Source organism: Salvelinus fontinalis, chromosome 35 (assembly GCF_029448725.1).
Source record: "Salvelinus fontinalis isolate EN_2023a chromosome 35, ASM2944872v1, whole genome shotgun sequence".
In the NCBI taxonomy this organism is placed as follows: Eukaryota; Metazoa; Chordata; class Actinopteri; order Salmoniformes; family Salmonidae; genus Salvelinus; species Salvelinus fontinalis.
Genome location: NC_074699.1, coordinates 3,734,922 through 3,798,343, shown reverse-complemented (window position 1 = coordinate 3,798,343; position 63,422 = coordinate 3,734,922). Strand labels below are relative to the sequence as shown.

General features: G+C 41.3%; 3 protein-coding genes across 11 annotated transcripts; 2 read left to right on the top strand and 1 right to left on the bottom strand.

Moving 5' to 3' along the window:
- The first annotated feature begins 13,671 nt into the window (after nucleotides 1-13,671).
- fshb (follicle stimulating hormone subunit beta) lies at nucleotides 13,672-18,559 on the top strand. 2 transcript variants are annotated; one of them, XM_055899099.1, is made up of 3 exons: nucleotides 13,672-13,773; nucleotides 16,523-16,744; nucleotides 18,217-18,559. In XM_055899099.1, the coding sequence occupies exons 1-3, from the start codon at nucleotides 13,690-13,692 to the stop codon at nucleotides 18,442-18,444; spliced, it is 534 nt and encodes a 177-aa protein (XP_055755074.1). In that variant the 5' UTR covers nucleotides 13,672-13,689; the 3' UTR covers nucleotides 18,445-18,559. The 2 variants fall into 2 exon arrangements, with proteins under 2 accessions (XP_055755074.1, XP_055755073.1); XM_055899098.1 differs by having other exon boundaries at nucleotides 16,520-16,744.
- LOC129834258 (ARL14 effector protein-like) lies at nucleotides 17,922-21,288 on the bottom strand. Its single transcript, XM_055899097.1, has 5 exons — nucleotides 21,078-21,288; nucleotides 20,747-20,936; nucleotides 20,508-20,651; nucleotides 20,227-20,288; nucleotides 17,922-19,940 (listed from the first exon to the last, which is right to left on the bottom strand). Exons 1-5 carry the CDS (start codon nucleotides 21,146-21,148, stop codon nucleotides 19,712-19,714), a joined length of 696 nt encoding a protein of 231 aa, XP_055755072.1. The 5' UTR covers nucleotides 21,149-21,288; the 3' UTR covers nucleotides 17,922-19,711.
- An 8,425-nt stretch (nucleotides 21,289-29,713) lies between these two features.
- LOC129834256 (oxysterols receptor LXR-alpha-like) lies at nucleotides 29,714-61,820 on the top strand. 8 transcript variants are annotated; one of them, XM_055899091.1, is made up of 10 exons: nucleotides 37,722-37,849; nucleotides 42,921-43,002; nucleotides 43,480-43,719; nucleotides 51,142-51,408; nucleotides 51,703-51,905; nucleotides 52,301-52,480; nucleotides 52,786-52,885; nucleotides 56,303-56,464; nucleotides 60,794-60,888; nucleotides 61,147-61,820. In XM_055899091.1, exons 3-10 carry the CDS (start codon nucleotides 43,554-43,556, stop codon nucleotides 61,291-61,293), a joined length of 1,320 nt encoding a protein of 439 aa, XP_055755066.1. In that variant the 5' UTR covers nucleotides 37,722-37,849; nucleotides 42,921-43,002; nucleotides 43,480-43,553; the 3' UTR covers nucleotides 61,294-61,820. The 8 variants fall into 8 exon arrangements, with proteins under 8 accessions (XP_055755064.1, XP_055755067.1, XP_055755068.1 ...); XM_055899089.1 differs by lacking the exons at nucleotides 37,722-37,849; nucleotides 42,921-43,002 and adding an exon at nucleotides 29,714-30,380; XM_055899092.1 differs by lacking the exons at nucleotides 37,722-37,849; nucleotides 42,921-43,002 and adding an exon at nucleotides 29,716-30,380 and having other exon boundaries at nucleotides 56,303-56,431; nucleotides 61,147-61,819.
- Nucleotides 61,821-63,422: the final 1,602 nt, after the last annotated feature.

Here is a 63,422-nt window from a genome sequence, read left to right as displayed (position 1 = left end):
CTTATGCCTACATTTAGAGAATTCCATCATCGAATAGAATAGTACACAGGCCAAAGTTAACCTGATGTTATGGTAACTGTTTACTGATATTCTAATGGCTATTATTTATATATATACAGTGCCTTCGGAAAGTATTCAGACCCATTGACTTTTTCCACATTTTGTTACGTTATAGCCTTATTCTAAAATGGATTAAATAATGCAAATCCTCAGAAATCTACACACAATACCCCATAATGACAAAGCGAAAACAGGTTTTTAGAAATGTTTGCATATTTAAAAAAAAATTAAAACAAAAATACCTTATTTACATAAGTATTCAGAACCTTTGCTATGAGACTCGAAATTGAGCTCAGGTGCATCCTGTATCCATTGATCATCCTTGAGATGTTTCTAAAACTTGATTGGAGTCCACCTGTGGTAAATTCAATTGATTGGACATGGAAAGGCACAGATGTGTCTATATAAGGTCCCACAGTTGACAGTGTATGTAAGAACAAAAACCAAGCCATGAGGTCGAAGGAATTGTCTTTAGCGTTCCGAGACAGTATTGTGTCGAGGCACAGATCTGGGGAAGGGTACCAAAACATGTCTGCAGCATTGAAGGTCCCCAACAACACAGTGGCCTCCATCATTCTTAAATGGAAGAAGTTTGGAACCACCAAGACTCTTCGTAGAGCTGGCTGCCCGGCCAAACTGAGCAATCAGGGGAGAAGGGCCTTGGTCAGGGAGGTGAGCAAGAACCCAATGGGCACTCTGACAGAGCTCTAGAGTTCCTCTGTGGATATGGTAGAACATTCAAGAAGGACAACCATCTCTGCAGCACTCCACCAATTAGGCCTTTATGGTAGAGTGGCCAGACGGAAGCCACACCTCAGTAAAAGGTACATAACAGCCCACTTGGAGTATGCCAAAAGACACCTGAAGACTCTCAGACCATGAGAAATAAGATTCTCTGGTCTGATGAAACCAAGATTGAACGATTAGGCCTGAATGTCAAGCGTCATGTCTGGAGGAAACCTGGCGACATTCCTACATTGAAGTTTGGTGGTGACAGCATCATGCTGTGGGGATGTTTTTCAGCGGCAGGGATAAGGAGACTAGTCAGGATCAAGGCAAAGATGAACGGAGCAAAGTACAAAGAGATCCTTGATGAAAACCTGCTACAGAGCGCCCAGGACCTCAGACTGGGCCGAAGGTTCACCTTAGGACAACGACCCTAAGCACACAGCCAAGACAATGCAGGAGTGGCTTCGGGGCAAGTCTCTGAATGTCCTTGAGTGGCTTTGCTAGAGCCCGGACTGGGAAAAACTACCCAAATACAGGTGTGCTAAGCTTGTAGCGTCATACCCAAAAAGACTCGATGCTGTAAACCACTGGCAAAGGTGCGTCAACAAAGTACTGAGTAAAGGGTCTGAATACTTATGTAAATGTGACATTTCATTTTATTTATTTGTTTTATTAACAAAAATGCTGTGTCATTATGGGGTATTGTGAGTAAATTGATGAGGGGGATAAAACTATTAAATCAATTTCAGAATAAGGCTGTAACATGCAAAATGTGGAAAAAGTCAAGGGGTATGAATACTTTCCGAAGGCATTGTACATAAAGTATTCATACCCTTTCACTTATTCCACATTTTGTTGTGTTACAGCCTGAATATTTTTTTAAAAATAGATTTGTTTTTTCAACAATCTACAGACATAATGACAGTGAACTTATTTTTTTAACATTTTTACGAATTTATGAAAATGAAATACATTAATATTTTATTTACATAAGTATTCACACCCCTGAGTCAATACTTTGCAGAAGCACCTTTGGCAGCGATTACGACAGTGACTCTTTTTGGGTAGGTCTCTAAGAGCTTTCCACACCTGGTGTCACGCCCTGACCTTAGTATTCTATGTTTCCTGTTTAGTGTTTTGTTTCACCTTTCAGGACTGTTTGTTTGTCGTTTTTGTCAAGTGTTTTCGTATTTACAAAAAAAATATGACCACTTACCACGCTGCACCTTGGTCCTCCTCTCTTTCCACCAACGAAAGCCGTTACAGAACCACCCATCAACAACGGACCAAGCAGCGTGGTAAAAAGGAGGAATGGACATGGGAGGACATTCTGGACGGCAAGGGATCTTACACATGGGAGGAGATTCTGGCTGGAAGGGATCGCCTTCCATGGGAACAGGTGGAGGCAGCCAGGAGAGCGGAGGCAGCAGGAGAAAGGAACCGGCGGTATGAGGGAACACGGTTGGCAAGGAAACCCGAGAGGCAGCCCCAGAATTGTTTTGGGGGTGGCACACGGGGAGATTGGCGGAGTCAGGTAGGAGACCTGAGCTAACTCCCCGTGCTTACCTTGGCGAGCGTCGTACTGGTCAGGCACCGTGCTATGCGGTGGAGCGCACGGTGTCTCCAGTACGTGTTCATAGCCCGGTATGTTACATCGCAGCTCCTCGCATCTGCCAGGCGAGAGTGGGCATCGAGCCAGGAAGGAGTGTGCCAGCCCTGCTCTCCAGGCCTCTAGTGCGTCTCCTTGGCCCGGGTTATCCTGCGCCAGCTCTTCACACTGTGTCTCCAGTACGTCTGCACAGCCCAGTGCGTCCTGTGCCTGCGCCCCGCACGTGCAGGGCCAAAGTCACCATACAGCCAGGACGGGTTGTGCAGGCTCTTTGCTCGAGACCTCCAATGTGCCTCCACGGCCCAGTGTATCCGGTGCCTCGGCCAAGGACAAGGCCTCCTGCATGTCTCCCCAGCCTGGTGAGTCATGTGCCTGTGCTAAACTCTAACCCTCCTGCATGTCTCCCCAGCCTGGTGAGTCCTGTGCCTTCTCCCAGAGCAAAGCCTCCTGTGATAATCCATGGCAAGAAGCCTCCAGTGATGATCCATGGCATGAAGCCTCCAGTGATGATCCATGGCAAGAAGCCTCCAGTGATGATCCATGGCAGGAAGCCTCCAGTGATGATCCATGGCAAGAATACTTGACAAACAACCAGTGATGATCCATGGCACGAAGCCTCCAGTGATGATCCATGGCACGAAACCTCCAGTGATGATCCATGGCAAGAAGCCTCCAGTGATGATCCATGGCAAGAAGCCTCCAGTGATGATCCATGGCACGAAGCCTCAAGTGATGATCCATGGCACGAAGCCTCCAGTGATGATCCATGGCACGAAGCCTCCAGGGATGATCCATGGCAAGAAGCCTCCAGTGGTGATCCATGGCACGAAGCCTCAAGTGGTGATCCATGGCAAGAAGCCTCCAGTGGTGATCCATGGCACGAAGCCTCCAGTGAGGAGTTATGGCACGAGGCCTCCAGCGACGCCCTCTAGTCCGGAGCCTCCAGCAACGCCCTCCAGACCGGCACCTCCAGCGAAGCCCTCCAGTCCGGAGCCTCCAGCATCGCCCGTCAGTCCGGAGCCGCCAGCAACGCCCTTCATGTCCGGAGCCGCCAAAGTCTTCCTCCTGTCCGGAGCCGCCAGAGTCTCCTTCCTGTCCGGAGCCGCCAGAGTCTCCCTCCTGTCCGGAGCCGCCAGCGACGGTCCCCAGCCCGGGGCCTCCAGCGACGGTCCCCAGCCCAGAACATCTGGCGATGATCCACGGGTCAGTGCTACAATTTAGGACCCAGTGTAAAGAAGGGGGGCGGCGTCCAGTTCCAGAGCCGCCACCGAGGGTAGATGCCCACCCGGATCCTCCCCTATAAGTTCAGGTTTGCGGTCGGGAGTCCGCACCTTTGGGGGGGGGGGGGGGGGGGGGGGGGGGGGGGGTACTGTCACACCCTGACCTTAGCACTCTATGTTTCCCGTTTAGTCTTGTGTTTCACCTTTCAGGACTGTTCGTTTGTCGTTTTTGCTGTTTGTCAAGTGTTTTTGTATTTTATAAAAAAATATGACCACTTACCACGCTGCACCTTGGTCCTCCTCTCCTTCCACCAACGAAAGCCGTTACACCTGGATTGTCCAACATTTGTCCAAAATTCTTTAAAAAATTCTTCAAGTTCTTTCAAGTTGATTGTTGATTATCGCAAGACAACCATATCAGGTCTTTCCAGTGATTTTAAAATATATTTAAGTCAAAACTGTAACTTGACCACTGAGGAACATTTACTGTCTTCATGGTAAGCAACTGCAGTGTAGATTTGACCTTGTGTTTTAGGTTATTGTTCTGCTGAAAGGTAAATTAATATCCCAGTGTTTAGTGGAAAGCAGAGTTAACCAGGTTTTCCTCTAGGATTTTGTCTGTGCTTAGCTCCATTACGTTTATTTTTTCAACTTGATGACAAGCATACCCATAACAAGATTGTCACGACTTCCACCGAAGTTGATCCCTCTCCTTGTTCGGGTGGCGTTCGGCGGTCGACGTCACCGGTTTTCTAGCCGCCACCGATCCACTTTTCATTTTCCATTTGTTTTGTCTTCATTGTACACACCTGGTTTCCATTCCCATAATGATATGTTCCTTATTTAACCCTCTGGTTCCCCCATGGTTTTGTGCGTGTTTGTTCATTGTTCATTCATTCGTTTAGTTTTTTTCCCTAACACTACACAGCTGATTCAAATGATCAAAGCTTGATGATTAGTTGAGTATTTGAATCAGCTGTGTAGTGCTAGGGCAAAAACCAAAACTTGCACCCCTTCGGAGCCCGAAGGACCAAGTTTTGGAAACCCTGAGTTAAAAACTATAATTGCACACAGCATGAGTCCATGCAACTTATATGACTTGTTAAGCAAATGTTTACTCCTGTACTTATTGAGTTTGCCAAAAGGCACCTAAAGGACTCAGACCATGACAAACAAGATTCTCTGGTCTTATGAAACAAAGATTGAACTCTTTGGCCATGAATACCAAGCTTCACGTCTGGAAGAAACCTGCCAACATCCCTACGGTGAAGCATGATGGTGGCAGCATCATCATGCTGTGGGGATGTTTTTCAGCAGGAGGGACTAGGAGACTAGTCATGATCGAGGGAAAGATGAACCGAGCAAAGTACAGAGAGATCTTTGATGAAAATCTGCTCCAGAGCGCTCAGGATCTTAGACTGTGGAAAAGGTTCGCCTTCCAACAGGACAACAACCCTAAGCACACAGCCAAGACAACGCAGGAGTGGCTTTGGGACACGTCTCTGAATGTCCTTGAGTAGCCCAGCCAGAGCCCGGACTTGAACCCGATCGAACTCGCTCCCCATCCAACGTGACAGAGCTTGAGAGAATCTGCAGAGAAGAATGGGAGAAAGTCCCAAGAAGACTCAATGCAGTAATCGCTGCCAAAGGTGCTTCAACAAAGTACTGAGTAAAGTGTCTGAATAATTATGTAAATGTGATATTTCATTTTATTTATTTATTTTATTCACAAACATTTCTAAAAACCAGTTTTTGCTTTGTCATTATGGGTTATTGTGTGTAGGTTGATGAGAAGAAAAAGGTTTTAATCCATTTTAGAATAAACCTGTGACTTAACATAATGTGGAAAAAGTCAAGAGGTCTAAATACTTTCCGAATACACTATATACATACAGTACCAGTCAAACGTTTGGACACACCTACTCATTCCAGGGGTTTTCTTTATTTTTTCTATTTTCTACATTGTAGAATAATAGTGAAGATATCAATGCTATGAAATAACACATACAGAATCATGTAGTGTAATAAAGTGTTAAACAAATCAAAATATACAGTTGAAGTCGGAGGTTTACATACACTTAGGTTGGAGTCATTAAAACTCATTTTTCAACCACTCCACAAATTTCTTGTTAACAAACTAGTTTTCACAAGTCGGTTAGGACATCTACTTTGTGCATGACACATGTATTTTTTCCAACAATTGTTTACAGACAGATTATTTCACTTATAATTCCCTGTGTCACAATTCAGTGGGTCAGAAGTGTACATACACTAAGTTGACTGTGCCTTTAAACAGCTTGAAAATTCCTGAAAATTATGTAATGGCTTTAGAAGCTTCTGATAGGCTAATTGACATCATTTGAGTTAATTGGAGGTGTACCTGTGGGTGTGTTTCAAGGCTTACCTTCAAACTCAATGCCTCTTTGCTTGACATCATGGGAAAATCAAAAGAAATTGCAAGACCTCAGAGAAAAAAGTTTTAACCTCCACAAGTCTGGTTCGTCCTTGGGAGCAATTTCCAAATGCCTGAAGGTACCACATTCATCTGTACAAACAATAGTACTTCAAGTATCAACACCATGGGACCACGCAGCCGTCATACCGCTCAGGAAGGAGACGCATTCTGTCTCCTAGAGATGAACGTACTTTGGTTCGAAAAGTGCAAATCAATCCCAGAACAACAGCAAAGGACCTTGTGAAGATGCTGGAGGAAACAGGTACAAAAATATCTATATCCACAGTATCGACCAAACCTGAAAGGCCGCTCAGCAAGGAGAAGCCACTGCTCCAAAACCGCCATACAAAGCCAGACTACGGTTTGCAACTGCACATGGGGACAAAGAATGTACTTTTTGGAGAAATGTCCTCTGCTCTGATGAAACAACAATATAACTGTTTGGCCATAATGACCATCGTTATGTTTGGAGGAAAAAGGGGGACCCTTGCAAGCCGAAGAACACCATCCCAACCGTGAAGCACGGGGGTGGCAGCATCATGTTGTGGGGGTGCTTTGCTGCAGGAGGGACTGGTGCACTTCACAAAATAGATGGCATCATGAGGGAGGAAAATTATGTGAATATATTGAAGCAACATCTCAAGACGTCTGTCAGGAAGATCAAGGTTGGTTGCAAATGGGTCTTCCAAATGGACAATGACCCCAAGCATACTTCCAAAGTTGTAGCAAAATGACTTAAGGACAACAAAATCAAGGTATTGGAGTGGCCATCACAAAGCCCTGACCTCAATCCTATAGAAAATGTGTGGGCAGAACTGAAAAAGCGTTTGTGAGCAAGGAGGCCTACAAACCGGACTCAGTTACACCAGCTCTGTCAGGCGGAATGGACCAAAATTCACCCAACTTATTGTGGGAAGCTTGTGGAAGGCTACCCGAAATGTTTGACCCAAGTTAAACAATTTAATGGCAATGTTACCAAATACTAATTGAGTGTATGTAAACTTCTGACCCACTGGGAATGTGATGGAAGAAATAAAAGCTGAAATAAATCATTCTCTACTATTATTCTAACATTTCACATTCTTAAAATAAAGTGGTGATCCTAACTGACCTAAGACAGGGAATTTTTACAAGGATTAATGTCAGGAATTGTGAAAAACTGAGTTTAAATGTATTTGGCTAAGGTGTATATAAACTTCCGACTTCAACTGTATATATAAAATCACAAAACCCATCAGATTGTCATTCTACCCCAATAACCCTGCAAAATGTATCAAAACCATTTAAACAAAGAGTCCCTCCCCTCCATGACAAGTTAAGACACAACAGTCTGCCCTCTCCACTCAATGTTAGAACCGTGACTGAACGCAGCGGTGTCTATCACTAAAACCCTCCCAATACCCCTGAATGTCTCACTCCATTGCCTAAATATCTTGCATTAACTGACACAATGGAGATATAAGAACGTCAAGAAAGGCTCAATTGACTGAATGATTAAGCCTTATTAACGTAACAAAAACATGGAGAACTAACTTGCAAAATAATTCAGCGATGATAGTTGACTTCTCTAGCTACATAGTTGTTGTCATAGCAACATGAGACAAGTTAGCTAGCCAGCTACCACCAGACAAAGTTATCACACGAACGTTGTAAACGTAACTTAGTTGTAAAATACGATTTTAGTTTATAGAAGCTAGGTAAACATTCAACAACATGTAGGTTATACTGAACACTAAATAGATAATCAGCTAGCTAGCTAACAGTTGTGATGATGACTTACTTAGCTAGCTGCTAACGCTATTAGCTGTAACGTTTCTGTCCCAATCAACTACCTGGAAAGCTAGTTCACTTGCTAGCTAGCATGCTGGTGCTCCGTTGTTGAAGTTCATAATGATCACAAGTAATTAGATCAAATGTTCCTCAAAACTCCTTGGAGTTGTTGATAAATCCTCTTGACCGGTTGACTTATTCAATATGTTCCCCAGTGCTTGCATGGCCCCGTTGTTGAGTCTTCCTCCTCGGGAGGGACCACAATCACACAACGGGACCACAATCACACCTCCTCCTCCATGCTTCACGGAAGAGAACCACACACGCAGAGATCATCCATTCACCTACTCTGTATCTCACAAAGGCACGGCGGTTGGAACCAAAAATCTCACATTTGGACTCATCAGACCAAAAGACAGATTTCCACCGGTCTAATGTCCATTGCTCATGTTTCTTGGCCCAAGCAAGTCTCTTCTTATTATTGGTGTCCTTTAGTAGTGGTTTCTTTGCAGCAATTCGACCATGAAGGCCAGATTCACACAGTCTCCTCTGAACAGTTGATGTTGAGATGTGTCTGTTACTTAAACTCTGTGAAGCATTTATTTGGGATGCAATTTCTGAATCTTGTAACTCTAATGAACTTATCCTCTGCAGCAGAGGTAACTCTGGCTCCTGCTTTCCTGTGGCGGTCCTCATGGGAGCCAGTTTTATCATAGCGCTTGATGGTCTTTGCGTCTGCACTTGAAGACATGTTCAAAGTTCTTGACATTTCCCGGATTGACTGACCTTCATGTCTTAAAGTAATGAGGGACTGTCATTTTTCTTTGCTTATTTGAGCTGTTCTTGCCATAATAGGGACTTGGTATTTTACCAAATAGGGCTATCTTCTGTATGCCAACCCTACCTTGTCACAACACAACTGATTGGCTCAAATTCATTGAGGAAATAAATTCCACAAATTAACTTTTAAGAAGGCACACCAGTTAATGGAAATGCATTCCAGGTGACTACCTCATGAAGCTGGTTGAGAGAATGCCAAGAGTGCGCAAAGCTGTCATCAAGGCAAAGGGTGGCTACTTTGAAGAATCTAAAATCTAAAATATATTTTGATTTGTTGAACACTTTTTTGGTTACTACATGATTCCATATGTGTTATTTCATAGTTTTGATGTCTTCACTATTATTAGAAAATAAGTAGACAATAAGAAAAATAAAGAAAAACCCTGAAATGAGTTGGTGCGTCCAAACTTTTGACTGGTACTGTAAATGCATGTTTATTTTCTTTCTTCCAGGACTGATGGAATGTCCGCTACCAATATATATTTTTTGACATGTTTATCAGTGATTCTGTATCTCTTCCCTTTGAAAATGCTTTCTGAGGCAGGTGCCTTGGGAGTTAGTATAAAAGTACCTGGATCGGGTTGTTAAGGGAGCTCCCAAATTAAGTAAGGCCTGGCCATTTTCTTTGCTTTTACCTGTTATTAGTATTTGTTAGTGGTGTTAATTCTGATTTATTGTGTGGGGTCTTTTTATTTTGGTTTTAGTGGGTTTTTCACGGGTTAGAAAGGATGCACCTTAAGGGGCACACAAATGAAATGTTCTGAAGTATCTAATGGCCGAGTTTTGGTTGCATTCATTCTCTTGATTTGAAATGTACTGAAAAACCCAATATAAACCTGGTACACAAAATCTTTGGAATGTTTGAAATATCTTTAAATAGAAAGACTAGAGACATTGGGTGACTTTTAAATGGGCTGTGTAAACACTAATACTTAGGAAGAAGCTATCAACTGCCTTTTCTCTCTTGTCTTTTCTCTCAGGAGTGCGACATGAGTCCACGTGGAGTGAGCATGGAGAGAGATCCCGTCCGAACGTCTCTCATGCTGCTGGTGTACTGGTAGGAAAATGGACAAGACATAATGGACTGTAAAGGAGGGTGGCGGTTCTCAGGTGAGAGATTCGTCTGCTTTGAAATCGGGACATTGTCAAGGGCCATCCACTTTGAACAATGTGCAGTTGGGAGGACAAACTAAAACACTATCTGAAGAAGAAAATGAAGAAACGGCAGAAGAATGAGTGCCGTGAAGGAAGGGGGTGGTTTACCATGCCCATAATTGATTTAAGCTTGTCCAAAATTATTTATTTGGGTTATCAGGTTGATTAAGGAGATCTGCACACTGATAAATGTGTATTAATTTAGACTAAGAACGCAATGAGATAACGATCTGTCATTACCACAAATGGGGTCCGTGATTAGAAAAGTTAATGATGAATATAAGATGAATATACTGTACATCAATGTAAATGTACATTCTGCCAGTATCGGTGTGTGCTAAGTTGAGGGTCTTAAAATTTGAGTGAGAGAACCAACATGAAGCACTAAGGACTGTGATTCTAAATTTGGGTTGGATCATTGATCAATAGTTCTAATTATGATTTGGAGAGGCGAGGCTTTTAGAGACAGAGTGATGCCCCTCAAATGTGAGGAGAGCCACTAGATTATAGCTTGGGCTAGCTAACCTTGCCCCAATCTCATTCTTATCAAGGTTGGTGTGAAAGTGTTCTCTCATGTTCTCTCTCTTCCCTGTGAAAGTCAATATGGTTTCTAGGTCGTGTGGAACATGTGAGTGATCATTGTTCCAGATGAGGGATTGTTGGAAACTGACACATTTTTTGTAACTGGCTAATTGACTTGAGCAAGTTTTTTGTATGTTTCTAACTATATAAGTGGAGCAATTCATGTCTTATGGGTTAGATGGAATCATTTATGCGCAAATGTATTTGTATTTGGCAAATTAAAAGGAGTCCTGAGCGAAAGGGACCAATGCCGGCCCGGAGTAGAGGCCCAGAAGTAGATAGTCACCGTGGAAGGAGAGCCCTGCTGGGCCCTGAGTTGGGTCCGGTTAAGTGGTGAACTTAACAAAAATGCCCTAGACCAAATTCTGGAGATCTCTGGAGACGTAGAGAGAATTGGTAATGCTTAAAGAATTTACTCTGCAAAACAGACTATATTTTGGCAGGTCACGGGGGCACTTGTTCAATCATTGGCGCTGAACATACTTTGTCCCAGATCACTCTTCTAATATGATTGATTTCGCCGAATACACTGCCACCGTTGCTAAGAATAATTCCCCACAACCAGAGTGGACGCCTGCAACTTGGTTGGAATCCCTGTTTGGAAGTTGGATATCCCAAATTGCCAACATTTAACATTCTGTGTATGTGTGTGTGTTTTTGATGAATTCACTCCCGTTAATAGAAGTATATCCTTTATTATGATGATAGTATTACCATACTAATTAGATTGTATAACCCAGAATGAAGGGTTTGAAATTATGAAGTGTCTAGTTTTATGTGTTGATTTCCCTTACTTTAATAGAAGTATAGAATGTTTTGATAGAAGCTATGATCTAATGCTTACCTTAAAATGTAATGATAATTATCACAGATTGAGTGATAAGAGGAGGTAATGTGATGGAACATTTTATGTTTGTGCTTTTCTAATAATGAATTTCTGTGTTCCGTTTTTGTGCTTTTCTAATAGCCAAGTTCTGTGTTCATGCAAGTGACTGATTGAACGAATCCTCACTATCGGTATCAGCAATTTGGCAGTATGCCCAGAATCTTGTTTTGAGAACGAAAGGATATCTCAGTTTCAAGATCTCAGGTTGGAGAGAAGAAGCCTCGTGAGGTATTGGTCTGTCACATGCCTGAACCAGTATTGGTTGGTCACATAAATTAACCAAACGTTAAGGATGAATGAATTATGACCAGCTAAATCATGCAAATATAACTTGTCTGTGTGTCACTTCAGACCAGTACTTTATGCATCTAAGTTTGACTGTGACTTCTCCAGTTAAGTGTTAATAAACAAGGATAAATTAAGATTGACTTCGAGTGTCTCTGTGTAGAATTTCCATAACAGTCGCTACATCTTGATTGGACTCCACCTATGGTAATTAAATTGTTTGGACATTATTTAGAAAGAAACACACCTGTCTATATAAGGTCCCATAGTTGACAGTGCATGTCAGAGCAGAAACTATACCACAAAGTCCAAGGAACTGTCTGTACAAACCATGGCTGCTGCCCAAACAGTTACTGTTATTAGGCTGTGGTGTGTTTTCATGTTGAAACCTCCAGGACTGACTTTACTGAATGCAGCACAGCTTGGCCAGCTAGGGACATGGCTAACTTTCCCTACCATTGCTTCATTGGCAACATAAGCTCCATATCTCTTTGCACCAGTGCAAAGTGTACATTTTGGTAACAATTTATTTGACAATCTGGTTAACAATATGGTTAACAAATTGTTTAGTTATTGTCCATCAGCAGACCTACGGACACTAGCCACCACCCTTCTTAGTTTGGTCCATCCAGCGGTGTAAAGCACTTTAGTAAAAGTACTATAAAGTACGACTTAAGTAGTTATTTCTGGTATCTGTACTTTACTCATTTATATTTTTGACAACTTTTACTTCACTACATTCCAAAATAAAATAATGTAAGTTTTACTACATACATTTTCCCTGACACCCAAAAGTACTCATTACATTTGGAATGCATAGCAGGACAGGAAAATGGTCCAACTCACTGACTTATAAGGAGAACATCCCTGGTCATCCCTACTGCCTCTGATCTGGCGGACTCACTAAACACAAATGCTTTGTCTGTAAATTATGTCTGAGTGTTGGAGTGTGCCCCTCGTTCTGGCTATCCATAAATTAAAAAAAATAAGAAAATGCTTTGCTTAATATAAGGGGTGTGAAAATATACTTAAGTATGTTTTAGCAATTTAATTTACTTTTGATACTGAAGTATATTTCAAACCAAATACTTCTAGACTTTTACTCAAGTAATATTTTGCTGGGTGACTTTCATTTTTACTTGAGTCATTTTCTATTAAGGTGTCTTTACTTTTACTCAAGTATGACAATTGGGTACTTTTCCCACCACTGGGTTTATCTTGTGTGAGCATGGCTGGTGAAGGTGTCAGAAATGATAAAATACTAGAGTCACTCACTAAGCATATTCCCCTAGCAAAGGATTAATAATAAACTGAAGAATGGCTTAGTCAGATTATTGCACTTTCTCGTGAAAAATAACCTATGACAAATAAGATTCTTTAGAGATATGCCTCAAATTTACCCATCTTATGCATTGGGAACTTATAAAGGGAGCCAATGGTTCAGAGGGGAACGCAATAATGATGATACACCACAGAATGGGATTGTCAACCAGACCAGGCATCGGTCAAATAGACCAGAAGTGTTATTGTCAACCATTGGAGGCATTGGTCATTACTGTATTTGTGACCGACAGAGTCAGAACCCGGGACTTCTACAAGTGTAGTCACACAACCATCTCTGTTACATATGAATGTATCCAATGAATATCTATAGTGCGGACAACACTGTCCGAGTCTTTGAAATGATACTGAAGATTAGGAGTGCTGTCCCCTTTCTGAGAGGGGGCTGACAAGCACCGACAGTATGGAACATGCAGGCGTTATATGGGTTTTCCATGCGTTGGCAGTGTTACATGTTGGTTCTGATGCGAGCACACATTGCTGATCCATTTAAGCCATTCTGCCTTGTGTTTTGATACAGATATTCTAAATACGTGAGCTTGCTCCCCTTGTGTGGGTGTATTGACCTTGAGTTACAGACCTGAGCCTATCCACGTACCAAAGGAGCTCAACCACTCTATTTACACTTAGACAGACAGGTAGGAAAAACCTCACTATTCCAAGGCAACAGAGCTTAAGAGATTTGAGTCCACCCCCATGCAAGGTTTAAGAAAGGTCCTTGTCAGATGAAAGCAATCAAAGATGGAGCAATACCCTTATGATAATATTTATAGGTGCAGAGAGGATAAAAGAGCTGGGGCAACCCTTCTTCGTCACTAAATCAAAAGGGAGAACCCAACAGGTGAGCATGTTGACTTTGCAGACTTTTGTGTACACTGCTGATTTCATTGACTGTCTCTGCCTGTAAATGTAATTCCTTAGTGTGTGTGTGTAGCCTAGTGTATATCTGAATGGCGTGCGTGTTTTCCCTGAATCTTTATGTTTGACTGTAATGTTTGTATTTGTCATGCTCAAAATAGATGACACAGCTTGTGGAGAGAGGAATAACTCGATCTGGAACGGTTCAAAGACAGTATGCACTTAGAATAGTTCAAAAATATTTTCATCACTTACTGAGATCTTTTCAACGTGACTAATCTGAATAGAAGAAAAATATGGGAAAACTACCATTGATAAATTGATATTGTAATGCTCATTTGAATTCTAAATGGTTTTAAATTGCGCGAATATTAAATTGTTACTATTGTTGAAAAGTTGAAAGCCTTTCATGAGATTTGATATTTAAACTAAGATTCTGATGTAATGTCATCTCTTAATTGTCTCCCCTTTTCACCTTCTAATTTACTTTGGTACCCGGGCTGTAGCTGTTTCTAATGCAATAACATAATAATACAATAATAACAATAAATTTTCCCTCATTTCAAAAGACTAAGTCATGCACATTATTTTAGGGCGTTACAGATTATTTGATAAACTAATTGACGATTTAATCTGAACATTTAATGTCATCTAATTCAACATCATTCTGGTGATACATTTGTCCTCCCTTCTTCCCTCCCCTGGATGCCCGCATTAAATTACATTAAATTACGTTTTATAGACAATCTTATCTTGTCCATGGCAGAGTAACAATAATAGCCTTAAGCTCATTCCATTCATCCTGGCCACAAAAGGTCTAAGAGGACTATGTTGATGTAGAACAACATCTATTCTCTTTCTCAGTGAGCGAAGTAGCTTCCAACAGCATACTATCTTTTTCCTCCCAAATCTACTATTGGTTTTGGTTCGTGACCAAATAGAAAATGACTCATCTGACCTTGTCTGTATTCTTTAGGTGATTTCAGTATATCTCAGATTTTGACAGCATTATCTCTGACAAACATCTTTAACAGATCCACAGCAATTGAAATATTTTTATTTTATACATTTAACCTTTATTTAACTAGGCAAGTCAGTTAAGAGTGAAATTCTTATTTACAATGGTGGCCTACTCTGGCCAAACCCAGACGACACTGGGCCAATTGCGCGCTGTTCCTACGGGACTCCAAATCCCGGCTGGATGTGCTACAGCTTGGATACAAACCAGGGACTGTAGTAACGCGTCTTGCACTGAGATGCAGTGCCTTAGACCACTGCGCCACTCGGGAGCAATGTCCTCTGAGTGGTTGTGAATCCCTGATTGAAATGGTAGATAAAATGTCCATTGGGAGACCAAGAGGGAACGATATGTGGTCTGAGAAAATCTCAGTAAGGAAAAGATCCATTATGGCCATAATCATATTCAGGTTGTAAATGAATAAATAAAATGTTTCATATAATAGAAGTGATACAACGGGTGAGGTACTTTGTCTGGTGCTTTGGCAAATGTGGCACACATAACCCTATATGCCACCCATCATATAGGATTACATTTCCTTAATGATTTGGGGTGGCCTTATAAAGGGAGTCTGACGGCCTTATAAGATATACTTTGTTTAAAGTGTGACCTGACATGCTGACCAGACCGATCGCGTGTGTCTACGTGCTCCATCGCACGCATGTTGATTTTGTCCACCCACACCAGACGTAATCAGGACATGCAGGTTTAAATATCAAAACGAACTCTGACCCAACTATATTAATTTGGGGACAGGTCGAAAAGCATGAAGTATTTATGGAAATTTAGCTAGCTAGCGTGCTTTGCTAGCTAATTTGTCTTGGGACTAGAGTGTGGACCTCAGTTCATCTTTCAATCACCCACGTGGGTATATGCTCCTAAAAACCAAGGAGATGGCACATTGGTAACATGCTGACCACACAGCGCGCGTTACAAAATAAATATACACATACATGTTATTCAATCATTGCACCCACACTGCTTGCGCATGTCATGCGTAGCCAGGTGCTAAAATAGAACTTTGTTCCATTTGTGATGATTGATGTGCTGCAAGTCCTGCCTCTCCCATCTACTCATTGGTAACATGCTGACCACACCGCTCGCGTCGCATTTGTGGGCGTTGCAAAATAAATGTACACATACATGATATTCAATCATTACACCCACACTGCTCGTGCATGTCTGCGTAGCAAGGCACTGAAATAGAACTTGGTTATATTCTGCTTGACACGCTGCAAGTCCCGCCTCTCCCATCTCCTCATTGGTTTTTAGGAGCATATACCCATGTGGGTGATTGAAAGATGAACTGAGGTCCACACTCCAGTCTAGTTGTTGGTAGTAATGTACCTTAAAGTTGGTTGCCAACCGTCATATAAAGTCCAAAGTAGAAGAAGCCTGAAGGAGGATAATTAATCTGTGGAATAATTGTTAGAGTAGAGGACCTTGTGCATTTCAGGTAAAATAACATCCCATGTTTATATCCCATGACAAATTAGATAGCAACAACAAGCTAGCTAAATTGGCATACATTTTTTATGCTTTTCAACAAGTCCCCAAATTAATATAGTTGGTTCAGAGTTTGATTTGATATTTCAACCTGCATGTCCTGAACGCGCCTGGTGTTGGTGTACAAAATCGACATGCGCGTGATGGCAAACGAAGACGCACGCGTACGAGCGGTCTGATCAGCATGTGTTTCCCTGCTGTATAGCAGATTCCTGAAGGGACCTGTTCTCCTTGTGGAAGCATTATGTACTGCACCCACTTAATGACGCTGCAGCTGGTCGTCATGGCAACGCTGTGGGTGACACCAGTGAGAGCGGGGACAGACTGCATGTATGGCTGCCGACTAAACAACATGACCATCACCGTGGAGAGAGAGGACTGTCACGGAAGCATCACCATCACCACCTGCGCCGGCCTGTGCGAAACGACGGTAGCTAAATAGGGATAGACAGTACTTATTTAGGGTTGTGTGTTTATTAGGTACCAAACTGGACAAGACTGATTGAAACAGGGAGGGCCTACTTGGCCAATAGAACACACATTTTTATTTTCTGATGCACAGTGTTCTGTTGAGTGCCCTAATGAACACACCCCTGTACAATTGTTTTTCATTACATTGAGTTATATATATTTTTGCTCTCAAGTGGCGCAGTGGTCTAAGGCATCTCAGTGCAAGAGGCATCACTACAGTCCCTGGTTCGAATCCAGGCCGTGATTGGGAGTCCCATAGGGCGGCGCACAATTGGCCCAGCGTCGTCCGGGTTTGGCAGGTGTAGGCCGTCATTGTAAATAAGAACTTGTTCTTAACTGACTTGCCTAGTTAAATAAATAACAAAATATATATATTCTGTTGCATGTGAGCTGTTGGGTAATATATGCTACATTTTCTGCTGTTTAATTTAATTGACTAGGAGTATGTGCTAATTGACCTAAATCATTAATTCTACTATTTGACGTTGCACCAGGTTGCATCAGCAGCCCTTTGATATTACTGAACAAAATTATAAACACAACATGCAACAATTCGTAAGATTTTACAGAGTTACAGTTCATATAAGGGAATCAGTCAATTGAAATAAATTCAATAGGACCTAATCTATGGATTTCACATGCCTGGGCAGGGCTTAGGCCCACCCACTGGGGAGCAAGGCCCAGCCAATCAGAATTCGTTTTACCCCACAAAAGGCCCCCCCCCCCAGACGATCCCGCAGGTGAAGTCAGTTGTGGAGATCCTGGTTACACATGGGCTATGGTTGTGAGGCCGGTTGGACGTACTCTAAAATGACTTTGGAGGCAGTTTATGGTAGATAAATTAACATTCAGTTCTCTGGCAACATTCCTCCAGTCAGCATGCCAATTGCACACTACTTCAAAACTTAAGACATCTGTGGCATTGTGTTGTGTGACAAAACTGCACATTTTAAATTGGCCTTTTATTGTGCCCAGCACAAGGTGCACCTGTGTAATGATCATTCATTTTAATGTTTCTTGACATGCCACACCTTTCAGGTGGATGGATTATCTTGGCAAAGGAGAAATGCTTACTAAAAGGGATGTAAACAAATTTGTGCATAACATTTCAGAGAAATAGGCTTTTTGTGCATATGGAACATTTCTGGAAATTTTTTATTTCAGCTCATGAAACATGAGACCAACACTTTACATGTTGCGTTTATATTTTTCTGTGTAGATCACAATGGCAGCAGAAGAGTAACACTATGAATCATGCAATAATTAAAAAAATATGGTTTCCATTAGCCGAATCCCAGATTGGTTTGAGTTGTCTTGCCAAGCACTATGGTTATTGTCATGCCATGAGTTGACTATACATTACAACAGATCTGGGACAAGGCCAGTGTTCAGATGATTTCAATTTACCGGTATGAATGCTGTTGTTGGCAGGATCTGAACTATCAGAGCACATGGCTGCCGCACTCCCAGGGGGCGTGTAACTTCAAGGAGTGGTCCTACGAGAAGGTCTACCTGGAAGGCTGTCCATCCGGAGTCGACCCCTTCTTCATACCCGTAGCCAAGAGCTGCGATTGCATCAAATGCAAGACGGACAACACCGACTGTGATCGCATAAGCATGGCAACACCCAGCTGCGTAGTAAACCCACTAGAAATGTAATACTGTAGAGTTAGGCTGTTGCAGCAGCCAGTTTGTTAAGCAACGGTTTGACTAGTCTATGGTACCGTTTCCATTGTTGATGTGCTATCACAATAAAACACTACTTAAGTCTAAACGTATTTGCTTTTAAAATATACTTAAGTATCAAAAGTAAAATGTATAAATAAACAAACCAGACCGCACTCACTTTTCTATTTACAGATAGCCAGGGGCAGGGTCCAACAAGCATGTCCTTAGTGAGTCCACCAGATCAGAGGCAGAATGGATGACCGGGGATGTTCTCTTGATAAGCGTGTGAATTAGACCAGGGATGTTCTCTTCATAAATGTGTGTGAATTAGACCGTTTTCCTATCCTGTTAAGCATTCAAAATGTAACAAGTACTTTTGGGTATCAGGGAAAATGTACGGAGTAAAAAGTACATTATTTTGGGGGGGAATGTAGTGAAGTAAAAGTAGTCAAAAATATAAAAAGGTACAGGTCACCACAGAAACTACTTAAGTAGTACTTCACACAACTGTGACTATGGGACATTTATCACTACCCAAAAATAGACCTAATAGGTCACAGAAAATAATTGTGAAATTGAACAGAACACTCTGTAATGGAGATTATCTGTGGTAAAGCGGCATGCTTGATTCGACCGCTTAACACCTCGTGAACATTTCTAGGAAACTGTCGCAAAACCACACAAATGATACTGAAGAAGCCACCAGTCATCGCCCATAATCATGATAAACTTTTTGTAGGGCTCACCACAAGGGTCTGGACACTCAAATATTTTTTATATGAATTAAGACCAATTTAATTGACAGCTGTGGGCACAAAACAAATATGTAATCACTAATCAAAACAAGTGGAGAATTGCAAAAACCATGAGAAAAGGCAGAAAATGAAACGTGGGAAATTCTTCAGGCATGCATACTTTCGAAAAAGGTGGAAACAAATCTCCGTCATATACCTCTTTTTCCTTTGCATGAGATCTCGTAGCGAGGTACCGGCGAAGTGTATGCGCACACACTTTCTTGAATTGATCCTCTCGGTACAGGAACTAAACTACATATGCAATGTTTATAACACTTGGTTGAAACCATTGTGGGAGTATTATTTCTTATTCATTTACTCTTGATACATCTTGTGATAACTTGATTTAGTATCTTTTGGCAACTTCAGACCATTTCTTATTCTGTCCTCGTTCTACAGAAAACAAAAATGAGAAAAACAGAACATAAAAACAGTCATAGTTCAAGGCCTAAGGATGGGGGAGACTAGCCAGCGTACTTGTTGCGGATGATCTCTCCCCCCTCCACCTCAACCTGCTCGTAGAGCCACTTGCGGTCACAGCGGCACTCCACGCCACACCTGCGGGAGCTACACTCGGGGCAGGGGTAGAAGCAGCCCATGCAGTCCGCGTCCAGGCAGTCACACATGTCCTTGCCGCAGGAGAGCAGGCGGCCTTTGTTGTCATACACTTTGCTCTTCGCCCCTATAGTCTGTCTGCAAATACACAAAAACAATGGGAACGTCTGACCTGGCGCCTGTATGTGACTATCGTCTGCGTCTTGCTTACTTGGTTGTACATCATTTACAGAATGACACTGTTTTCTGCTGGTTTACCTTCTCCCTGATACAAATTTTGACTGACTAGTCTCTCCAGTAAAAAAAAGCAACCATTTGAAATGCAATGATGAATACAAGCATACGTTGCAGCCTTCGAGGAAGGTAGCAGAGCAGTGGACCCATGCAGTGATGGATTCTGAAAAGTGATGGTTTCCACTCTTACCGGTCAGTGTTGGAGGAGATTCCTCCTCGTCCTCCACCTCGTTTCTTGCCATCACCTCTTCCCTGCAAAAACAAAAAAATAACTGAGTGAATGTTGATAGATGAAACAGGGGAAGTATGCTCTTGTGCACGTGAAAACAAGGCTCTGAAAAACAGCACTTAACTGTGCAGAAGTTCACCAACACCTGCTATACTCTGCAACAGGATTTACACTAACATTCATTTAGAGGGGTGACACCCATCTGTGAGAGGTGATAAAAATATTTTTAAAAGTTGACACACCTTGCCAGTATCCCGGGTACTATGTCGTTTCTCCTTGACCTTGCTCTTCTCCAGCGTCTTAGCCCTCTCCCGGTCTGACGGTGCCCCGAAGCGGTTAGCCGCATTTGTGTCCTTGGTCATCATACTCCTTTTTCGTAATTCAGGCTGCAATGTTTTTAACATACATCTTGTAGTCTAGCTGAATAAAAACAAAGACAGTTGGGTAAACTAGGTTGAGCAACTATGAAACCATACATTACCTTCGATGAATCAGCACCGAAAATGGTGGGCACGGCATCTTCCCTAAGAAACTGTTTTCCATTGTAGTCTCGGAAACAATCTGGGTTGAAATGTTCTGAGCAGAGGCAAGTGTTAGGTGTAGGGATGAAGTTTTTCATCCCCAAACTTTGTACCCATTGGTTGGCAAGCTGAGGCTTACTGATGGGGAACCTGAAAATAGGACAAGAAACACTACTTAACACAAGCATGCATTCTCTTGCGCACGCATAAACACACCACATTTAGCTACAACAACATTTGAAGAACGTTAGCAAACTAGCTAACGTTAGCTTGAAGTCCTTTACTCCTTACCTGTAAAATCGTATTTCTGACCCTTTGATAAACTTGTTGGTGCAGCCGTTTACTGCACAAGTGACAGGCATGATGAACCTCGTGCTTGTACGGTCTGATGTCAATTTATTTAGTAGCAATATAAACTATCGGAAGCACCACTTCCAGTCCAACGCCTGTGTTGTTACTTCTTCTTCAATGATACAATTGAGGTCTGCAAACAAACGTTAAAGGTGCATGCCGCCACCTACTGTGCTGGAGGGTGTCGTAAATCACGGTTTACAAGATTAGCTCCAAATTTCTAAATCCTCTTACCTACTAACTCAGTACTTATGAGGAAATAAAAAATGAGCCCTACTAACTTCCAATACACCCTCCCACATCACCAAAATCCCTTCCAAACCCCACCATCCTCAATGACTCTACACTTCAATCTTTCCATCTCTGTTCCTCTGCATACACATCACGGACAAACTGAAATGGTCCACCCATGCAGTGTGGTGAAGAAGGTGCAACAGTGCCTCTTCAACCTCAGGATGCTGAAGAAATTTGTCTTGTCACCTAAAACCCTCAAACCTTTACAGATGCACAATTGAAAGCATCCTGTTGGGCTGTATCACTGCCTGGTACGGCAACTGCCGCAAGGCTCTCCAGAGGGTGGTGCGGTCTGCATAACGCATCACCGGGGACAAACTACCTGCCCTCCAGGACACCTACAGCACCTGATGTCATAGGAAGGCCAAAAAGATCACCATGGACAACAACCACCCGAGCCACTACCTGTTCACTCCGTTACCATCCAGAAGGCCAGGTCAGTACAGGTGCATCAAAGCTGGGACCGAGAGACTAAAATGCAGCTTCTATCTCAAGGCCATCAGACTGTTAAACAGCCATCACTAACACAGAGAGGCTGCTGCCTACATACAGACTTGAAATCATTTGCCACTTAAATAAATGGATCACTAGTCACTTTAATAATGCCACTTTAATAATGTTTACATATCTTGCATTACTCATCTCTTATGTATATAATACCATCTATTGCATTTTGCCTATGCCACTCTGCCATTGCTCATCGATATATTTATATGTATATATTCGTATTCCATTACTTAGATTTGTGTGTATTAGATAGTTGTGGAATTGTTAGATTACATATTAGATATTGCTGCACTGTCGGAACTAGAAACACAAGCATTTCACTACACTCGCAATAACATCTGCTAACCATGTGTATGTGACCAATAAAATTAGATTTGATTTTAACATTCAATAATATTACAACACATGCTCCACCGTTTCATCGACCATACACTCCAGACACAAACCATTCACATGCTTGACAACCAGCTGTAATGACGAGTTCAATGTACAATGTCCTAGGCACAATGAAGAAAACACCACCTCTTCCCTCCTAGTCTGACCTATGAAGCTTGGTACACCGACCTTTCTTTGGAGGACATATACTGTAAATGCCGGCCCTTTGGCTCAGAGTCCCATCTCCTCTGCCACAGATCTATCAAATTAGCTCTGATCTTACATTTCACCTCACCTCTAACCAGTGGAACATTAATATAAATTATATCTTGTTTTAAAGCTCTTTTGGCTAACTCTTTTGGTCTACAATTTCATTCCATTCCACACCCGAATGGGCTGGGACCCAGCAGAATCTCACATCTACACCCAGCCTCTCAATTCTGCATTCTAACCTTAATACCTCCAATAGTTGGTCACTCTTATTAGATTTACCAGATGATAAACTATTCAATACACAAAGGGAATCTGAGCCCACTATAATTCTGACAGGTTGTATGACCTCCACCCACTGGAGGGCAACTACTATCGCCAACAATTCAACTGAGTATACCGACAGTTCTCTGTTAGTCTTCTACATATCTGCACATCAAATTCAGGAAAGTAAACGCCTGCTCCTGTGCAACTCACTATTTGGGTCATTGGATCCATCTGTGAAAAGCAGTAAAAATGCATAAAACCTCGACCAATGTAATTGTCAACCAGTTTCACTATATGACTGACCTCTGACCAATCTTTCCTTTTCTCTACCAAGGTTAGATCAACAACAGGATCTGGGAGTAACCATGGAGGAACATTCCCTATCACCACAGAAGGTCCAACCTCAAACCACTCTCATCAGCAAGCTTTCCAACTGTCCAACCAAAACCACTGCCTTGTCTACTAGTATATTCTCAACAGTCATCTAGAACAGTAGCAGTTGGATGGTCAACCTCACAGCCTAACCCAATAAGCTAATACATTTTTTCCCCCACTGTATATCCAAAGGAACCTCACCTGCCTCCACTAGTAAGGCACATACAGATATTGATTTAAATGTACCATTACATATCCTTAAAGCTATATATAAAACTATATACTGGATACTGTCCAGCCTCTGAAGCCAAGTCGTTGACACTGTTCCATAAACTATACACCAGTAATCAATTGTCGTCCTGATCAGAGCTCTATAAATATCCATCAACGATTGTCTGTCAGCACCCCATTCATAACCAGAGACCGAAGGCATAAGATTCACCACCTTCTAACACTTTGTTTGAACATTTATGACATGCTCTTTCCATGTAAACTCAGCAAAAAAAGAAACGTCCTCTCACTGTCAACTGCGATTATTTTCAGCAAACTTAACATATGTTCATACAAATATTTACACAACAAGATTCAACAACTGAGACATAAACTGAACAAGTTCCACAGAAATGTGACTAACAGAAATGGAATGATGTGTCCCTGAACAAAGGGGGGTCAATATCAAAAGTAACAGTCAGTATCTGGTGTGGCCACCAGCTGCATTAAGTACTGCAGTGCATCTCCTCCTCATGGACTGCACCAGATTTGCCAGTTCTTGCTGTGAGATGTTACCCCACTCTTCCACCAAGGCACCTGAAAGTTCCCAGACATTTCTGGGGGGAATCAAATCAAATTGTATTTGTCACATACACATGGTTAGCAGATGTTAACGCAAGTGTAGCGAAATGCTTGTGCTTCTAGTTCCGGAGGAGGATGGTCCTATCCCTCATCCTCCGATCCAACAGGTCCCAGACGTGCTCAATGGGATTGAGATCCGGGCTCTTCACTGGCCATGGCAGAACACTAACATTCCTGTCTTGCAGGAAATCACACACACAACGAGCAGTATGGCTGGTGGCATTGTCATGCTGGAGAGTCATGTCAGGATGAGCATGCAGGAAGGGTACCACACGAGGGAGGAGAATTCCTGTTCCCTGTAACGCACAGCATTGAGATTGCCTGCAATGACAACAAGCTCAGTCCGATGATGCTGTGACACACCGCCCCAGATCATGACGGACCCTCCACCTCAAAATCGATCCCGCTCCAGAGTACAGGCCTCGGGGTAACGCTCATTCCTTCGATGATAAACGCGAATCCGACCATCACCCCTGGTGAGATAAAACCGCGACAAAAGCACTTTTTTGCCAGTCCTGTCTGGTCCAGCGACGGTGGGTTTGTGCCCATAGCCAACGTTGTTGCCGGTGATGTCTGGTGAGGACCTGCCTTACAACAGGCCTACAAGCTCTCAGTCCAGCCTCTCTCAGCCTATTGCGGACAGTCTGAGCACTGATGGAGGGATTGTGCGTTCCTGGTGTAACTCGGGCAGTTGTTGTTGCCATCCTGTACCTGTCCCGCAGGTGTGATGTTCGGATGTACCGATCCTGTGCAGGTGTTGTTACACGTGGTCTGCCACTGCAATGGACGATCAGCTGTCCGTCCTGTCTCTCTGTAGCACTGTCTTGGGCGTCTCACAGTACGGACATTGCAATTTATTGCCCTGGCCACATCTGCGGTCCTCATGCATCCTTCTAGCATGCCTAAGGCACGTTCACGCAGATGAGCAGGGACCCTGGGCTGTGACCTTAATTGCCTACCGTCTGTAAGCTGTTAGTGTCTTAACGACCATTCCACAGGTGCATGTTCATTAATTGTTTATGGTTCATTGAACAAGCATGGAAAACAGTGTTTAAACCATTTACAATGAAGATCTGAGAAGTTATTTGGATTTTTACAAATTATCTTTGAAAGATATGGTCCTGAAAAGAGGACGTTTCTTTTTTTGAGTTCATATCGCTCATTGAACAATAGACCCAAATATTTGTACTTAAAAACTCTCCCCATAGGCTGTCCATTCAGAAACAACGGTATATTATCAGCAACTTTCTTCTTTGAGAAGAACATACAGCAAGATTTCGCCACCGACAATTCAAAACTCCAGTCAATCGACCATCTTTCAACATCCATTATAGCCCGTTGAATAGAAGTTCACATGAGAGATATTCCTTCTCCTCATCCAAATAGCTCCATCATCAGTATATAGGGAAACCCCAATACCCCTACCTACATTTGAAAACACATCATTAATCATAATGTTTAACAAAATAGGACTGATAGCACTGCCTTGAGGAATACCGTTGTCAACTCCATAGGCATCAGATATATTGGATCCTATTTTAACGCAATTAAATAAGGCCAAAACACAGTTATATAGACTCCCACCAATACCAATTATTTATATATTAATCAGTGGGGCTCCCGAGTGGCGCAGCAGTCTAAGGCACTGCATCTCAGTGCTAGAGGCGTAACTACAGACCCTGGTTTGATTTCAGGGCTGTATCACAACCGGCTGTGATTGGGAGTCCCATAGGGCTTTGTTCTTAACGGATTTGTCTAGTGAAATAAAATAAAATGCAAAGAGCGATTAAATAAGGCCAAAACCCAGTTATATACTGTCGTGGATATTGTGTTACAGAGACATCAATCAGGAGCTCTTCCTGGGCTGACCCAGCAGTTGTCTTATATTTTGGCTATACACAGACAAGTTATATTTGCATGATTTAGCATAACTAATGAATCATTACCGTTTTGTTTCATTCATGTAACCGACCAATACTGTTTCATAACACGTGACAGACCAATACCTCACGAGGGTTCTCCTCTCTAAGCTGAGACTTTGAAACTGAGATATCTTTAGTTTGTTCTCAAAACAACGTCATTTGTTTTCAAAACACGGTCTGGGCGTACTGTCAAATTGCAGCCACTGATAGGGGTGATTTGTACAGTCAGCCACTTGCATGAACACAGACATAGGTTATTAGAACAGCATATGAATAGAACACAGAAATGTGTTATAAAGAAAAGCACAAACATTAAAATTCCCATTACAATCGTCTCCCACCAATACCAAGTCTTTCTATCTTAATCAGTGGGGCTCCCGATTGGCGCAGCAGTCTAAGGCACTGCATCTCAGTGCTAGAGGCGTCACTACAGACCCTGGTTTGATTCTGGCAGGTAGCCTAGTGGTTAGAGTGTTTGGCCAGTAACCGAAAGGTTGCTAGATCAAATCCCCGAGCTGACACGGTAAGGTAAAAATATGTTGTTCTGCCCCTGAACAAGGCACTGTTCGTAGGCTGTAATTGTAAATAAGAATTTGTTCTTAACTTAACTGACTTGCCTAGTTAAATAAAAAAATAAAATTCCAGGCTGTATCACAACCAGCTGTGATTGGGAGTCCCATAGGGCGGCGCACAATTGGCCCAGCGTCGTTAGGGTTTTGCCGGGGTAGGCCGTCACTGTAAATAAGAATTTGTTCTTAACCGACTTGCCTACTTAAATAAAATAAAGTAGGCCTGCTCTCCACATGGTGTCCTATGCCTTTTCAATGCCAAAACACACAGTAGCCATTCATTCTATCATAACCAGAGTTTTTTCAATTTCATTGCTCACCTTTACTAACGCATCCAAAGTAGATCTACCTTTACGGAATCCACTTTTACATTAACTCAATAAACCTCTATGTTCCAGGAAACATGACAATCTGTAGACTATCCTCTTTTCCATCCATTTACACAAGTTAGAGGTCAATGCTATTGGTCTATAACTATCAGCACATGAAGGGTTCTTACCAGGCTTTACAAAAGGTCATATTACTGCACGCTTCCAACCAGAAGGTATAACCACCTCACTCCAACTCGTATTAAATAATTCCAGAACATGTATGACCTCATCAGGTAGACGCTTAAACATTACATAGAACAGCTGTTCATGAGCTGGGGCTGTATATCCACAGCCTTTTAAGACTGAACACATCTCATATACGGTAACAGTATCCCTTTTCTTATACACATTAACATGAGCATTTAAAATCTCAAACGTTGCTTATACTTAATCCAAAGTAACCCCCACTATGTGCCCAAGCAAATGTCTTCCTGAACAAGTCATCTTTTTCTTGATCAGTTACAGACATTTTCTGACCCACAACCAAAACTGGAATTCGAGTGGACTTGCTTATTCCAGTCATCTTCTTTAACATAGACAATACATGTCCCAGCTCAGTACCCCTGCCTATTGTAGAGCAGAACTGTCTCCATGCATTTCTCTCAACAGACTTAATGACCCCACGTACTAAACCTCTCTTCCTTTGGAAATCAAGTTGATTCTCTGGAGTCATATTCCTACACAACATTGTAAGCCCTATTTATTCCTCGAATAGGAGCAGTGCACTCTTCAGTCCACCAAGGAACCACTTTCCTTTTTGCCCCTGTTTGTTTTTCTTCAGAGAGGAAGAGGAGAAGCAATAGGGTTTACTCCGCCCAAAATCTGTCTACGAAAATAAGACCATGAAGTGAGTAAAGGTCCATTAGTGTCGAAATTTCCTAAACAAAAAATGTAATTGCTAATTTGTTCGAATAGAAGTGTCGTAATGGTTAGGTTGTTACGGTTGCAATGATCTAAGTGGACACACGTAGCATTTCGCCAAACCGACTTTATATCGGAGTTGTGCCTGTTCACACGCGCCTCCTCCAGCCTGCCTTCCATCTTTGAGGACATGCATTTCCATTGTTAGAGCGGTCACTTCTTCTTCTTCTTCTATGAGGTTTAACGGCAGTTGGCATCCAATTTGTTGCATTACCGCCACCTACTAGACTGGAGTACAACTCCCTTATACTTGCTTGAAAAAATAAATAAATAATAACTAAATAAATACCCTACCATCTAATACTACACTCACTCATTTCAAAATGATCAAATAAAATTAACACCACCCTACTCCACTAATTAAATGTATTTATTCCTATTTCATGCCATCATCCTGAAAGGATAGGAGATCACCCCTTAACACACCCTGTAACTCTTCTGATGTCAAGTCTCGCACACCCAAATACCTCTCTGCAGCTGCCACCACAACCTCAATTTTCAGAGACTTCCATTCCATGCCTACAGTACAATTGATAACCATTGCTATAAATCCAATCTTACTGAAACTTATTTCACTGTTTGGCCTATCCCTCTGTACTGGTATATCTCTACTACTCTCACCACTCCTCCCCCTTAACCCATCTTCCTCAACTTTCTTCACTGCCTCAGCATATGACAACTTCTGCACTACTCTAACCCTGGAAACCTCAACCTACCTCTCTCGCATATGGGACATTACTATTAACACATTCCACTACGTTCCCCAATACTACACATTCCTTTGTCGCATGCCCTTCTGCACATTTCCCAGACCTTGGACCCTCCCTCCTACACACTGCTGCCACATGCCCATAAGCTTGACACCTGTAACATCTTAATGTCTACGGCACATACGCTCGTAAAGGATAACTTATATATGCTAAATTCACTTTGTTAGTCAAAGACTCAACTTTAAAACTCAAAAGAACAGACAATGACCCTTCTGTTTACCCACTCTCGCCACCCCGTCTGCGTCGCATCAAACGACGAGCATCATATACACCGGGAATCTTTGCCCTCAGCTGGTCAACTTTTATATCTACTGCTACCCCAGTTATCACTTTTTTCATTGGTGCCCCTTTCTTGAGAACGAAACGATTCACTTTTATTGCCCCATTCGTTTTGCTTCAGGCGCATTCTCCCTCTGCCCAACAGAAACACAAACAATTATCACTAGACCACTTCTAGTTACCCTAACCGATTCCACATGACCCAACTCTTTTTTCACCCACCGTAAAACCACAAATGGATCAGCCAAAAGGCAAGAGTCCACTTTTTCCATAAACGTCACTCCTACTGTCACAGACTCTTCTTTATCCTGATCATCGGTGCATACCTCGGTCTCCGATAACTTTCCCGCATTTACCACCTCTGATACTTCACCCTCATTCACTTCCATTTCTCCTCCTGTCTTCAGCTCCCTCTGCTTACATTTCCCCCCCTTCTTCTTTAACAAACCATCTCCCTTTTTTCCCCACCATTCTTATCCGACTCAATCTCACCCTCTCTTTCTGTTAGACCTTCTCTCCCTCTCAATTTCCCTTCATTCCTCCTCCGTTTTCCAAGTATACGTCTCCTCATGATAAAACTGCACTACTCCTGACCGCCTTCTCCAGGGACTCCATTCCATTTCCTCACTTTAGAGCGGTCACTCGACTACTTTATCAATCTAATAGATAATCTTTGTTTACTTTAGTGTGCACAGCCTACCGGAAATGATATTGTTTATTCTCCATGGCCCAAATTTGTTCCAACTTCTATTCCAAAGCAGCAAGAGAAACATGGAAATACATTCTTTATGACCGTGTTTTCTTTCGGCTTGCATTTCTATTTTTTGTAATTTATGTAATCCAGGGCTCATATGTAAAAGAGACATTGTTCTCAGTATGACTCCCTGATAACGGTTAAATAAATAATGCATGAATGATATCGTTTGCTAAAGTGCCCACATCTTCCAGAAATACTGCCGCGCTCAGAACAACTGGGGGCTTGGAACTCCGAAATATCGGACTTCAGTGCGTTCAAAACAACTGGGATCTCCGGAAAAACCCGAACTCGACTTGAACGAGCTCGATTTGAACGGTCATCCGACTTGGAATTCCAACTCCAGAACTCGGGCCTCATTCTAGATCTCCGACTTTCCGACATGAGGATCACTGAGGTCATGATTTCACCGTATCTGTCCGAGTTCACAGTTGTTTTGAACGCAGCATACATTGCGACCCCTCTTCAAAATGGATCGAGTTTACAAATTGTCGTCGTGACGTCATGTGCAATCGATCAGATCAGTTTTGGTCAAGGCCGGGGGTGGTGCAGTTAAATATGTGGCATTCGCAATAATGTATTCCTTTTAGTTGTATCTAGGCTATGTGTGTTAACACTGATAAATCTTTGTGGCTTCGGCTTAAATGTATTTAGGCCTAGCTCTACCTGTTTCCTGCTCAAGTCACATGATTGACTACACCGACCGTGCAGCAGGACTTCGTGGGATCTGTCTGGCTAGTCGCTACGAAACGGGGTGACTGTCGGTAACAAACTCAGGCAAGCCACCAAATCTGACTTTTTGTGTTGCGGAGGATAGTTTGTTTTCTTGAAATGCCAGTTTGGACATGATACAGTTGTCTTTTTCTACTTCTGTCTACTCGAATAGCTAGCTGACGAACTTGGTAGCTAGAATCCACCACCACCAGCCAGAGTTAGCCCTTGGGTCATAGCTAAGGTTAGCGTGCTAAGCAGGCATGTATTTGTTTACCGATAGAGCTAACATTAGCTAGTTAGCTCTTCTAAATAACTAGTTATAGAACAATAGCGTACGAGCCACAGAATAACATGGTTAAGGCAATGCATAAACAGTTAAAATGTGAAGCGTTTATGAAGTTTAAATGAGTTATGTGGCTAGCTTTCTGCGTTAAACAACTTGCTAACAAGTTAGCTAACGTTAGCTACTAGTAGTTACCTAGCAAACGCTACCTAGTTAGTTAGCTAACTAACGTCAACATCACTGTCATCAGAAAGCGAGTTAGCTAACGGCTAGCAAACTATATTGTTATCTAACTACCCCATTGGTCATGATGACATGATTGCGAAATAGTAAGTTGGGATCTTGCCATAAGATTGCAACACAACTTCAATAGCTGGACAGTGTTGTCACAAAGGCACATCGACTGATTGTTCACCTAGTCGGCTAGGGGATTCAAACAAGCAATCTTTAGGTTACTGGCCCAACGCTCTTCACAGCTGGGCTGCCCCGTGCTGCATTTGACAACTTGATGGTGACTAATGAAGTCTGTGCTCAATTTGTCAGACTCTGAATTTTTACAAATGAGATTAGTTGTGTTTTTGATCATGGGTTGTTAAATGTGATTGTGATACATAGCTAGCAGATTGCAACGGGCTAACAATGTTGTGATGTTCCATTAGCGCAGGGGTGTCAAACTCATTCCACGGAGGGCCTAGTGTCTGCAGGTTTTTGGTTTTTCCTTTCAATAAAGCCTTAGACAACCAGGTGTGGGGAGTTCCTAACTAATTAGTGATGTTAATTCATCAATCAAGTACAAGGGAGGAGCGAAAACCCGCAGACACTCGGCCCCCCGTGGAATGAGTTTGACACCTGTGCATTAGCGGTTACAGGATAGGTACTGTTTGGCTTAGCACAGATAATTTACAATCAACTTTAACTTGGCAACACTATCTTAGTTCTCGATTTGGCCAAACATGTATATTTTAAAATGTCTAATTCCAGGTGGTTCGTTTGAATTTCGAAAATGCTCAGATAATTTTTGGGGGGGCTCCATGAAGTAATCCAACAATGTGAATGCTGCCATCTTGTCTATTTCAAATCTTCTCTCATCAAATCAAACTTTATTGGTTACATACACATATTTAGCAGATGGTGTAGCAAAATGCTTGTGTTCCTAGCTTCAACAGTGCAGTATTATCTAACAATACACACATCTAAAATGGAATTAAGAAATATATAAATATTAGGATGAGCAATGTGGGAGTGGCATTGACTAAAATAGAATACAGTATATACATATGAAATGTGTAAAGAAGTATGTAAACATTAAGGTGACCAGTGATTCCATATCTATGTATATAGGGCAGCAGCCTCTAAGGTGCAGGGTTGAGTAACCGGGTGGTAGGCAGCTAGTGATGGCTACTTAACATTCCTGATGGCCTTGAGATAGTGGTTTTTCAGTCTCTCTGTCCCAGCTTTGTTGCTCCTGTATTAACCTCTTGGGAGGTTGATCTTTTTGGCGTGCCTGTGATATCAGGTGTCCAGAAGGGCAGGTAGTGTGTCCCCCGGTGATGCGTTGGGTAGACCGCACCACCCTCTGTAGAGCCCTGTGGTTGCGGGCGATGCAGTTGCCGTACCAGGCGGTGATACAGCCCGACAGGATGCTCTCAATTGTGCATCTGTAAAAGTTTGAGGGTCTTAGGGGCCAAGCCACTTTTTTTTTTCTTCAGCATACTGAGGTTGAAGAGTGTTGTCCTCAACTGGCAAAGGAGGTGTTTAGCTTGTCTGGGAGCAGGACGTCGGTGTCCGACGTGGCTGGTTTTCCCTTTGTAATCTGTGATTGTCTGTAGACCCTGTTTGTAGACCCTGCCACATACGTCTAATGTCTTGAGCCGTTGAATTGTGACTCCACTTTCAACTCAAATTTATTTGTCACATACACATGGTTAGCAGATGTTAATGCAAGTGTAGCAAAATGCTTGTGCTTCTAGTTCCGACCGTGCAGTAATATCTAACAAGTAATATAACCGAACAATTTCACAACAACTACCTTATACACACAAGTGTAAAGGAATGAATACGAGTATGTACATAAAAATATATAAATGAGTGATGGCCGAATGGCATAGGCAAGATGCAGTAGATGGTATACAGTACAGTATATACATATGAGATGAGTAATGTAGGATATGAAAACATATAAAGCGGCATAGTTTAGTGGCTAGTGATACATTACATCAAGATGCAGTAGATGGTATAGCGTACAGTATATACATATGAGATGAGTAATGTAGGTTATGTAAACATTATATAAAGTGGCTAGTGATAAATTGATTACAACCATTTTTCCATTATTAAAGAGTCTCTGTACTGACGTTTTTTCTGTTTGATTACCTTACGGAGTGAATAATTAAAATGTTTGTATTCAACCATGGTTAAATGCGTTGGTTTGCACTTTCAGTTTAGTGCGAATGCTGCCATCTATCCATGGTTTCTGGTTTGGGTAGGTTATAATGGTAATTGATTGAGACAGGTGTGTCCACCCCTTCTATAAGATTATGGCGGTCCGCAAACAAACGTTAGCGGTGCATGCCGCCACCAACTGTACTGGAGTGTGTAGTCAATCATCCATCCCTGTCCATCCTCAATGACCATCAATCTATCCCTCTCTTCCACATACTGGTACTTAGAACAATACATCAACACATGCTTCACTGTTTCATCAACCATACACTCCAGTGGGTCCACCCCAAAGTGCAGTATGTCATTATGACACTCACCTGTCTCGATCAATGAGAGAATATTTTAAATAGACAATGAGGTGACTTTTCTTTCCTCAGTGGGTCATTAGAGGCCAAACTCATATAAATATAATGACTAGCACTCAAACTAGTTCTGTACCCAGAATTCCTTGAAGTGTGATTATGGATGGTCAAAATCTGCTAATGTTATCTTTCACACGCTGTTGTTGGTGCTGAGTATGGAAGACTTTTCGCTTAACCAGTAGAGTTACATCCGCTGATGTTGTGACATTCAGGAGAAAACATAAAAGTTACACCCAATTTGCTTACTGCCACTCGATGTTCTACTGTGATGGAACTCAGTCTCTTGCTGCCTTTCACTGTGAGATTGCACGTACACACACACACTCCCATGCATGCTCACCATCAAAGGAGGTACTGAAACTTTGGCATAAGCAACACGAGTTCTCTTAAACCTTTGTATGGCATCTTCACCATTGCTGAGTAACAATCCTATGTTTACAAATGAGGGGACCGTTCCCTATAGCTCTCATGACAGGCTTAGAATAAAGTACAGAATAAAATGGATTAAAGGGCATATCCTATTTCCTACCTCAGAATGTCTGCTCCCCCTAGACATGGAACTAAATTAATGTAATCTATTTGACCAAAATGATATTTTTTAAGTAAGGTTTTTGAATTAGGCCTCTTCAGGAATCAATGGGTGTATATCATGAATAAAAAAAAAAAAAAAATGGATGTAGCAAATGCAGATATCCCCTTTAAAAAAAGAAAGATTTTATAATGTATTGGGAATGCCTCCTATGATTTAAATTCCACCAGTCTTTGAGAACAGTAGCACCCATTTCCTGGACAAAGGTTCCTGATAAGCTCTACAGAACATGGACTTGTAATGAGTGAGGTTACTTTAGGTCAGTGGCCCACAACCCAATGATCCTCATTCACCCAGTCAACTCAAGCTTTCAAACCAGCTGCAGCTTTCCTGTCCTCTAAAGTGGAAATTGTTAGCCTAGGACACAGTACATTTAAATAGGCAAAAAGTCTTGAAAGGAACAATCCTTCTTTAGTTTTTCATCAACGACAGCCCAGGCACTTGTTTTGCCATAACTTAGAAATGGGCCTGGAGAAATGTAGGCCTAATCTCTCTTACTTTCATAGATAGTACTTGGATACAACTGACAGTCCACGATATCAAAAACATCGTTTTAAACTTATTTTGAAGCTTTTTTACTAACAAGTATAGCCTATTTTATTTGGGGTTGTCAATAGTGGTGCGGGTAAAATCAATAGTTACATATCACAATATTATATTGATAATTTGACTCCCAAGAATCGATTTGTAAAAAGCAGGGGTGTAATGTACTTAATTAAAAATACTTTAAAGTACTACTTCAGTAGTTTTTGTTACTTTACTATTTATATTTGACAACTTTTACTTCCCTGCATTCCTAAAGAAAACAATGTACTTTTTACGCCATAGATTTTTCCCTGACACCCAAAAGTACTCGTTACATTTTGAATGCTTAGCAGGACCAGAAAATGGCCTAATTCACACACTTATCAAGAGAACATCCCTGGTCATCCCTACTGCCTCTGATCTGGAGGACTCACTAATCACAAATGCTTGGTTTGCATGTAATATCCTAGTGTTGGAGTGTGCCATCTGGTTTGCTTAATATAAGGAATTTGAAATGATTTATAGTTTTGATGCTTAAGTATATTTTAGCAATTACAAACTTTTTATGCTCAAGTATATTTAAAACCAAATATTTTTACTCAAGTAGCATTTTACTGGTTGTCTTTTACTGATTTTGAGTGATTTTTCTATTAAGGTATCTTTTACACAAGTATGACATTTGGGTACTTTTTCTACCACTGGTGCTAAGATTCGTTAGCTAATGTTAGTTGGCTGTACCTGCACATTAACACGGGTATTTTTCATCCTATAGCTTGTTACCCATCTTCCTTTTTAAACAGTGAGCCAACACATTTTCAGCACTTTTACTTCCATGACTGATCAAAAATAAATGTTCTTATGCTCTGTCTTGTTTCTCAGCAGAGGACATGTAGTGAGCAATATGTTTGGAACATCAAATTGCAATGAAATCGCAGTATCTAATCGCAACACATCTAGAATTCTGAGAATTTAAATACATTTTACATCGGGGCACCAAAGTGTCTTGATCAGATCGTGAGGTCCCTGGCAATTCCTAGCCCTAGTTATCTTGGTAAGACGGTTGTATTAAGCTCATGCGGAGTCTAGCGTAGCTGTGATTCTTTCAAGAATAAGTTTTTTTTTTAAACAACTGATTCTCATGAAACCAGCTTTAACCATGGCTTAACAAATTGAGTTCGAAATCCGTGATGCATCTGCAACGGTGAACTATAATTCTGAAGACTAAGATGCCTTGTTTATGGCACTGTCTTTATTATAATGGGAAAAAAATGTCACCCCAAAGTCTCATTACCAAAATGCGTCCGTATTAAATCTTCAGGTCATCTTTATTAAGTTTATTTGAATAAAACACGGCTGCTGTAGTTTGGCCATAAATTGTTTACATTAAACTATAATATTTATTACTTCAACACCTGTGGACATGTTTCTCATAACACTGTTTGAAGTTGCTGTACAAACAAATTTTTTTTCAATACATTTCTATTCACCCATGATGCATCATCCATTGGAGTAGTCCTTAGTTGAGCACCGATTAATTTAATTTCTTCACTTCTGTTTTCAGAATGAGGATATATTTCTCAAAAATAAACTTTATGACACTTGTCCTTCTCATTACCGAAATGACTAAAGTTCAGTTCCGCTCAGGTAGCACGTCCGGTGAACAGGTCAGGGTTCCATAGCCGCAGGCAGAACAGTTGAAACTGGAGCAGCAGCACGGCCAGGTGGACTGGGGATAGCAAGGAGTCATCATGCCAGGTAGTCCTGAGGCATGGTCCTAGAGCTCAGGTCCTCAGAGAAAAAGAGAATTAAATTCACACAGGACACCGTGAGGTGTTATTATTATATCAATCCCCCCCCCCCCCCCCCCCCCCTCCATTTTCGTGATATCCAATTGGTTGTTAGTCTTCTCCCATCGCTGCAACTCCCGTACCGACTCGGTAGAGGCGAAGGTAGCGAGCCACGCCAAGCCACACTGCTTCTTAACCCGGAAGCCAGCCACACCAATGTGTCGGTGGAAACACCATACAGCTGGCGACTGAGGTCAGCGTGCCTGCGCCCTGTCTGCCACAAGGAGTCAATAGAGCGCGATGGGACAAGGACATCCCGGTGGCCCAAACCCTCCCTTAACCGGGACGTCGCTGGGACAATTGTGCGCCTCCTCACGGGTCTCCCGGCTGCGACACAGCCCGGGATTGAACCCAGGTCTCTAGAGACACCTCTAGCACTGCGATGCATTGCCTTACATTCACTTATATTAAAGCTTAGACCCTACTTTACATCATCTGAGGTTTTTGTGTTGTGCCTGCCATCGATTGAGACATGCTCTTGAATACAAGGTGGCTGTCATTTCAATTATAGAAACATAATTCATAGAATGGACCTATTCCTGCAATGGACCACTGCAATTTAGCTGGTACACCATTAACATTTTTATTAAAATGTGAGAAATTATTGCACTGTGGAGCCCTGAAATGTGTCAACATGCATAGGCTATTCTCATTGAGCGTGGCGACGTACTGTTAAAGTTTTATCCACTATCTGTCCATCGCTGTTGTAATCTGGCAAGGCATAATGTTCCCAAACTGGAGATTTAAACTAGTTCCTGGCTGCGCCTCACAAAAGCACAGTTTCAAATGCGACAATTAAGATAAAATGTTTTATGGAATAGCCTGAAATGTTTTTCAGTTCAGATTTACTTGAGGCATAGGCCTACAATAGCTTATAGGCCTAGTGTATTTTTTATTTTGTACATTTAAAAAAATGTATTAATTGGGGTTCAGTGCGGACAGACCTGAGGTCCCCATACCGAACGGTTCAGTACAAAGGGTGTACTATTACACCCTAGCTTGTGATTTGTTAGTTCTCTGTTCACAAGCCTACTTTAAACTTTGAGAAGGCCCCTTTTTTTGTATTGTGTTTGTGAGAAGTGGCTGGTTAGACACACTCCAAGATGAACATATTTGAGCAGCACAAGGCCCTATGGGGATTTCAGAACCATGCAAACGACCAATAGTTACCTTGCCTGTGTTCCTGTTTCCACCCTGCCTCCCCTCCCTTTCCTCCATCTCTCTGTTTCTGTCTCCCACAGGATATTGGCTAGCAGAAGGGTTTGCGTTTCTCTCAAGATATTCTTGAGTCATAAAACTTCCACGAGACCGAGGACAGAGGGATGTAGTATTTCATTTATTATTCTTTTTTTTTAGCGTGGAACACAAACGGGCCTGTCCTTAAAGCCGTTCGCTTGTCAATGCCAGGGTAGCAGCCACATTGAATGAGGTTTCAGTCTCACATGGGCAAGATGGACAGATCATAACAAGACATTACTTCAAAGGTATGTTGAACACCAGATGCCCAGTTTTACTGTCTCTCTGGTCAATCTCTTAAACACACTGACAAGTTACTGACATGCAATACACTTGTGCTGCTCAAACGAATAACAGGACTATGCTAAGTAAGTCTGTTTCTTTAATTTTGTACATTTTTATTATGCCTACATTTGCCAAAATGGTTGAATTGAGTCAATGAAGATGGGGCAGATGGCATTATCCATTTACATCATAGGAATTTACCAGACGCTCATATTCAGAGATTTACAGGAGCAATTAGAGTTAAGTGCCTTACTCAAGGGCACATCGGTAGATTCTGGGCCTAATCGTCTCGGGGATTAAAACCAGTGACTTTTCGGTTACTTGCGCAAACGCTCTTAATCTAGGCCATCTGCCGCCCTGCTTTTTTTCTTAATTGCTCACGTTTGAACAAAGCTGATGTAGGACAAATACTGGCGCTTTGTTGCAGGTACAGCCAACTAGTGCAGAAATAAAATTGTGCCATTGTCAAAATTATACGATATCTCAAAAACAATATCCTTAAGTAACTATCGACCCCCCCCCCCCCCCCCCCCCCCCATCATTCTTTTTAGGCTATACAGTTTGTTTACGTGTACGTTGTTTACAAACATTGGAGTAAAGCAAACTTCTTGAGGCATTTCTAAGTTATGTTCTTGAAAGAATCAATGGGTATCAATCAATCGTTCCACAAAGAGTACTATTCGAATCCCTTGAATATTTTAAAGCCTGTTCTAAGTTATTACGAAGTGCCCTTTTAATATAGACCACATGGACATTTCAATAAATCAATTTCAACCCACTAAACCACAACATGTCTCCTAGCTACAGACAATTCCACTGTAATAGAATTGCGCTGAGACACTTAAAATGTATACCAATCAATAACCTTTTGATTTCAAACTCTATGCACAGGCTACTTTTAAGATTTGACCAAGAACATTTTACAAAAACACATTTACTCGAAGAACTGTGGAGATGCAAAGTTTGGTAGCAGAATTTCACCCCCCCCCACCCCCAAGTGACCACTTTTTGCCAGAACTGTTAAATATCGGCTTCAAGTTAAGATTCAAAGATGTCTGCAGAAGGAAGGGGGTGTCAACTATGACATGTTGCGTTTGAAAACATCTAATTTGGGTATTAAACTATTTTTACACCTGGTAACAGAATTGTGTTAACGGAATTTCATCATGGGTCCCTGATCTATACTATACACAAATGCATAATTATGGATATGAATGTCATTCTCTTCATGGTGATGTATCCTAAATAGGTACACAAAGGTTGAAATATTTGGGTATTATTCTACACTGGCTATTAATTTAATGAGCTCCACCACCAAACAACACCAAATTTGGTTGCTTTGGACCGGACCAAATCTGAACCCTTCGTAGATGCCTGTTGCACACGTTTGGACATCAAAGTACAGCACACTATATTCAAGTAAAGTATACTACATTATAGTGTACTCAACAGGGGTCGTGTTAATGCAGAATTCTGCATTTTTTTAGACTTTTTTTTTGCCACATAAGAAATATCTTGCAGCGTTTTGTAAATCAGATCTAAAATGCTACATATTGTAAGCACACATTTTGTACGTCAGTTGCACTTCTCCAATTGAATGAAAATTCGCAAACGGGCATTTTATCAGCAGACCAAGCTCTGACTAATGTGTAGCTACTTTTCTCAGTGTAACCTACCTTTCTCCTTTTCTCTGGTAATATGTGAAAATTAGGAAATTTAAGGGCTATATGTAGCTGGCTACATTCTTTTTATGATAAACATTAGAAATATGATGGCCATGCATCGTTTTTGCCAAAAATACATTTTCTTTCATTCTAAGCTCATTTGAAATGTGGCTCCTATAAATAGAATTGCACTTTGGTGGCCATCCTGATGAAAAGGAAGCTATTTTCTGCCGAATGTGTTGCGCTAATGTATTTTCTTAGAAGGAAAACTATATTCTAACACCCCTGATCGCTCTATTGATGCAGGAAATACACTGACTTTCAATATGAAACACAGGTGAATATGAAACACAGTTTTTTTCAAGGTCTTTTTTTTTTTATGCAGATTTCTGGACCTCTCAACTCTAGTGTGCTCTACTGTCTACTAAACTCCAGTCTATTCCATTCTATTGTACAAGGACTGTTCTAATCTATACTCTAATACAGTAAAGAAAAGTAGTGTAGTCAAGTACTGTGCTGTACTGTCCAAACTTTCGAAACCTAGACGTCCATGATTGGTTCAGAATTTGTCCGGTCCAAATCTGAACCAATCATAGACGTCTAGGTTTAGCCAATTAAGGACCAACATTTTTTTGTGGACGTTGAAATTAAGGCCAGGTGACGGACTGACAATTTCAACTACAATACATTCAGAAAGTATTCATACACCTTGACCTGACCAAATGTTGTTCCAGCCCGAATTTAAAATGAATTAAATTCAGATTTTGTGTCACTGGCTTAATATCAAAGTGGAATTATGTTTTTAGACGTTTTTGAAATGAATGGTCTCTAGTTTCAAAACTAGTTTTGAAATGAATGAAAAGCTAAAATGTCTTCAGTCAGGTATTCAACTCCTAGAAATTAGCTCAAGTCGCATGGACTCTCTGTGTGCAATAAGTGTTTAAAATGATTTTTGAATGACTACCTCATCTCTGTACCTCATACATGAAATTATCTGTAAGATCCTTCAGTCAAGCAGTGAATTTCTAACAGTCAACCACAAAGACCAGAGGTTTCCTAATGCCTCGCGAAGAAGGGCACCTATTGGTAGATGGGTAAAAATGTAAAAAGCAGACATTGAATATCCCTTTGAGCATGTTGAAGCTATTCATTCCACTTTGGATTGTATATCAATACACCCTGTCACTACTAAGATACTTCCTAACTCCGTTGCCAGAGAGGAAGGAAACCGCTCAGATTTCACCATGAGGCCATGGTGACTTCAAAACAGTGTGGAGTTTAAAGGCTTTGATAGGAGAAATCTGATCGACAGCATTGTACTTAACACCACAATACTAACCTAAATGACAGAGTGAAAAGAAGGAAGCCTATACCGAATGAATGGTGAAAAACGCAGCCCCGGTCCCAGCAATTTTGCCACCTAGTCAAAATTTCTAATAGGCTATTTTTGCACAAGAAATGGGTTAAAATACTAGAGATTCTTAAGTGGCCAATTTTTATATATTAGGCTAGCTGTCTTTTTGGACTATATCAGCCAATAGTGTAGATGTAGTTGGGGTGAAATATAGGAGCATTTTGTATAAGTGGTGGTGGCAGGAAGCTGAGCGGTTAGTTGGGCCAGTAACTGAAAGGCTGCTGGTTCGAATCCCTGAGCGTACAAGGTGAAAACCTGTCTGTGCCTCTGAGCCCTTGATAAGAGCATCCGCTAAATGACAAATGTGAGCCGGATGATTTTTCAAGCAGTGTAAAATGTATTATATCATTATATCATATTTAGGAAGTTAAAGACGACTGCGCCATGCTTCCCTGCCCCATATAACCTAGTCTACAGGCTATTTCATTGAGACCACACGTATAGGCGCACTTGATATTGCACGTTTTCTACTTTATCACTTCTTTATGGCGTTAAAGATTGGCTCTCATATTATAGTTATATGATATTATTGTATTAACCCCAGGTGCAGATTTGATTTCGTAATGTTAAGCTGCTGTGCAGATGTCCACACTGTCTGGGACTGATATCACAGATGTTGGTCATGGTAAAGAGCCCCATGTTGTTTTAGTCATGATCTGACTGGGTACTTGTCCTTAACGCCCATTCATCAGCTGGGTTCTCAGTCGACCCCCGCTTGTCATTGCACTGACATTGTAGGTTACCCCACATAATACACTACAGAATGAAAAAAAAAATATATTGAAATTTTTTGATTAAAAATATATATATCTATTCTTTAAAAAAATTATATTTGAATTGGCTTAGTCATGAAAATATGAAATGTTTAAAGAAATGAATTAGCTCAGTATGGCTTTTTTACCCTGTCATAATCCAAAACCCATCTGTTTCAGGGATGTGAAGTATTATATTGTTTGTTTTCAACCTTCTAGAACCAACAGTGTAACAGGAAGACGTTGCTATTTCTATACATTGTCATAGAACCTAGCGTTACCAGCCGATCGGCAGTAAAACATCTACTTTTTATAGCTTCAAGTTGTTAAATTATAATTTCTTTTACTACTACAGATAGGCCTATATCATTGACATTTAGGACTGTTTTTAGGTGTAATTGTTGCATGTAGTCAGAGCATATTTAGGCCTAAATGTGAATGTCTCACAATCTTGAGTATGATTTCAAAAGTAAAGCCACAGCAAGTGACCGTAAAGTGGTCTAACATCTCAATGTGGAGGTTGTCCGCCCACTCTGCCTACAGTGGGCGAAATGTTTTGTTATGGTATAAAATACATTTTTAACACGGCAAATATGATTATTCTTGTTCTGAATCATTCAGTGGGGTCTTTCTCGAAAACATAATTTAACATTATGTCTAATACATCCAATAATAAGTACCGGGCTCTGTTGACATACCTATTGAGGATTTTACATTTTTGTGGTTGTCATCAAAGTTGTTTCCGCATGGTTGCAAAAAGCTAATTTTAGCATGACACAAGCAGAATTAAATGTAAAAGGATTTGAAAATGAAAAGCTTGGTATACGCTCAGTGATCGGTTGACATTTCAGAGATGCGCTTGTTTTTGTAAGAAATCTTTGAAAAATTACAGGAATTTTGAATTGATATGAAAAGCATATACTAAAATATGACATGACGTGTCTGAAAATCGCTATCCATCTAACCTCTATTATGTCCTGCGGATTCGAGAAGAAAGATAATGAGTTCAACAGGAAAGTGAGCCTGTCAGGTAGCCGGTCAGGTAGCCGGTTGCCTAAATTATTGCACAGAATCTAGCCTAGCTGAGGGGGGAGGGGCTCCTTTTTATTTAGTCACCCTTATTCTGCCCATCCTACAAGGGTAAACACTCTAATACATTTTGAACAGATTATGATAGGGACATGCGGTTTTGGCTTTCTTACAGGATTATCTACACCGGCAGTTCTCAACTGGAGGTTTTGAGTGGGTCGTGGGTGAAATAATACTCCAGTCTGAACTTAAACCAGGTATGTAGAATAATAATGAACTTACATTAGGAAAAAAAGTATGGACTCAAGTCACTCTTGATAAGATAAATGACACATTTTAAATGTTTTAATCTTTGAACAATTGTTCTTCAATCACAGTATTTTCAATATAGTGCTATTTTTGGTAGATTGTGGTCTTAAACCAGTGAGTTCATCAAGAATATGGGAAAGTTGTATCATTCACAATGAGAGGTGGAAAGGTTGTTCCCTTGTCATATAATTGCTACATTTACTATCAATATAGCAGTAAAAACACTGTTTTCCAGAATGTATTTTGGCAACAAAAAATAGTGTGAATATTGGGTCATGACTGAGACAACCTGGTTCAATTTGGGTCCTGAGGCAAAACCCAGTTGAGAACCACTGATCTACACAATTAACATGATTATTTTACCCATTGGTCAAAAAATGCGTTTTTTAATTGGACACCCTGCAATGTGTGTTTCTGTATCGCAGGTGAAGTGTTTGACGGGGCCCCAGAGCTGCAACTGGACTGCCTCTGCAGTGGTGACGACCGCAGCAGTGCAGAAATGAAGCATGAGGGCAACCTCCTCCCCCTGGAACTACCCCACCATGCAGGGTTTTCCAGCCCCCCCCAGAAAGGGCCTTCCTCACTAGCTGAGAAGAGCAGCCCGCTGCTCATGGAGCCCAGCAACATCAAGGCCGACCCCGCCGGCGACATGCCTGCCAACACAGGTGCGCATGTTTTTGTATTTATTTAACCTTTATTTATCCTCAAAGTCCCATTGAGGTCAAGATCCATATTTTGTGAGGGAGACCTAGCACCTGTGTTTTCAGTGATGTCATCAAACCAGTCGGACTGGTCCAAGCGTCAGGCTAATCTGTTTGTTTTCGACAAAGTCTCATCTTATACAGTACCAGTCTAAATTTTGGACACCTACTCATTTAAAGGGTTTTTCTTTATTTGTACTATTTTCTACATTGTAGAGTAATAGTAAAAAATATCAAAACTATGAAATGACACGCATGGAATCATGTAGCAACCAAAAAAGTGTTAAACAAATCCAAATATATATTCTTCAAAGTAGCCACCCTTTGCCTTGATGACAGCTTTGCACACTTGTCACTCAACCAGCTTCACCTGGAATGCTTTTGCAACAGTCTTGAAGGAGTTCCCAAGTATGCTGAGCACTTGTTGGCTGCTTTTCCTTCACTCTGCGGTCCGACTCATCCCAAACCATCTCAATTGGGTTGAGGTCGGGTGATTGTGGAGGCCAGGTCATCTGATGCAGCACTCCTCTCCTTCTTGGTCAGAAAGCCCTTACACAGCCTGGAGGTGTGTTGGGTCATTATCCTGTTGAAAAACAAATGATAGTCCCACTAAGTGCAAACCAGATGGGATGGTGTATCGCTGCAGAATGCTGTGGTAGCCATCCTGGTTAAGAGTGCCTTGAATTCTAAATAAATCAGTGTCGCCAACAAAGCACCCCCACCTCCATGCTTCACGGTGGGAACCACACATGGAGAGATCATCCATTCACCTACTCTGTCTCTCACAAAGACATGGCAGTTGGAACCAAAAATCTCCCATTTGGACTCATCAGACCAAAGGACAGATTTCCACCAGTATAATGTCCATTACTTGTGTTTCTTGGCCCCCGCGAGTCTCTTCTTCTTATTGGTGTCCTTTAGTAGTGGTTTCTTTGCAGCAATTTGACCATGAAGGCCTGATTCACGCAGTTTCCTCTGAACAGTTGATGTTGAGATGTGTCTGTTACTTGAACTCTGCATTTATTTGGACTGCAATTTCTGAGGCTGGTGACTCCAATGAACTTATCCTCTGCAGCAGATGTAATTCTGCGTCTTTCTTTTCTCATGAGAGCCAGTTTAATCATAGTGCTTGGTGGTTTTTGCAACTATACTTGAAGAAACTTTCAAAGTTCTTGAAATTGTCAGTATTGACTGACCTTCATGTCTTAAAGTAATGATGGACTGTCGTTTCTCTTTGCTTATTTGAGCTGATCTTGGCATAATATGGGCTTAGCCCTATTTTGTAAAAGACCATCTTCTGTATACCACCCCTACCTTGTCGCAACACAACTGATTGGCTCAAATGCATCAAGAAAGAAATTTCACAAATTAACTTTTAACCTCTACAGAGTACCTAACCCGGATCCGGGAGCACCCCCCCCCCCCCCACACACTGATTAGCATCGCTAGCATAGCGTCACAATTAAATAGTAGCATCTAAATATCATTAAATCACAAGTCCAAGACACCCAATGAAAGACACAGATCTTGTGAATAAAACCACCATTTCAGATTTTTTAAATGTTTTACAGGGAAGACAAAATATGTAAATCTATTAGCTAAACACGTTAGCAAAAGACACCATTTTCTTACTCCAACAGTTTCTTACTCCATCAGGTGCTATCACCAATTCGGCTAAACTAAGATATTGATAGCCACAAACCAACAAACAAATTTATAAGATGACAGTCTGATAACATATTTATGGTATAGCATAGTTTTTTTTTTTTAAATGTGCATTTTTCAGGTATAAATCACAGTTCTACATTGCAGCTGCAATCTGATATAGTGCTGATGCAGCTAGAACAATTACAGAGACCAACGTTATATAACTAATTACTTGTCTTAAAACATTTCAGAAAAAATACACAGCGTACAGACATTGAAAGCCCAACATCTGGTGAATCCAAACAATATTTCAGATTTTTTAAATGTTTTATAGCGAAAACAAAATGTATCGCTAATTAGCATAACCAGGCCAGCCAAAACCAGCTGGACGCGCGCGACCAGTTCACATGCACGACAGATATATGAAATAACATCGTAAATTGGGTCTTACTATTGCTGGTCTTTCATCAGAATGTTGATCAAGGTGTCCTTAGTCCTGATGAGTCGTTCAATCCATTCACAATGGCAACCTCCCCTCTTCATTCAGCCTGGGTACTGGTCGACTGGCACGGTCAATTCCCAAAGTTAAAAAACTCAAAGAACGGAACACGGCAAAACTCCCGAAAAAATTCTAATAATCTGATTAAACTATATTGAAAAAACATACATTACGGTGATATGGTCACATGTAGCAAACAAACTTCGACACGGAGATAGTTTTCATCCATAACGTCAGCATAACAAAAGACAATGCCACCTCTGAAAACGCGCATCTCAGAAACCGGAAGTTGTCGGTCACGCTAAAGAAATAAGTCTTATTTCACGTCAGTACAAGATAAACAAAAAATTTCTCCTCTGACGTCTTCCAAACACCCATAGGAAGAAGTAGGAAGTGTCATTCGGGTCATAGGTGGCGTGACCATATATAGGCAGAGCTTTGAAGCGAGCATACACATCTTGCAATCTTTTTCAGGCTCAGGGAAAGTGCTGTGAAATGACCTGTGTTTGACTCAGAGACTCAATTGGAACGGTTTTAGAAACCATAGCTTGTTTTCTATCCAATGCTATATGGTTATATGCATATAGTAACAGCAATAATTGAATAAGAGGCAGTTTAGTCTGTAGAGGCAATTATGCTAATGCGAAATAGCACCCCCTGTATTCTCAAGAAGTTAACAAGGCACACCTGTTCATTGAAATGCATTCCAGGTGACTACCTCAAAATGCTGGTTGAGAGAATGCCAAGTGTGTAAAGCTGCCATCAAGGCAAAGGGTGGCTCCTTTGAAGAATCTCAAATATAACATATGTTCAGATTTTTATTATTATTTAATTTTTTTTTTGGTTACTACATGATTCCATATGTGTTATTTCATAGTTTTGACGTCTTCACTATTATACAATGTAGAAAATGGTACAAATAAAGAAAACCCTTGAATGAGTACCGGTAGCTGTGTCCAAACTGGTAATGTATATTTAGAGTACATGCCTATATTTTCCCAGATAGTTCCATGTAGTATATTAACTAGAGGTCGGACGATTTATGATTTTTCAACGCCGATTATTGGAGGACCAAAAAAGCCAATGGCGATTTAATAAAAAAATTAAATTGATTTTTAAATTTATTTGACTATTTATTTTATTTGTAATGACAATTACAACAATACTGAATGAACACTTATTTTAACTTAATATAATACATCAATAAAATCTATTTAGCCTCAAATAAATAATGAAACCTGTTCAATTTGGTTTAAATAATGCAAAAACTAAGTGTTGGAGAAGAAAGTAAAAGTGCAATATGTGCCATGTAAAACGTTTAAGTTCCTTGCTCGGAACATGAGAACATATGAAAGCTGGTGGTTCCTTTTAACATGAGTCTTCAATATTCCCAGGTTAGAAGTTTTAGGTTGTAGTTATTATAGGAATTATAGGACTATTTCTCTCTCTACCATTTGTATTTCATATACCTTTTGACTATTGGATGTTCTTATAGGCACTTTAGTATTGCCAGTGTAACAGTATAGCTTCCGTCCCTCTCCTCGCCCCTACCTGGGCTCGAACCAGGAACACATCGACAACAGCCACCCTTGAAGCATCGTTACCCATCGCTCCACAAAAGCCGCGGCCCTTGCAGAGCAACTACTTCAAGGTCTCAGAGCGAGTGACGTCACCGATTGAAACGCTAGTTAGCGTGGACGGAAGCTATACTGTTACACTGGCAATACTAAAGTTAGCGCGCACCCCGCTAACTAGCTAGCCATTCCACATCGGTTACACCAGCCTAATCTTGGGAGTTGATAGGCTTGAAGACATAAACAGATCAGTGCTTGAAGCACAGCGAAGAGCTGCTGGCAAACGCACAAAGTGCTGTTTGAATGAATGCTTACGACCCTGCCTACCACCGCTCAGACTGCTATATCAAATCATAGACTTAATTATAACACACAGAAATACGAGCCTTAGGTCATTAATATGGTCAAATCCAGAAACTATAATTTCGAAAACAAAACATTTATTCTTTCAGTGAAATACGGAACCGTTCCGTATTTCCCTAAGTCTAAATATTGCTGTTACATTGCACAGCCTTCAATGTTATGTCATAATTATGTACAATTCTGGCAAATTAATTACGGTCTTTGTTAGGATGAAATGGTTTTCACACAGTTCGCAACGATCCAGGCGGCCCAAACTGCTGCATATACCCTGACTCTGCTTGCACAGAACGCAAGAGAAGTGACACCATTTCCCTAGTTAAAAGAAATTCATGTTAGCGGGTAATATTAACTAAATATGCAGGTTTAAAAATATATACTTGTGTAATTGATTTGAAAGAAAGGCATTGATGTTTATGGTTAGGTACACATTGGTGCAACGACAGTGCTTTTTTCGCGAATGCGCTTGTTAAATCACCCGTTTGGCGAAGTAGGCTGTGATTTGATGAGAAATTAACATCCACCGCATCGATTATATGCAATGCAGGACAAGCTAGATAAACTAGTAATATCAATCAACCATGTGTAATTAACTAGTGATTATGTTAAGATTGATTGGTTTTTATAAGATGTTTAATGCTAGCTAGCAACTTACCTTGGCTTCTTGCTGCACTCGCATAACAGGTAGTCAGCCTGCCATGCAGGCTCCTCGGGGAGCGCAATGTAGTCGGCCACAATCGGTGTCCAAAAATGCCGATTACCGATTGTTATAAACTTGAAATCGGCCCTAATTAAATCGGCCATTCCGATTTTAATCAGTTGACCTCTAATATTGACATTACGTATATGCATTTACTTTCTCTGATATTTGAATATCATATTGACAGTACATGTTCTTTTTTAAAAATATTTTATTTCAAAGGAATTTCTTTTGCAATTTAGTACAAAACAAAAGCACACAACAACAAAAAACACAGCTGCCAGACATATGAAATGAAGTATTGCTTAGGCAAGACATGGACCAAGAATAGAGCAAGAGTGACAGTTACAACAACAGTAAGTGTTCCTTGTCAGTTTTCAGTCAGTCTCTGTCCAGATGGTCCAGAAACAGACCCCAAATCTTGAGAAGTCTCCTGGAGGGGTTAGTTCTAAAAAAAAATATATATATATATTTTCTACGTTAATGGTGTAAAACATTTCTGCTAGCCATCTACTGAAGCAAGGGGGGTGGGTGACTTACTTTCTGCAGCCAACCATTCCATACATCTGAGCCTGTTGTTCCTCCATAGGACGATCTTAGAACAGACTCTGAACAGCCAAAGAGAGCGAGTTCTGCGTCAGGATCAGTGGCCCTCTCATATACCTTTTTGAGTAACAATCAAAGATGTTCCTCCAATAATTATTGAGAAGGGGTCAGAGCCAAAACAGATGAGTTAAGGAACCCTCTGAGGCTTTACACTTGTCACACAGTGGGGAGGCCTTGGGGTAAATTATATGTAATTTGGTTTTGGAGTAATGAAGTTTATGCACAACTTTGTTTTGTATCAATTGATATCTGGCATTGATGGAACGTGTGAATTCTAGACAGGGTTTCTCTCCATAGTTCATCTGAGATCTCAATATTTAACAATTTTTACCCCAAGTCTCCTTGATGACCAGTAAAGGCCTGTGTAGTTGGAGAAAAACTGAGATTAGGTGTTTTGAATTGGGAGGGTGCTGTAGCAAAGCATAAAATAATTGTTGTACAGGGAGGGTGTCAGCATTTTGAATTTTCCCTTTTATATAGTGTCTGTCTTGGAAGTAACATAAATGTGAATGGGGGAGTGAATGTATTCTTTAATTGGTCGAATGATGCTAATTGCTTATCTATGTATGAGTCTTCAATTGTGGCCAGTCCCTTCTCCCTCCATTCAAGAAATACCTTATCAGACTGAGATGGAACAAAATAATGATTAAAGCATATCGGGGTGTATACAGAGGTATCAGGCACCTTACAAACATGCTTAATCTGGTTTCTTAAATTCTTAAATAATTTCTCAAAGAAAAGTTGCCAGTTTGTGTGGGCACTCTGCTTTAGAGAAAAGCAAGGCTGGAAGAGAGTAATTTGTGACAGACTTGAGTTGCATATTTAGCCACAGGGGGGAACAAAGTCCAATTTATCAGGGAAACCCAGTTGCCAGTATGTTAATGCGCTGGTATTTGCAGCCCAGTAATAATGCTTAAAGATGGGTAGGCCTAAGCTGCAACTTTCCTTGGGCTTTTGCAATTGGGCCTTTATGAATACGGTGGTTTTTGTAACCCCAGACAAATGACAAGGTTGTTGAGTCCAAAGTCTTAAAAAATTGATTTGAGAAATTTGAAGATTCTGGAAAAGATAAAGGAACCTGAGAAGAGAAACCCCATCATGGAAAGAGGCATACTCCTGCTCTATTTTTTGTTGTAGCTTTGCAACCAGCTCACTAGTTAAGCTTGAAGATGAGCTTTGGATTTCTAGGTATTTTTAGTGCCATGTAAGTTAAGTGGTCATGCACCACTTTAAATGGTATCCTCTCTAGCTCACTTGTCGTAAAATTATCTGAGATGCACATGAGATCACTTTCCCCCAATTTATAGAATAGCCAGATAGTTTGCCAAATGAATTGATTATAAGTCTAGTGGGTTAGGGACAGAGGCTACTGGGTCCAAGATGTATAAAAGTCGCCTCACAAGTCCTCAACTGGCAGCTTCATTAAATATTACCCGCAAAACACCAGTCTCAACGTCAACAGTGAAGAGGCGACTCCGGGATGCTGGCCTTCTAGGCAGAGTTGCAAAGAAAAAGCCATATCTCAGACTGTCCAATAAAAAGAAAAGATGAAGATGGGCAAAAGAACACAGACACTGGACAGAGGAACTCTACAATTTTTTTTCTGAGGTCTTTTTCTGATTTTCTTTTGATTTCCCCATGATGTAACTTCTGACCCACTGGAATTGTGATACAGTGAATATTGAGTGAAATAATCTGTAAACAATTGTTGGAAAAATGACTTGTCATGCACAAAGTAGATGTCCTAACCGACTTGCCAAAACTATAGTTTGTTAACAAGAATTTTGTGGAGTGGTTAAAAAAACAAGTTTTAATGACTCAAACCTAAGTGTATGTAAACTTCCGACTTCAACTGTGTGTGTATATTTTTTGTTGTTGCGAACTTGGAAATGAAACGATAACAATTCAAGATTTCAAAATAAGAGGAGAGGAGATCTGAAGGAGCGCTTCTACTCCATGCGCACTACGCCCCCTCAGTACATACATCTATGTTTCCACAGAGGGTCAGCCGGTGAAGAGGAAGAAGGGTCCAGCACCCAAGATGCTGGGTAACGAGGTGTGCAGCGTGTGCGGGGACAAAGCCTCGGGCTTCCACTACAACGTGCTGAGCTGCGAGGGCTGCAAGGGCTTCTTCCGCCGCAGCGTCATCAAGAGCGCCCAGTACTCGTGCAAGAACAACGGCCGCTGTGAGATGGACATGTACATGCGCCGCAAGTGCCAGCAGTGCCGGCTGCGCAAGTGCCGCGAGGCGGGCATGCTGGAGCAATGTGAGTTCTCTGAGCTACAGTTCCCTGTGGCAGACATTTGTATTTTTTATATACACCTACACATCTTCAAACACCTGTGCTTTTTTTTTTTTTTACCCTAGATATGTAGGGGTTGTGCTAAAAAACAGAAGATGCACTAATATTAAATGTATAGATACTGATTGGAGATGGCTTGGCAAGAGCTCTATAAAAAGCTATAGTACATCATTGAAATTGACCTCCCAAACTATGGTAGTATGTCTTTATCCCACTTGTCATTACTGTGCTGATTTGATGTGTTCCTGGCATTCCCAGGCGTTCTCTCAGAGGAGCAGATCCGAGTGAAGAAAATGAAGAAGAACGAGGAAGAGACTGCACGCACGTCTGCCGTGGTGACCCCCACCCCGGTGCCGGAGGTGGTCCCGCTGGCGCCCGAGCAGTTGGAGATGATCGAGAAGCTGGTGGCCATGCAGAAGCAGTGCAACAAGCGCTCGTTCATCGACCGGCCCAAAGTCACGGTGATTGTCTCTGAGTGTCCCAATCCTTTGACGCCACAGGGCAAACTACTAACATATGGCTAGATATCTTAAACAGTTTTGCTTGATTGACAGTTGCACTAATGTAGGGATTGGTATGAAATCTTCATCTTGATATGGAGGTGGAATACAACATTTCTGCATTCCACAACATTTACACAACACCTCCATGTTCAAAGACATGTTAGCCAAGAATACTGCACAAAATATTGTTACTGTTGAATTTTGGGAAAATTAACTTTGTAGCCAATTTTTGGTAGGTCTGCAGCTCTGAGCACATGGTGAAATCTCAGCATTGTATTAGGTGTTGTTTTTTTTATTGAATAATTTGTTCATTCATTCATCTATTGACGTCTTTGTCTCCATCTAATTTCCAGCCGTGGCCCCAGAGTCAGGACCCCCAGAACAGGGAGGCGCGGCAGCAGCGCTTTGCCCACTTCACCGAGCTGGCCATCATGTCGGTCCAGGAGATAGTGGACTTTGCCAAGCAGTTGCCTGGCTTCCTAGAGCTCACCAGAGAGGACCAGATTGCCCTGCTGAAGACCTCAACCATTGAGGTGAGTCTCAATCTCCTCACCGTTTACCTTCTTTCCCCTCATTCTCAGACAGGTTTGTTAAAGTGGTAAATACAGTAATAACAAATGCCGGCTTGATATTGTCTTTTGCCTATTTTAAACACTCTTTCGCCTATTTAAAAAAAAAATCACTTCTAGTCAAGACCACTGGGAGGAGGGGAAATCCTGTCTGGCTCTATATCATTATGTTGGTTTTCAGGATCACATGTCTCAATATGTCAAGTAGGTTATCTACTTTGCAGGATGTCTCACTTGATCCCCAGTCAAGGTGCCTTGTTTTTCTGCAGATCATGCTGCTGGAAACTTCGCGGAGATATAACCCTGCCATTGAGAGCATCACGTTCCTGAAGGACTTCAGTTATAACAAGGAGGATTTTGCCAAAGCAGGTACAGCATCATCTTTCCTTTTTTGTCTGAGATGTTTATGATCCACATTCAAACTGCAATCAGTCAAAAACAAGCTGCTCACCTTTAACTCCCTCCTGTTCTGTACCCCATACTCCAGGGTCTCCCACCCTTTTTTCCTCATGGCCCCCTTTTTAACATAAAGAAAAAAGTCATTTGTTGTTTTTGAAGCTCATTTCCTGCAATTCCATGTCGTTTAACAAGATTCATGACATATTTTAGGTAGGCTATTTGATGATGATAATAATGGATAAGGAAAATTAAGTTTATACCCAATTTCCCCAAATGTTTTATTACTATAATTTATTTGAACCCTCAATTTAATTATACATTCTCTTTTACAAAAAATGAATAGATTAATTGAAAGCGACAGTCACACACACAAGATTACTAATCAAGCAAGGTCCAATTTCTTGGACTCCACTTTAGGTTGTAGCCCAGCTTCTGAATGTCATGGAGACAAACCAAAGATCTCCCCGTGTGCTTCAGTTGCATCTTCCTCTATTTTACAGCTTGTTTTTTTTTATACAGTACTAGTCAAAACTTTGGACACCTACTCATTCAAGGGTTTTTCCATCTGATGTAGCACTCATCACTCTCCTCCTTGGTCAAATAGCCCTTACACAGGCTGGAGGTGTGTTGGGTCATTGTCCTCTTGAAAAACAAATGCGCAAACCAGATGGGATGGCATATCGCTGCAGAGTGCTGTGGTAGCCATGTTGGTTAAGTGTACCTTGAATTCAAAATAAATCAGTGTCACCAGCAAAGCACCATCACACCCCCACCTCCATGCTTCACGGTGGGAAATACACATGCGACGATCATCCGTTAACCTACTATGGAACCAAAAATCTCCCATTTGGACTCATCAGACCAAAGGACAGATTTCCACTGGTCTAATGTCCATTGTTTGTGTTTCTTGGCCCAAGCAAGTCTCTTCTTATTGGTGTCCTTTAGTAGTGGTTTCTTTGCACCAATTTGACCACGAAGGCCTGATTTCATGCAGTCTCCTCTGAACAGTTGATGTTGAGATGTCTGTTACTTGAACTCTGAAGCATTTATTTGGGCTGCAATTTCTGAGGCTGTTAACTCTAATGAACCTATCCTCTGCAGCAGATGTAACTCTGGGTCTTCCTTTCCTGTGGTGGTCCTCATGAGAGCCAGTTTCATTATAATGCTTGATGGTTTTTGTGACTGCACTTGAAGAAACTTACAAAGTTCTTAAAGTTCTGCCTTGACTGACTCATGTCTTAAAGTAATGATGAACTGTCGTTTCTCTTTGCTTATTTGAGCTGTTCTTGCCATAATATGGACTTTACCAAATATGGCATCTTCTGTATACCACCCCTACCTTGTCACAACACAGCTGATTGGCTCAAATGCACTAAGGAATAAAATTCCTCAAATTACTGTAACTTAACCTCTACAGAGTACCTAACCCGGACCCGGGAGCACCCCCCACCTCCCCCACACTGATTAGCATCGCTAGCATAGCGTCACAATTAAATAGTAGCATCTAAATATCATTAAATCACAAGTCCAAGACACCCAATGAAAGACACAGATCTTGTGAATAAAACCACCATTTCAGATTTTTTAAATGTTTTACAGGGAAGACAAAATATGTAAATCTATTAGCTAAACACGTTAGCAAAAGACACCATTTTCTTACTCCAACAGTTTCTTACTCCATCAGGTGCTATCACCAATTCGGCTAAACTAAGATATTGATAGCCACAAACCAACAAACAAATTCATAAGATGACAGTCTGATAACATATTTATGGTATAGCATAGTTTTTTTTTTTTTAAATGTGCATTTTTCAGGTATAAATCACAGTTCTACATTGCAGCTGCAATCTGATATAGTGCTGATGCAGCTAGAACAATTACAGAGACCAACGTTATATAACTAATTACTTGTCTTAAAACATTTCAGAAAAAATACACAGCGTACAGACATTGAAAGCCCAACATCTGGTGAATCCAAACAATATTTCAGATTTTTTAAATGTTTTATAGCGAAAACAAAATGTAGCGCTAAATTAGCATAACCAGGCCAGCCAGAACCAGCTGGACGCGCCCGACCAGTTCACATGCACGACAGATATATGAAATAACATCGTAAATTGGGTCTTACTATTGCTGGTCTTTCATCAGAATGTTGATCAAGGTGTCCTTAGTCCTGATGAGTCGTTCAATCCATTCACAATGGCAACTTCCCCTCTTCATTTAGCCTGGGTACTGGTCGACTGGCACGGTCCCTGTCCAAAGTTAAAAAACTCAAAGAACGGAACACGGCAAAACTCCCGAAAAAATTCTAATAATCTGATTAAACTATATTGAAAAAACATACATTACGGTGATATGGTCACATGTATCAAACAAACTTCGAGACGGAGATAGTTTTCATCCGTAACGTCAGCATAACAAAAGACAATGGCTTCTCTAAAACGCGCATCTCAGAAAACCGGAAGTTGTCGGTCACGCTAAAGAAATAGGTCTTATTTCACGTCAGTACAAGATAAACAAAAAATTTCTCCTCTGACGTCTTCCTGGCACCCAGAGGAAGAAGAAGGAAGTGTGTTTCGGGTCATAGGTGGCGTGACCATATATAGGCAGAGCGTTGAAGCGAGCATACACATCTTGCAATCTTCTTCTGGCTCAGGGAAAGTGCTGTGAAATGACCTGTGTTTCACTCAGAGACAAAATTGGAACGGTTTTAGAAACCATAGCTTGTTTTCTATCCAATGGTATATGGTTATATGCATATAGTAACAGCAATAATTGAATAAGAGGCAGTTTAATCTGTAGAGGCAATTATGCTAATGCGAAACAGCACCCCCTGTATTCTCAAGAAGTTTTAACAAGGCGTATCTGTTAATTGAAATGCATTCCAGGTGACTACCTCATGATGCTGGTTGAGAGAATGCCAAGAGTGTGCAAAGCTGTCATCAAGGCAAAGGGTGGCTACATTGAAGAATTTCAAACATTTTTTATTTTTTTTGCACACTACATGAGTCCATGTGTGTTATTTCATAGTTTTGATATCTACACTATTATTCTACAATGTAGAAAATACTGAAAAATCCTGGAATAAGTAGGTGTCAACTTTTGACTGGTACTGTGTGTGTTTTATACATGCATACATACTGTACACAGGCTGGAGGTGTATATTTGTGTGTATGTGATTTTCTTTTTACATGCATATATAAAAATAATCACACACACACACACACCCCTGAAGTCAAGGAAGGTCCCGCACTCACTCAAGGTAACTTTGGTGCAACCCCTAGGTAGGGAACCCTTGCCATACTCTGTGGAGACATTGACCTCTTACCCTTAACCCATATTTGTATCTCTGTCTGGATTTCCCTCTCTCGCTCTCATCCCCCTCAGGGCTGCAGTTAGAGTTTATCAACCCCATCTTTGAGTTCTCCAAGGGCATGAACGACCTGCACCTGGACGAGGCGGAGTACGCTCTGCTCATCGCCATCAACATCTTCTCTGCAGGTCAGAGGTCAAGTGGTATGCTAGTGTGGAACAGAGCCCATATGCAAGGTACCTTTATTACGAAGGTCTGGACATCGAAGTAGTCATTAGGGATTCACTGATGTGGATATTCTGGGGCGATACCAATATTAAATATTTCCTTTGCAATATCGATTTTTAAGCCATCATCGGCCTATACCAATATGGTCACTGATATATTGTGCATCCCGAGTAATCGTATGCGAAAGCTTCCAAAAACAAACACATTTATAGGAACAGCGTGTGTTTTCAAAGATTCTACAGGGTTTGCAGTGTAAAATATGAAGTTAAGTAAAGGTGGCTGTAGATATTTTGAAAAACTTTTCAGTAAATAGAATGGCAGTAAAACAGTTAATGATATGGTGCCTTCAGAAAGTATTCCTACTCCTTGACCTATTTAGAATTGTTACAGCCTGAATTAAAAATGGACTGAATAGATAATTTGTCTCACCCATCTACACATAATAATCACATAATGACATTTACATTTACATTTAAGTCATTTAGCAGACGCTCTTATCCAGAGCGACTTACAAATTGGTGCATTCACCTTATGATATCCAGTGGAACAACCACTTTACAATAGTGCATCTAACTCTTTTAAGGGGGGGGGGGGGGGGGGGGGTTAGAAGGATTACTTTATCCTATCCTAGGTATTCCTTAAAGAGGTGTGGTTTCAGGTGTCTCCGGAAGGCGGTGATTGACTCCGCTGACCTGGCGTCGTGAGGGAGTTTGTTCCACCATTGGGGTGCCAGAGCAGCGAACAGTTTTGACTGGGCTGAGCGGGAACTGTACTTCCTCAGAGGTAGGGAGGCGAGCAGGCCAGAGGTGGATGAACGCAGTGCCCTTGTTTGGGTGTAGGGCCTGATCAGAGCCTGAAGGTACGGAGGTGCCGTTCCCCTCACAGCTCCGTAGGCAAGCACCATGGTCTTGTAGCGGATGCGAGCTTCAACTGGAAGCCAGTGGAGAGAGCGGAGGAGCGGGGTGACGTGAGAGAACTTGGGAAAGTTGAACACCAGACGGGCTGCGGCGTTCTGGATGAGTTGTAGGGGTTTAATGGCACAGGCAGGGAGCCCAGCCAACAGCGAGTTGCAGTAATCCAGACGGGAGATGACAAGTGCCTGGATTAGGACCTGCGCCGCTTCCTGCGTGAGGCAGGGTCGTACTCTGCGAATGTTGTAGAGCATGAACCTACAGAAACGGGTCACCGCCTTGATGTTAGTTGAGAACGACAGGGTGTTGTCCAGGATCACGCCAAGGTTCTTAGCACTCTGGGAGGAGGACACAATGACAGTGAAAACAAGTTTTTAGAAATTGTTGCAAATGTATTAAATGAAATACAGATATCTCATTTACATGAATATTCACACCCCTGAGTCAATACATGTTAGTATCACCCTAGGCAGTGATTACAGCTGTGAGTCTTTCTGGGTAAGTCTGAGCTTTGCACACCTGGATTGTGCAAATATTTGCACATTCTTAAAAAAATTCTTATAGCTCTGTCAAGTTGGTTGTTGATCATTGCTAGACAGCCATTTTCAAGTTTGGCCATAATAATAAAGTCTATTTAAGTTAAATCTGTAACTAGGCCACTCAGGAATATTCAGTGTCATCTTGGTAAGCAACGTCAGTGTATATTTGGTCTTGTGTGTTTATTGTCCTGCTGAAAGGTGAATTTGTCTCCCACTGTCTGTTGGAAAAAAGACTGAACCAGGTTTTCCTCTTGGATTTTACTTGTGCTTAACTCTATTGTTTCTTTTTATGCCTACAAAATTCCTAGTTCTTGCTGATGACGAGCATACATTTGAAGTCGGCGGTTTACATACACCTTAGCCAGATACATTTAAACTCAGTTTATCACAATTTCTGACATTTAATCCTAGTACAAATTCCCTGTCTTAGGTCTGTTAGGATCACCACTTTATTTTAAGAATGTGAAATGTCTGAATAATAGTAGAGGGATTTATTTCAGCTTTTATTTCTTTCATCACATTCCCAGTGGGTCAGAAGTTTACATACACTCAATTAGTATTTGGTAGCATTGCCTTTAAATTGTTTAACTTTGGTCAAATGTTTCAGGTAGCCTTCCACAAGCTTCCCACAATAAGTTGGTTGAATTTTGGCCCATTCCTCCTGACAGAGCTGGTGTAGCTGAGTCAGGTTTGTAGGCCTCCTTGCTCCCACTCTTTTTCAGTTCTGCCAACAAATTGTCTATAGGATTGAGGTCAGGGCTTTGTGATGGCCACTCCAATATCTTGACTTTGTTGTCCTTCAGTCATTTTGCCACAACTTTGGAAGTATGCTTGGGGTCATTGTCCATTTGGAAGACCCATTTGCGACCAAGCTTTAACTTCCTGACTGATGTCTTGAGATGTTGCTTAAATATATCCACATTATTTTCCACCCTCATGATGCCATCTATTTTGTGAAGTGCACCAGTCCCTCCTGCAGCAAAGCACCCCCACAACATGATGCTGCCACCCCCGTGCTTCACGGTTGGGATGGTGTTCTTCGACTTGCAAGCCTCCCCCTTTTTCCTCCAAACATAACGATGGTCATTATGGCCAAACAGTTCCATTTTTGTTTCATCAGACCAGAGGAAATTTCTCAAAAGTACGATCTATGTCCCCATGTGCAGTTGCGAACTGTAGTCTGGCTTTTTTTTATGGTGGTTTTGGAGCAGTGGCTTCTTTTTTGCTGAGCGGCATTTCAGGTTTTGTCGATATAGGACTTGTTTTACTGTGGATATAGATGCGTTTGTACCTGTTTCCTCCAGCATCTTCACAAGGTCCTTTGCTGCTGTTCTGAGATTGATTTGCACTTTTCGCACCAAAGTACGTTCATCTCTAGGAGACAAAGCGTCTCCTTCCTGAGCGGTATGACAACTGCGTGGTCCCATGGTGTTTATACTTGCGTACTATTGTTGGTACAGATGAATGTGGTACCTTCAGGTGGTTGGAAATTGCTCCCAAGGATGAACCAGACTTGTGGAGGTCTACAATTTTTTTCTGAGGTCTTGGCTAATTTCTTTCGATTTTCCCATGATGTCAAGTAAAGAGGCACTGAGTTTGAAGGTAGGCCTTGAAATGCATCCACAGGTACACCTCCAATTGATGTCAATTAGCCTACCAGAAGCTTCTAAAGCCATGACATTTTCTGGAATGTTCCAAGCTGTTTAAAGGCACAGTCAACTTAGTGTATTTAAACTTCTGACCCACTGGATACAATTGTTTGATAAGTTACTTGTGTCATGCACAAAGTAGATGTTCTAACCGATTTGCCAAAACTATACAGTTGAAGTTGGAAGTTTACACACACTTAGGTTGGAGTCATTAAAACTCATTTTTCAACCACTTCGCAAATTTCTTGTTAACAAACTATAGTTTTGGCAAGTCGGTTAGGACATTTACTTTGTGCGTGACACAAGTAACTTTTCCAACAATTGTTTAGACAGATTATTTCACAATGTTGTTGACCTCCCTACCACAGCCACTAAACTCTTAACGGTTTTAAAGACACCATTGGCCTCATGGTGAAATCCCTGAGCGGTTTCCTTCCTCTCTGGCAACTGAGTTAGGAAGTATCTTTGTAGTGACAGGGTGTATTGATATACCATCCAAAGTAGAATGAATAATAACTTCAACATCCTCAAAGGGATATTCAATGTCTGCTTTTTTATTTTTTACCGATCTACCAATAGGTGCACTTCTTTGCGAAGCATTTAGAAAACCTATGGTCTTTGTGGTTGAATCTGTTTGAAATTCACTGCTCGGCTGAAGGATCTTACAATTATCTGTATGTGTGGGGTACAGCAACAAGGTAGTCATTAAAAAATCATGTTAAACACCATGCAACTTATGTGACTTTGTTAAGCAATTTTCTTATTTTGGCTTGCCATAACAAATGGGTTGAATACTTATTTTCAAATAATATTTAAGATTTTTTTTTTTTAAACATTCCACTTTGACATTATGGTGTATTGTGTGTGTGTAGGCCAGTGACACAGTCTAAATTGAATCAGTTTTAAATTCAGGCTGTAACGCATACTAAAATGTGGAAAAAGTCAAAGGGTGTGAATACCTTCTCAAGGCACTGCATGTGTTTGTTGAGGAGTTCACTATGAATGTGTTTATTTTCCACTTTGGTGAACTTTCCGTGCCATTCACTGAGTTATTTTCACTCGCCTCGCTGGTCCCTTCGTTTAGAGTTCTTCCGCATTTATGCGAGGAGTTATGGGATTTCAAACTATTAATGTCTTGACCTGGGTACTACAGAGACCTTGCCCATATGTAGGAAGTAACATTCAACATATCTATGCATTATGTATAAAACGTTAAGCTGTATTCGTATGTTCCCCAGACCGGCCCAATGTGCAGGACCATGAACTGGTGGAGCGACTGCAGCAGCCGTACGTGGACGCACTTCGTTCTTACATCATGATAAAGAGACCAAACGTGAGTGCCCTAGTTACATATGATTTAACTTGCACAAGCCGCCACGTGTAGGTTTTGAGGATGTTTCACACACACTTGAGTCCGCGTTGAGTTGAATTCAATTTTCAATTCCAGTCAGTACAGAAAATGTATTGAAATTCAGGTCATGAGTGGGAAAATCCAAATTGAAAGTAATAGGAAAATGTTTAAAAATACAAAATGTAATGGTCCCCAACCCTGAATGATGAGTGGGGTTATATTAATCGCTCTTCCTTCTAGGATCACCTGATGTTTCCACGCATGCTCATGAAGCTGGTCAGCCTCCGCACCCTCAGCAGCGTCCACTCTGAGCAGGTCTTCGCCCTACGCCTCCAGGACAAGAAGCTCCCGCCGCTGTTATCTGAAATCTGGGACGTCCACGAGTAACTTCGCCGACACCCTTGCGGAACTCTGCCGCGCTCCGCAAACCTGCGTACTGGGATGGACAGAAACAGTGGGTTCGTCTTTCGAGTGTCGAAAAAAAAGACTTGAATGAATCGATGCCTCCCAGGATACCCAAACACGACGGATCAAACCTACTGATCGGTTGCAAGATTGGAGGAACTTTTTTTCTTCTGTATCTTCTATGCAGTTTGGGAGGATAGTGATGGCCCTCTGTCCTGCAGACTGGGATACTAATCTCATGGGGAGGTTGGGGCAAAGAAATAGAATTACCAATTATATTCATTCTGTTTCTATGGGTTGAGGATTGTGCACACCTGATTTCTCTCCCTCGCCCATTTCGTTATTAAAGGTGAGACGGGCTTGTGGTGAGATTGTGTTGCCATGGTCAGTGTGGCTCAGACTTGCTAGCCAGTGTTAACCATTACATCTACTGATATCTGTTGATAGGCCGATCACGAGACTATCTATAACGACAATTACCATGAAGGTTTTGGCAATGACCCCCCCCCCCCCCACCCCCCCACCCCACGGATGATAACCCCAAAGTGGAAATAAACAAAGACGTTATAGCCCCGTGTTGCAATGATAGGATACAGAGGTATCCTAACTGCTGGCCAATGTTAAGCAATGTGTCTTATTGGTGTCCACTGTCCAGATGTATTTTAGAATGGTAGGTCACCTGCTTGATTATTGTTGTGATTTTAGCAGTTTAATAGTCAGCCATCTGATTTGTTTTCCTCTCGGTGAAGGAACAAGAAAGAAATTCTGATTGGTGTTGAATTGTTTAAGGGAAAGTGATTGGAAGTGTAGGTATAGAGATGCGTAGCCTACCACTTTCGAGTGCAGGACCCCCACCAACCATTTTGTAAATGCACTCAAACATTGATTTACATGTACAAAGTATATATTAATATGACTATATATATATTTAGTATGCCCACAAGTGAAGACATCCATACAAAATGACTTGTACAATCACTCACTTACGCACAAGCAAGCAGTGAATTTTTAAATTGTATTTTTTTTAAAGCATCACTGGATATGTGAGGTCCAAGCTGAGGCCTTATACACTGGAACAACTTCAATGCTACGCTAGGGAGTAGTAAGCTTAGGCCAGGGATAGGCTTCTTTGATGCGGCTGGTGGCACAGAGAAACAGAACTCCACACAGAACTCCACATGCAGTGGGTCTGCGTACCCACAATCTTTGCGAGCAAAACATTTTAGCGACACCGGTCGGTAATTCGACCATGCTTACTACAAGTTTAGATAACACTGACATGAGCTAATTGACTGCTGATGCACAACCAAATTTCAAAATTGCACATAGAATATACAAACTCTGAACAGTAAGTTGAGACCCCGACAAATTAGTCCGAGGGGTCCGCCAGTTGTACATCTCTGGTCTAGTTGTATGTACTGTCCTCCCTTCTCCCAAATCATCAGCATGGTTCCAGACATCTGAGTGGCAATTTCATCCAGATGTCTAAAATGTGCTTTGCATCCCGCAATAGTTGGAATAGCAAAATAAGTTAAATTGCGCTCCTGCAGTACTTTCTGCAACGGTAACATTTTTGGGTTACACTATAACTTTCATGAATAAACCATTGTAAATGTTTAGAAATGCTTACAAACAATAATGAAAAACTCAATAGTTTTACACTATTTATAAAATGGTTGTTCGTGAATGTTATAATAGTCTTACCCATTTCTGATTGCTAATAAGGTCATAAGATTTCACTCGACTAAGCTGTTACTCATCAGTCCCCCCCCCATGATGCTGTTTCTATCACAGTCCTTTGTATGATGATGACTTTGCTAATGGGACACTTTTGAAAACAAACGTTCAGAAGGAATTAGAGAAGGAAAGCTTCTTAAAAAAAAAAAAAAAAAGCGATTTCTGATTGACAAGACAATTTTGTCCATTACTGACCCCACTTTACAACTTCAGATCAGTGTGAAACAGAGGAGAGTTGATGACTCCAAGACAAAATAGGGAGATTATCATAACAGTTGCACAATATGTCAAAGTAGCACAGAGATAAGGGAGTAAGCTATATGGAACAATTACTAGACGGAGCTTTCAGTTAGGAGAAGAAAATCAATGCAATT

Bases quoted from the DNA above. Each gene is read 5' to 3' on its own strand.
- fshb (XM_055899098.1), top strand. From the start codon at position 13,690: ATGATAATATTTATAGGTGCAGAGAGGATAAAAGAGCTGGGGCAACCC. The intron at 13,774-16,519 runs GTGAGCATGTTG...CCTGCTGTATAG, and splicing joins CAAAAGGGAGAACCCAACAG to CAGATTCCTGAAGGGACCTG. The intron at 16,745-18,216 runs GTAGCTAAATAG...TGTTGTTGGCAG, and splicing joins CCGGCCTGTGCGAAACGACG to GATCTGAACTATCAGAGCAC.
- LOC129834258 (XM_055899097.1), bottom strand. From the start codon at position 21,148: ATGCCTGTCACTTGTGCAGTAAACGGCTGCACCAACAAGTTTATCAAA. The intron at 20,937-21,077 runs GTAAGGAGTAAA...TCCTATTTTCAG, and splicing joins TCAGAAATACGATTTTACAG to GTTCCCCATCAGTAAGCCTC. The intron at 19,941-20,226 runs GTAAGAGTGGAA...GTGTATTTGCAG, and splicing joins ATCTCCTCCAACACTGACCG to ACAGACTATAGGGGCGAAGA.
- LOC129834256 (XM_055899096.1), top strand. From the start codon at position 41,547: ATGTCCACACTGTCTGGGACTGATATCACAGATGTTGGTCATGGTAAA. The intron at 52,481-52,785 runs GTGAGTCTCAAT...GTTTTTCTGCAG, and splicing joins TGAAGACCTCAACCATTGAG to ATCATGCTGCTGGAAACTTC. The intron at 56,417-60,793 runs GTCAGAGGTCAA...TATGTTCCCCAG, and splicing joins CATCAACATCTTCTCTGCAG to ACCGGCCCAATGTGCAGGAC.